We start from the raw sequence: 72,089 nt of genomic DNA on the forward strand, positions 1-72,089 counted from the left end.
ATATCTAGCAACACATCATTACTATCCAAGTTACAAGAATGTTGAGATCCAACATCACCTTTGTGACTACTAATTGTGACTCTCACAATATGTGACAATGTCCTTCTATCCTTGACATCTAGATTGATCAATTGAGGCATAGACCATGTCATCCTCTAATCAATCTATATCTTGAACTACAAGTAGGCTCACTCTAATCAAATGAGCTCAATATCTCATATTAACTCATTTGGGCATGGTCATGTACTTAGTGGTCTCACTCTATCAAGAATCATAATATCTCTCCCGTTATATAGGAGGGATAGATCCCATCTACATCACTCACATCCCTCCGTATAATTTGTTACATACCCAGCAATCGCCTTTATAGTTCACCCAGTTACAGGTGACGTTTGACGAAGCCAAAGTATGCAACTCCTTATGTAGGGAACCATGGTGACTTCAGGTCCAAGGACTGATAGTCATACTAATAGTCACATGAGAAAGTATATGAGACTCATATAACGATCCATGATACTTTCTCATGGCGGGTCATTCAGTATACATTCTCCAATGTATACTCATGTGTCAACTTGATATCTCTATATCCATGACTTGTGAGATCAAGTCATCGAGTTGACCTACATGCTAGTCTCATCACATTAACATTGTCCCTGAATGTTAATACTTGACTAGGAATGATTAAGAGTAGTGTTCTCTATATCATCTAACTATCAATTCAACCAATCGATTGATATAGATGAGAATCTTCTACTCAAGGACGCTATTATACTTAGTTATTTGACACCAATACAAGTAAGTATAATAACCATAAAGAAATGTCTTTATAAATATATAGGAATATGATACATCGAGTCCATACAACAATCATCATATGATTGGTTCTAGGGCTCTAACTAACAATCTCCCACTAGCAATAGTGTCAATCAGTGTAGGCTCTAAGGTCCAATGACTTAGTGTGACCATCATGCTTTCTCTATGCCAAAGTCTTGGTCAAGGGATCAGCGACATTAGCCTCTGTGGGTATTCTACAAAATCTTCACATCTCCTCTATCGATGATCTCTCGAATGAGATGGAAGCACTGTAGTATGTGTTTGGTCCGCTAGTGTGAGCGAGACTCCTTAGCCTGTGCAATTGCTCTATTGTTGTCACAATAGAGCTCTATAGGATCGACTATGCTAGGAACCACCCCAAGCTCAGTAATGAACTTGCGGATCCAAACTGCCTCCTTTACTACTTCTGATGCAGTAATATACTCAGCCTCTATTGTAGAATCAGCAATTGTGTCTTACTTCGAACTCTTCCAGCTCACAGCACCACCATTCAAGCAAAACATGAACCCAAACTGCGATCTATAATCATCCTGGTCAGTTTGGAAGCCAGCATCACTATAACCCTTTATAGCTAGCTCGTCATCGCCTCTAAATATCAAGAAATAGTCTTTAGTCCTTCTCAGGTACTTAAGAATATTCTTGACCACTATCCAGTGACGCTCACCTGGATCTGACTGGTATCTGCTCGTCATGCTCAAAGCATACGAAACATCAGGACAAGTACATAGCATGGTGTACATGATAGATCCTATGGCTGAAGCATAAGAGATCTTATCCATGTGGTCTCTCTCCTCTCTAGAAGAGGGATTTTGAGTCTTCGAAAGACTCACACCATGTGACATCGGTAGAAATCCTTTCTTGGAATTCTGCATGGAAAATCGTAGTAATACCGTGTCAATATATGTACTTTGACTTAGGCTAAACAATCGCTTAGATCTATCTCTATAGATCTTTATGCCTAGAATATAGGCTGCTTCACCTAAATCCTTCATTGAGAAACAATTCCCCAGTCAAGTCTTTATAAACTGTAGCAAAGGGATGTCATTTCCAATGAGTAGTATGTCATCCACATACAATACAAGGAAGACAACTGTGTTCCCAACAACCTTCTTGTAGACACAGGGTTCATCTTCATTCTTGATGAAACCAAACTATTTGATCGCATCATCGAATCAAAGATTTCAGCTCCGAGAAGCTTGCTTTAGTCTATAAATGGACTTATTCAGCTTGCATACCCTGCCAGTATGCTGTGGATCTACAAAACCCTCAGGTTGTATCATGTACACATCCTCGAGCAAATTTCCATTTAGAAACGCAGTTTTGACATCCATCTACCAGATCTCATAATCATGATATGCTGCAATAGCAAGCATGATCTGAATGAACGTAAACATCGCTACTGGAGAAAAAGTTTCATCATAGTCAATACCATGAATTTGCTTGAAACCTTTAGCTACCAAGCGACCCTTATAGGTAACAAATCCATCCATGTTGGTCTTTCTCTTAAAGACTCACTTACACCCAATGGGTTTAACACGTTCAGGTGGATCAACCAAAGTCCATACTTGGTTGGGTGTATATGGATTCCATCTCGGATCTCATGGCCTCTAGCCATGACTCAGAATCTGGTCTCATCACAGCTTCCTGATAGGAGATAGGCTTATTCTCAATGAGCATAACGTCATCATGGTCAGATAAGAGAAATGAGTATCTCTCAGGCTGACGACGTATCTTGTCAAATCTGCGAAGAGGTAGGTCTACTTGAACTGGTTGTTGTTCCTCAACTCCTTGTGAACAATCTCATCATCCACAACATTTTTTGGTTCCAGTTCAACTTCCATCAAGGCTTCAGTGCTATGGTCCATATCTTGAACTTCTTCAAGATCGAACGTACTCCCACTAGTTTTTCTAGAAACAAAGTCCCTTTCTAGAAATACCTCAGTCTTAGCCACAAATACTTTGTGTTGACTAAGAATGTAGAAGTAATATCTCTTCGTTTCCTTTATTAAAAAAATATCAAAATATTGAGGTGTCTGGATCATTTATATATATATATATATAGAAAATAATTCTAAGATTTATTAGTAATTTCCATAAACGCATCAATCAATGATCTAAAGATTGAGACTCAGCTCTAGTGTATTATTATAAATTTTTCTCATTAATCAATCAGAGATCTAGAGATTGAGACTCAGCTGCGGCGTATCATTGAGAAGATCAAATATGATATTTGATCTTGTCCGAGGATTGAGTCGATGGATGCTGGGAAGATGGCGCTCCTGTTGACCGGATGAAGACTATGAAGGCATAGATCTCCTGCCACCGTGGACCTGCAAACACAATGCCAAGCCGGGAAGGGGTTTCCCGGTGAAGTAGAGTAGAGAAGCGAAAACTGTAGCTACAGTAAAGTAGTAAGTAATAAGCATACCTCCGTCGAAGTCTGGGGGCCTTTATATAGGGCTCCCCAGAGGCACGTGCACGCTCCCCGCGGTGTGCATGCTCCTCAAAGCATACTTGGAGTGGGCATTGATAACCATGATTTTACTGTATTATTTTGATTCATATATGCATGGTTTGATGTTGATTTCATAAGTTTAAATCATGGTTACATCACATTTTTATGCATTGTCTTATTCTTGGACTTAATTGCAAATTATTATATTTTTGTGTTATTTGATGCTAATATTTTATTCTTATTTTGTAGGCATCAAAGGATCTTGGATTTGGACCAAATTTGTGCTCGAATCGGAGTTGAAACGAGAAGATCAAACCTTGGAGTTATTTGGACCGTTCATCTACAATCAAGCAGATCTGAGTCATCCATTGAAGATCTGACACATCCAACCTAATGAGGAGGAGATCTCAACCATAGATGAAGATCCAAAGGTTTTGATTCAGATCTAAGTTCATACAGCCATTGATCAAGCCCGAATTAATTTGGACCGTTCATCGAAGATTGGGTAGATCTGAACCATCCAGTGAATATCTGGTCGATCCGACCTAAGGGAGAGTATATCCAGACCCTAGATTGAGATCAACACCTTCAGATCAGATTTTAGGCAAACTTTCACCATTGATTTTGCTCCGAAGCATCCCAGCCGTCCGATCAGATCTGAGAATTGATTCAAAACAGAGAAGCTACAGTACATTCTCTTCGTCGATCTCCCTGCACAGCTTCGCGTCCCGCGGCGCATCTCCAGCGAGATTCCGACCCCATCTCAACTTCCAGATCAATTTTCCGGCCAACTTTATCGGCGACGATGCTCTCAGATGCTTGCGACCAGCTTCCGGTGATCTGACCTCGCTCCAAGGCGTTCCTACAGCGAGAATTGTGCTCCGTAAACCACTGTTCTGCCGCACCAGATTTGGAGGCGTTCCTCCAATCGGTGGTTCCGTTTCCATCAGTGAACATTGGCGGCGTTCCTCCACTGCTACTGGACCATTCCCGACGACATTCCGGCCATCATCTTCTCCACATCAGATCTGAGGTTGCAGCTCACAGATTGTCAGATTTCTTGAGGTTGGAAGCTTCGATCTTCATTAGTTCCGTTTGGAGAGGTCTCCGATGGTGCTGGTGAAGGCTAAGCTGAGTTCAGTTGCTGAGGTTGTCTTCCCCGATTACTGAGATGAGGTTTCATTGATGCTTCCTTGTGTGACGGCAAGGAGAAGTTGCCGTGAGAAGTGGTTTGGTGTAGAGATGGTTTAGGGTTTACTTTTTGCATTCTTTTCATTGATGCTTTCTGGTTTGCCCAAAAATTATTACAATTTATTGTAATAATAGTGGTGCAGTAGCAAACTCGAAGAAACCATAAGTCCATAAGGTAAGTAAACACAATAGAGCGCAAGTACCACCCAATACGAGAAATCGTATAAACGAGGAGAAGTTGTTGTCGCCTAGATTGCATCAAGTGATAACCTAGAAATTCTTTCACAAGGCCCTTAAGTCAAAAGCTTTTGATGGGTATGTTGAAGGGTTGAGAATCAGATGTATGGCAGGATATATGACAACATAGTCTTTTAATATAAGTGGGAGATTGTTAGAGTGTATACTAAAAGCCTAGCTTTTTGTATAAGCATATATTTAGAAATAAGAATCACATTGGTCAATATCTACATTTATTTATTAAGTGTAGTTGTTCAATTAATTTATATAGTAGATAACATGGTGTGTGGTGTCACACACAGAAGATCATGTTATCGGTTCTTTATAAATTATAAACAGTTGCTCATGACTAAGATGGAAAGGAACAAACCATAGGAATAGTCATAGTGTAATTAAGTATTAGTTTATCTTGACTAATAAATTACACTAGTACACTCTAGGTGTATTGAGTAGGGTCATTTTAGGTAAGTTCTTTTTATACTGACTTAGTAAAAGAATTAGACCTTAGTTATTATAGAAGTGTGTACTCTTAATCCTAATATAATAACAAGCACATATATTTAGTATTTATTTCTTTAACTTATCAAATGGTGAGATTTAGCTCGATAAATCAATAGGCTCGATAAGTTGGGAAATGATATTACTTATAGTGTGTGTTATTGATTATAGAGGGAAATTGTGCCCTAGTTATCTAGGTTGAGAATGTCCCCAAGAGGAGCTCATAAGGATTGTCATGTTAAACCTTGCAGGTGGACTTAGTCCGACATGATAATGAAGTTGAGTGGTACTACTATTGGAGCTAGATATTAATTAAGTAAGTTGTCAGTAACTTACTTAATTAGTGGACATTCATTATCTTAAACACAGGGAGACTAACACACTCATGATAAGAAGGAGCCCATAATGTAATTTGGGATTGGTGCGGTAGTGCGATAATAACTCTCTAGTGGAATGAGTTATTATCGATGAACTTGAGTTATGTGTTCGGGGCGAACACGAGATACTTGAGTTCATCGGAAGGCCAAAATCAATTTCTCCTCTAGGTCTCTGTCGTAGCCTCATTAAAGCCTCAAATCCATCCAAATATAAGCTCATCTTAGTGTACAAGAAGGGGGTCGACCCAATGCTTGGTGACCAAGCAAGGGTCGACCACATTATCCTCTTAAGGGGCCAACCCCTTGCTTGGTGCCTAAGCAAGAAGGGGTCGGCCACATTAATTCAAACAAGGAGGGGTGTTTTGAATTTTTAAAATCTTCTCTTTGTAGAAAACTACAAGTTTTTTTTTAAAAAAATTTAAATTTAAAAACTTTCCTTATTTGAATTAGGTCACATGTTTTAAAAGAAAATTTAAAAGTTTTAAAACTTTCCCTTTTTAATCATCCTCATGGTTTTAGAAAAAAGGAAGAGAAGTTTTAAAATTAAATTTTCTATAACCATGTTAAAAAAGGAAATTTTTAGAAGAGAAGTTTTAATTTTTGAAACTTTCCTTTTTTAACTTCCGTTTTAGGAAATTAAAATAGAGCTTGTAAAATTTTATAAGAGATTATAAAATTTTTACAAAAAATATTTTTTCTTTCCTTGATGAGGTGGCCAGCCACCTTGCTTGGTGCCCAAGCAAGTGGTCGGCCAATCAAATTAAAACCAATCTATGATTGGTGATTGATTCAATCAAGAGGAAAGAAAAGGAAAAATAAAAAGGAAAAAGGAAAAACATGAGGAAAATTTTAATTTTTGTAAAAAAATTTCCCTTATTTGCCTTTTGCAAATAATATAAAAGAAGGAGAGGAGAGGTCTCATGAGCAAGCTATTCTTTTCTCTCTTCTCTCTAGTCTTCTCCAAAGGGCCGACCCTTGCATCTCTTTATGCTAGGGTCGGCCCTTGCTTCTCTTTATGCTAGGGCCGACCACCTCATTGTGGTTGCTTTTGTGTGGCTGGATACAAAGAGAAGGAGAAGAAGAGGAGAAGTAGGGATTAGAACAATTCTTATTCTCTTGGTGGAGTTCCTCTTGGTGGCCGACCCTTTCTCCCTCTCTTTTCCCTTTGCTCTCTTTTGCTCCTTGGTGGTGGTGGTGGCTGAATTCTAGAGGAGGAGGAGAAGTTCTTTGGGTGGTGTTCATCTTGGAGGATCGTCGCCCACACGACGTCTAAGGTGAGGCGAGGAATACGGCAGAAGATCTCGAGGTTATTAGCATACAAAAAGAAGGTATAATTAGCAATTGTTTTCCGCATCATGCTAGTTATTTTTCTTTGTATGAATTCCAAACACAAGAGGCATTAGATCTAGTTTTTCGAATTTATTTTAGGAGTTTGTGTTTTCTTTGTTTTTCAAATTTGTGATTCGATTGTTCTTTTTGGTTAAACCTAGAGTTATTTAAGGAAATTAAATATTAGCTTTCCTTAAAAGGCTTTGTCTAGGCGGTGGTGGTTGCTCTCATATCCAAGAAGGTCATGTGCCTCGTCATACAGTCCTGGAAGCTAATTTTGGAAATTAATATTTAATGGAATTAATAACATAGGTGGATTTGGATCAATAGTGTTAAGTTCCGCTTGCGATCCAAATCTAAGCCATCAAGAACAGATAAGTTAAATTTGAAATCAATGATGTTAAGTTCCGTCTGCGATTCCTAATTTACCTTTTAAAGAACACAATAGGTTATTTAAGGAAAGGTTCGACACTTGTATAAAATTTTTGTATAGTGGAAACGGTACGATTTTCCTAGGACTAACCAACACCTACGATGTTGACCGCCGACTTTGACCTCCCATGTGGCTCAGGGCTCTCTACAGGAAGGGGGTCCCATCTCACCGTCGGATGACATGCCTCCCCTTGAAGTCGAGTCGAAGGAGGCTACAAGTCCGACTGATTGGACAAGTAGTCTGGTGATCGTTTGGCCAATTGACTGATAGATGAGTTGGATCCCGATCGACCTCTGTGGGACTGATCTTTCTCTTCCGATCGGCGCCTCGAGCCTTTATACTTGGATATTTTCCTCCTCGCTTTCGGAGGGGCGCGGGTCGGACAGTCACAGCTGATGCCACCTAAATCCCCTCGGGATGGCGCAGATCACCTCCATTAAGGCAGAGCACGCGCCCATTAAATGCTGCCCTGTGGGAGGGCGCCACGTGTCGCCGACGTAGTCACCGCACGTCTGAAGTGATAGCTGCTGATGTGACATTTGGCGGTTCGAATTCAACGGTCGGATGTGCACTCCGACACCTGTGCCCTAGATCGGACGGCCCTGATCGGCCGCGTCCTCCTTTATAAAGCCTCGGCATCGCCTTCCCTTCTACGCTTTCTTCGTGCTTTCCGACAGTTCTTCTGCATCCATTGCTCCAACGATCTTTGCTTCCACTCCGACTATTCTTCTGTGTTCGGTGCCCCAGCGATCTTCCTCCTCTTGTAAGCTATCCTTTTCTCTCTCCATCGCTACTTTTCCACTGTTCCCTCTGCTACTTCCAGTTTCCTGCATTTTTCTGATCATTTTTCCCGTCGAACCTTCTGCCTTTTCATTTTCCGGCAATGGCGATCTCTTCGCGGGCGTCCGACCCTGCTCCCGGTCTCTTGTACACTACCATGGAGACTCGGTTCGATGAGGGCGACACCGCACACCTGATAAATGCTTTTGACCTCCCATCCGACCATGAAATAACCCTAGCCTCGCCGTCCGACCGGCCCAACGACCCGTCGACCGTAACAGTTTATTTTTTCCGAGACCAATTTGTGGTCGGTCTTCGGTTTCCTATCCACCCCTTCATAATTTAAGTTTGCAACTACTTTCGCGTCCCGCTCACCCAACTCGTCCCTAATTCCTTCCGCCTGCTGTGCGTCGTGGTGGTGTTGTTCCGAGTGTACAACATCCCACTGACCCCTTGAGTCTTCCACTATTTTTACTCTCCCAAACAGTCCGAGATGGGCACTTATCTATTTCAATCCCGCATCGGTCTGGTCTTCTTAGACAAGATGCCCTCCTCCAACAAACACTGGAAGGAGTACTTCTTTTATTTAAGACTTCCTGAGCGGCCGAGCTTCCGAACCAAGTGGCAGGTCAATCGAGCTCCCTACTCAACCTGATCTGAAGAAGTACAAGACTCAACCTGACTACCTCTACGCGGCTAATATGTTGGTCGGGTTGAAGTTCGACATTCACATATTATTGCCGGAGGGTGTGCTGTATGCGTTTGGACTGAGTCAAATCCGAGCGAGACTCCCGAGCAGCATAGGTATGAAATTTCTTAGTTTTTTTCCTTTGAGTCTAACTGATTATATTCTTCTTTTGCAGCCGACATCATGATGCGCGCTCGGGCGGGCGGCATAATGAAGGCGAAGCAAGCCGAGATTGAAGCAGCTGCTGCCAAGGAGATGGAGCGGCTTGGCTTGACTCCTGTTAGTGCGCAGGAAGGCACAATTGAGGAAACTCCAACTGTGGGTGAGGGGACAGCCGAGCGGACTCCCAGCGTAGGAGGGGCGGCTGACCCAGGATCTGTCCGAGAAGCGCCACCCGTTATCCCTGCTGAGGGTTCGGTCTCCTCAGGTGACGAAGTGCCGCTCACCCGCAAGAGGCGCCGAACGGATGCACCTTCCCGATCCGCCACTTCAGTCGTCCAAGCCTCTACGGGGGGAGGCGTCCCGCCTCTAGCTCTCGCAACAGTGGAGGCTACGTCCTCCGATCGGACACTGCCCGTGGCTGAGCTGCAGGACGTAGCATCCACTGTTACGAGGCGGACTGGAGGAAGGGCAACAGCTGGAGGAAGGGAAACAACCGATCACCTCCCTTCCTCCAGCTAGGCGGAGGATAACCCGATCCGCCATTCTTCCAGTCTGCCCTGCTCAAGCCTCCGGTCCATCTGCCTCCGCTCAATCGACACCGGGCGGGAAACGATCCATCACTGCCACTCTTCGCCTGCCGACTGAGGACCTTCTCGCGCTAGGCGACCAACCCAGCTCTCCTCAGTATCAAGTCTACATCCAGGGTCGGCTCGCCCACATCTGGGAGGAGGCGAGGGTGCGCACGACCATGAAATCCCCAGGCGCGTTGGCTGACAACCACCTGGAGATGTCCACCGAGGTTAGTATTTGCAAATATCAGTTCATAAGTTACTTTTGCTCAGCATTAATTTTTGCTCACAGTACTGGGTGGAGAACATCGCCATGTGCCAGCGGCTGTCCCAAGTGGAGGATGAGCTGAAGAGGCTCAAATTTCCGGAGAAGCGTCCTCCTCCCAGGGACCATCGGTCGCTCATCTGAAGATCGAGCTGGAGAGGGCTCAACAACTCCTCACAGAGGAGTAGTAGAAGTCGGTCGAGTAGGCCAGTAGGCTAGGCCAGATCGAGGCACAACTGAAAACCTATGACCGGAAACTCAATCTGGCTTCCACAAGGAAACGACGGGCCATTGCCGATCTGGAGGAGAAGAACAAGGAGGCCCGACAGCTGGCCGTGGATCTGAAGAAGGCCGAGGACTCCCTATCTGTCGAACGGGAAAGCTGCTCGGCCAAGGAGGCGGAGCTTCAGGCTCAAGTGAAGCGTCTCGAAGAGGAGCTGGGGGCCTCCCGAGCGGCATTGACATCCTATCAGGAGGCTGAATCGAGCCGCTTCACGGTCATGAGGTAGCAATACCTCCGGTCGGACCGATTCCTGGGGAAGGCGACCAACCGAATTGTCCATTCATTCGAACTGGCCATCGATGCTCTGCTCATCCAGCTGAAGGCAAACGGTCATATTCCTGAAGCTTTCTCCGACAAAGATGTCGACCGCGTCCAGCTTCTCGAGTCCATTCCCGACGAGACCTTCGAATATATTGAGTGAGTCAGGAGTCGGTAAAGAGTGTTTTTTGTAAGCTTTAAATGTACCCCTGCCGTTCGACAGTAGCTTATTATCAATGAAATCCTTGTGTTCTTTCTTTATGCGCTATCCGTCTGCTAAGTATTTGTCTATATAGTTCCGATCGGCTATTTCGCCTGTACGTTCGTTATTGAAATATTCGCTAGGCTCGTACCTCCAGGGTTTATAGTCGCCGCTCGACTCTGGGTTTTAGCATCTCCGCTAGACGATTTCCTAAGGCCGGAGTTTAGGGTTGCCGCTTGATGGTCTTCAAGACGGGGTCTTTATAGTCGCCACTCGACAGTCTTCAAGACGGAGTTTTTATAGTCGCCGCTTTGACTCTGGGGTTTAACGTCGCCGCTCGACGGTCTTCAAGGCGGGGTTTTTATAGTCACCACTCCGACTCTGGGGTTTAACGTCGCCGCTCGACAGTCTTCAAAGCGGGGTCTTTATAGTCGCCACTCCGACTCTGGGGTTTAACATCGTCGCTCAACGATCTTCAAGGCGGGGTCTTTATAGTCACCGCTCCGAATCTGGGGTTTAACATCGTCGCTCAACGATCTTCAAGGCGGGGTCTTTATAGTCACCGCTCCGAATATGGGGTTTAACATCGCCGCTCGACAGTCTTTAAGGAGGGGTTTTTATAGTCGCCGCTTCGACTCTGGGGTTTAACGTCACCGCTCAACGGTCTTCAAGATGGTATTTTTATAGTCGCCGCTCCGACTCTGGGGTTTAACGTCGCCGCTCGACGGTCTTCAAGGCGGGGTTATTATAGTTGCCGCTCCGACTCTGGGATTTAACGTCGCTGCTCGACGATCTTCAAGGCGGGGTTTTTATAGTCGCCTCTTTGACTCTGGGGTTTAACGTCGCTGCTCGACGGTCTTCAAGGCGGAGTTTTTATAGTCGCCGCTTCTACTCTGGGGTTTAATGTCGCCGCTCGACGGTCTTTAATGTGGGCTTTTTATAGTCGCCGCTTCGACTCTTGGGTTTAACGTCGCCGCTCGACGGTCTTCAAGGCGGGGTTTTTATAATCGCCGCTTCGACTCTGGGGTTTAACGTCGCCGCTCGACGGTCTTTAAGGCAGGCTTTTTATAGTCGTCGCTCCGACTCTGGGGTTTAACGTCACCGCTCGACGGTCTTCAAGGCGGGGTTTTTATAGTCGCCGCTCCGACTCTGGTGTTTAACGTCACCGCTCGGCGGTCTTCAAGGTGGGGTTTTTATAGTTATCGCTCTGACTCTGGTGTTTAATGTCGTCACTCGACGGTCTTTATGGTGGGCTTTTTATAGTCGCCGCTCCGACTCTGGAGTTTAACATCGCCGCTCGACAGTTTTTAAGGTGGGCTAACCGCTCGCCAATAACTTTGTAAACCCTAGCTATTGATTTTAGTCCTGCAGCCGTGGGACGCTGAAAGAATGGATATTACATGATATTAATTATATCAGCGCACCTTTCATTCAGCTCGATACGGCTGAAGGTGGTTTGCACTCCACGGACGCTCTAGCCTCCTCCCGTCCTCGTCCTCTAGGTAATAAGCACCTGACCGAAGCTTTTCCACGACCTTGAAGGGTCCGACCCAAGGAGCCTCCAGCTTGGTGACGTCGTCGACTAGCTTCACTTTCTTCCATACGAAGTCACCGACCTAAAAAGATCTAGGTATTACCCGCCTGTTGTAGTTCTGGCGCATCCTCTGTCGGTAGGCCGTCAACCAGACGGTTGCTTTGGCACGCGCCTCGTCCACGAAGTCCAACTCCATGAGTCTCCACTCGGTGTTGTCCTCACTATACTGCCACACACGATCGTATTCAACTCCGACTTCAACTGGGATGACTGCTTCGACTCCATAAACTAAGTTGAACGGGGTTACTCCCGCCCCTTTCTTTGGAGTTGTGTGGATCGCCCATAGCATGCCATGAAGCTCGTCTGCCCAGCTACCCCCAACGTGGTCGAGCCGAACTCGAAGAATTCGCAGAATCTCCCGATTGGCGACTTCAGCTTGTCCGTTGCTCTGGGGATATGCTACGGAGGTGATGGCCTGCTGAATCCCGTACCCCTCGCACCATTCTTTGAGATGTTGTCCTGCGAACTGTCTCCCGTTGTCGGAGACGAGCCGACGCTGGATTCTGAACCAACATATGATGTGTTGTCAGATGAATTTATTAACCATCTGCTCGGTTATTCTCGCGAGCGGCTCGACCTCGACCCATTTGGAGAAGTAGCCTATTGCGACGAGCAAGAACTTTCATTGGTCAGTCGCCATGGGGAAGGACCCCACTATATCCATACCCTACTGGTCGAATGGGCAGGATACTGTGTCCGCCTTCATCTCCTCCGTGGGTCGGTGCGAGAGGCTGTGGTACTTATGGCAGGACAAGCAGGTGGATATTGTCTGAGCGACATCTGCTTGGAGGGTTGGCAAAAAATATCCGGCCAGCGGTATCTTTCTAGCCAATGACCGACCGCCTAGGTGTCCTCCGCAAGTTCCTTGATGCACTTCCTGTAAAATGTAGTCGATGTCCTCTGGCCTGACGCATTTGAGCAGGGTTCGGGAGAAAGCTTTCTTATACAGTTGATCCCCAATCAGCATGAATCTTCCTGCCCTCCTTCTCAATAGGTGGGCTTTCTCCCGATCGGACGGTGTGGTTCCCTATCGCAGGAACTCTATCAGTGTTGTCCTCCAATCGTTTGGGAAGGTGAGTCATTCCATTCGGTCAATGTGCGCCACCAGAGATACTTGCTCGATCGGTTACGATATAATAATTGACGATATGGAGGTGGCTAGCTTAGTCAGCTCGTTCGCGACTTGGTTTTCCGCTCGGGGTATTTTCTGAATAACCACCTCCCGGAAGTTAGCCTTTAGCTTTTCAAAGGCCTCAGCGTAGAGCTTGAGTTGAGTGTTGCTTATCTTGAATGCTCTAGTGCGTTGTTGAGTGGCTAACTGGGAATCCAAGTGAATCAAGACTTTGAACGCCCCGACGTGCCGAGCGGCCTGCAGGTCTGCTATAAGTGCATCGTATTCAGCCTCGTTGTTGGTTGCCCGATATTCTAGCCGGACGGACAGATGCATCCGTTCTTCCTGGGGGGAGATCAGTAACACACCGACTCCACTTCCTTGTCGAGTGGACGATCCGTCCACATATATCCTCCAAATGGCTTCTGGCTCGAGATTCTACACTTCAGTGACAAAGTCAGCCAAGGATTGTGCCTTGATAGTCGTTCGAGGCTGATACTGTATGTCGAATTCACTAAGCTCCGTTGTCCACTTGATCAGCCGCTCGGACGCTTATGGATTGAGGAGGACTCTTCCCAGAGGGCTATTGGTCATCACTACGATTATATGCGCGAGGAAATATGGGCGGAGCCTCCAAACGGCAAGCACCAATGCAAAGGCAAGCTTCTCGAGACCAGTGTAGCAGGATTCAACATCTTTTAAAATACGGCTCAGGAAATACACTGGTTGTTCTCCGCCGTTCTGCCACACCAACGCCGAGTCGACAGCGTGCTCGGTTGAGGACAAATAAATGCAAAGTGGCTCGTCGGCGGTTGGCTTAGCCAACACAGGCAAGGAATTCATATATGCTTGTAGTTCCTCAAACGCCCGGTCGCACTCTTCATCCTATTGGAACTTGGTAGCTCGGCGCAGTACCTTGAAGAAAGGAAGGCTCCGGTCGGCGGACTTGGAGATGAACCGGGATAAGGCAGTTATCCGACGGTGAGGCGCTGAGCTTCCTTCAAATTTCTTGGCAACGACGTATCTTGCAGTGCCCTTACCTTACTAGGGTTTGCCTCGATGCCCCCTCGGTGATGATATAGCCGAGGAATTTTCCACCCTTTGCGCCGAACAAACACTTGCCTTGGTTCAGCTTGATTCCGTATGCGCGGAGCATCTGGCAAGCTTCCTCTATATCTGTACAGAGATCGGCAGCTCAGAGGGACTTGATGAGTATATCGTCGACATGACATTAATTATATCAGCGCACCTTTCATCCAGCTCGATACGGCTGAAGGTGGTTTGCACTCCATGGACGCTCTAGCCTCCTCCCGTCCTCGTCCTCTAGGTAATAAGCACCTGACCGAAGCTTTTCCACGACCTTGAAGGGTCCGACCCAAGGAGCCTCCAGCTTGGTGACTGTTGAAGTGTATAATGAAAGCCTAAGCTTTGTAAACATTCATTATGAATAAAGAATCACATTTGGTCAAATTGTCTACATTTAGTTATAGTTGTTCAATTAATTTATATTGTAGATAACATAGTATGTGGTGTCACATGCAGAAGATAATGTTATCAGTACCTTATAAATTATAAACAGTAGCTCACGACCAAAATGGAAAGGAACAAACCATTAGTAGGTCGTAGTGTAATTAGGTATTAGTTTATCTTGACTATATAATTACACTAGTACACTTAGAGTGTATTGAGTAGGACCATTTGAGGTCGTTTCTTTTATACTGACTTTATAAAGGAACAAAGACCTCAGTTATTATGGAAGTGTGTGCTCTTAATCCTAATATAATAACAAGCACATATATTTGATATTTATTTCTTTAATTTATCAATGGGTGAGATTTAGTTCGATGAATCAATAAACCCGATAAGTTGGGAAATGATATCACTTATAGTGTGTGTTGTTGATTATAGAAGGAAACTGTGTCCTAGAGATACTAGGTTGATAATGTCCTCAAGAGGAGCTCATAAGGATTGTCATGTTAAACCCTGCAGGTGGACTTAGTTCGACATGATGATAAGGTTGAGTGGTACTACTCTTGGATTAAGATATTAATTAAATGAGTTGTCAGTAACTCACTTAATTAGTGGGCATTCGACATCTTAAACACAGGGAGACTAACACACTAATAATAAGAAGGAGCCCAAAAATGTAATTTGGGATTGGTGCGGTAGTTCAATAATAGTTCTCTAGTGGAATGAATTATTATTGATAAAATTAAGTTGTGTGTTCGGGGCGAATACGGGATGCTTAATTTTATCGGGAGACCAAAACCAATTCCTCCTCTCGGTCCCTATCGTAGCCTCTTATTTATAGAGTACTATACCCACCTTCTATACCCATCTAAAGGGGGTCGGCCAAGCTAGCTTGGAATCAAGCTAGGGCTAGCCTAAGCATGGGTTTAGGGTGGCCGGCCCTAGCTTGAACCAAAGCTAGTAGAGCCGGCCATAATTAAATTAAAAAAGATTTTTAATTTTAATTTTTTATTATGTGGAAGATATAATTTATTAAAGAGAATTAAAATTAAAATATCTCTCTTGAAAAGGATCTACAAAAGATTAAAGAAAGATATTAGATCTCTTTCCTTATTTGTAGATTGGTGAGATATTTTATTTTCTCTTTAAAAATTATTCACATGTTGTAAAATTAAAATTATAGAAATTTCTTTTTATCAACCATGAAGAGATTTTTTGAAGAGAAATTTTATTTTTTAAAATTTCCGGAAACAAATTAGGAAGTTTTAATTTGTTGATTAAAACTTGTCTAAATTTATTTCTCTTAATGTGGCCGGCCAATATTGATCTAATTGGGAAATTTTATTTTATTTTTTCTCAATTAAATCATGTCAAAGAAATTAAGGAAATTTTATTGTAATTAAATTTCCTAATTTGTCAAGGCCAAGGAATATAAAAGAAGGGGTGCGGGTGCCTTCATGAGATGAACCTCTATTATTTCTCTCCCTCTTTTCCTTGGTGTTGTGGTCGGCCATCATCTCTTCTCCTCTTCCTCTTTGTGGTGGCCGAAACTCTCTATTGCTTGGAGCTCTTGTGGAGGCCGGATACTACTTGGAGAAGAAGAAGAAGAAGAAGAGAAAGCTTGCATCTCTTGGAGCTTGGTTGGTGTTTTTCTTCTTCCTTGGTGAAGCTTTATTGTTTTGGCCGAACATAGCTAGGAGGAGAAGAAGGTGCTTGGTGGTTTCTCATCTCGGAAGATCGTTGCCCACACAACGTCCGAGGTTAGAAGAGGAATACGGTAGAAGATCAAGAGGTTTTTCTACAAGGTATAACTAGTAATTTTTCTTTCCGCATCATACTAGTTATTTTTGGAAATAATACTGATCCTATCCGAATGTTGAATCAACGGACGCTGGGCACGTGGCGCTCCCGGCTGCTGACGTGGATCTTCGACTGGTTACGCGAACCTCTAGCGAACCTGCACAGAAGTCGGGCCGGGAAGGGGTTCCCGGCGGCGACCCTCCGACGCTCAAGTCAAGCAAGCAAACAGTGAAGAAAGTGGCTCCAGAGGTCTCGAACGCGTACCTCCAGCGAAGTATGCGGCTCTTTATATAGAGCGGCGAAAGAGCTCCTGCACGTCCACCGAGGTGCATACGTGTCTGCAACCCATACCTCGGTATGTGTATGTCAGAAAGCTTACCTGACGCCATACTGCTACAGTCCGAGTATGTCCTTGATGGGACAACAGAACACCTCGTTGTCAGACTTGGAGTATGGCCTAGCCATAGGACTTGATGGCTGTCAGAAGGTGTTCTTGTCTATCCCTACCCACCACCGGTCGGGACGTCCGTCCGTCCGGCTGGACGGCGGGTTCATGCGCCGGCCGGACGGACCTCATCTCACGCCCTGGCCGGACGGAACTCCCCTCCCGTCCGGACTGCCATTTACTTCGATATGCTGGGGAGACTTCCGGGCGGGTGCTACGTAAGGACTGTTAGCAGTATGTCACCTTCTCTTAGGCCTTCCGCTCGGCTCTTAGCTATTGTTTCAACTGAGCGTCGGAACCCCGACCCCTGTCAGGGCACCTTTTACTGTTGGATGCTCATCGGTCGGCCGATCGGTCTATCCTTTTCTCCCAAGTCCGGTCGGCTCACTCTTCTCCGGTGGACCCCCCAGCCCTTTGATCTCCACGTGGCGTTGACCCCTCACAATGGGGTCCTCTGCCTTGACCACCGGATCAAATACCAAATACAAGAGGCTTACGTTCTAGTATTTCGAATATGTTTTTCGAAGTTGTGTTTTTTTATTTTCCTTGTGATTTGATTGTTCTTTTCGGTTAACCTAAAGTTATTTTAGGAAATTAAATATTAGATTTCTATAAAAGGTTTTGTCTAGTCGGTGGTGGTTGCTCCCATATCCAAGAAGGTCATGTGCCTCGCCACGTCAGTACTGGGAACCGATTATGGAAATTAATATTTAATGGAATTAATAACTTAAGGTGATTTGGGTCGAACGTGTTAAGTTCCGCAGGAGATCCAAGTCAAAACCTAAAAGAACAAATAGATTAAGTTTTGGATCAAACGTGTTAAGTTCCGCAGGCGATCCAAAATTTAATTTAAAAGAACACATGGTAGCTAGGAAAAGGTTCAGACCTTTGTACAAAATTTTTGTACAGTAGAACCTCTAGGCTTTCCGAGTAGCAACCAACAGGGGTGTCCACGATGATGAAGGTGGTGGTCTAGGTCCTCCGGAGTGGCTCCTCTCCGAGTGATATGGCTAACTTTATTTGACCGATCGACTGGATCTCATTGCCGGTGAACCCATACAAATGGGTCATCATAGTTAACAACTCGGCTTGGTCGATCCGGTGCTGGTCAAAGGCCTTCCTGAAGATGATGTTGACTGAGCTCCCTGTGTCAATAAATATGTGATGAATAATGTAGTTGGCAATTACCGCACGGATGATGAGGGCGTCATCGTGCGACACTTCAATCCTATCAAGATCCTTGGAGCCAAAGCTGATTTCAGGCCCGCTCGCTCTCTCTTGGCTGCATCCTACAGCATGGATCTCCAATCGCCGAGCATATGACTTTCGGGCTCGGTTGGAGTCTCCGCTGGTTGGTCCACCAGTTATGATGTTGATCTCACCCCGAGCGGCGTTGCTTCGATTCTCCTCCTCCCGAGCTAAGTGCTTGACTTGCTCGTGTGAGGCTTGGGTGCGGTCGTCACTTCTTGCTTGATGATGATGCTGCCACTTGAATGACCACCTGGTTTCCTCTCGCCGTCCGGCACTCGGCCACCTATATCGCAGTTCGGGGAAGGCGATCGGCAGCGATATCTCCTGGGAGTTGGCTGAGCAACTGCAGGGACTCCGCGACAGTCGCAGGTGTTGTGGGTTGCCTATTGGTGGAAAGTACAGAACATAGGAGTCCATACCTTTCCCTTGGGCCTTGGCCATTCAATAACCACGTGTTGGACGGCGTGTGGCCTTGCTTCCTGATGCGGTCGTGCCACATCGGCTCGGGGCCCTCTCGGAGGCTGGTGGCTGGTCGGCGGCCTTCGTTCGACGTGCACGGATGGTTCTGATGACGCTTCTTTCCTTCAGGCCGCCTGAGCTTCCTCCACGTTGATATACTCGCTAGCCTTCTTCATCATATGGTTGTAATCGCGGGGCGACTTCCTGATGAGCGAGTGGAAGAAGTCCCCATCAACGAGCCCTTGGGTGAAGGCATGCATCATGGTTTCAGACGAGACCGTGGGGATGCCCATGGCCGCCTGGTTAAAGTGTTGAATATAGGCCCGTAGAGCCTCTCTTGGCCCTTGCTTCATAGAGAACAGACTGGCGTTAGTCTTCTAATAGCACCTACAGCTCGCGAAGTGGTGGAGAAAGGTCGTTCGGAAGTCCTTGAAGCTCTGAATCGATCCATTCAGCAATCTTCAAAACCAACATTGTGTCGAGCATGATAACATAGTGAAGAAGACTCGACACTTAACTCCATCTGTGTATTGATAAAGGGTTGCGGTGTTATCAAACTTACCGAGGTGGTTGTCCGGATCAGTCGACCCATTGTATTCGTCGATCGCCAAGGGTGTGTAGTGCCTTGGCAGAGGATCCTGCAGAATTGCCTCGAAGAATTGGCGATTGATCTGCTTGGAGGATGAGTTAGCTAGGGGTGCTTTGCCCTTTCTCGCGTCCCGAGCGGGAGCTTCGTCTGATGAATACCGGTCTCGATTCGCTTGCACGATTTCAGATGGCGTCTGGAACAAGGCCCGATGGAATGGAATCGGAGCGGGGGTGCCTCTACTTACGTGCCGATCGAACCCTTGTTTTAGCCCATACGGAGAGCTGTTCCGGCCGATCTTCGTGTGTCGATCGGCCTCCTGATGCTAAAGTTTCTTATTGCGCCAGCCGATCGACTAGCGCCTTCTGTTGCTGCTCTATTATCTTGGCCGCTCGCGCCTTTATGAGCGCGTCGAGCTCCTCTTGAGGGAGCGTTACAGTGTGCTGACGTCCAGCTTCTTCCATCTCCTTAGCTTGGATTCAGGTGCGTTCCCACAGACGGCGCCAAATTTGATCCTGTTCGAGGGCTAAGTCGATGGATGCTGGGAAGATGACGCTCCTGTTGACCGGATGAAGACTCTGAAGGGGTAGATCTCCTGCCGCAGTGGACCTGCAAACACAATGCCAAGCCGGGAAGAGGTTTCCTGGCGATGGCCCTCCGATGCTTAAGTAAGATCTCCAGCGGAAAGAAGTAGAGTAGAGAAGCGAAAACTATAGCTACAGTAAAGTAGTAAGCATACCTCCGTCGAAATCTAGGGGTCCTTATATAGGGCTCCCCAGAGGCGCGTGCACGCTCCCTGAGGTGTGCATGCTCCTCAAAGCATACCTAGAGTGGACATATCAAAAAAACGTGCCAGACGTCATACCTTAATAGCAGGAGCATATCCCTGACGTGACAGTGGAAACTTCCACCGTACGATCCTCTGTCTAACCATGCTGCTGACCATGCTACCTGTCGGCGGCACTGGTCCCTAAGAAGATATCGTTAGCTGCTTCCTTTGTCCTCTACCAGGCCGAGCGGAGGAACCGCTCGACCAGTGCCTCTTGGGCGACACCCTGGTCAGGCCGAGCGGGAGGTCCGCTCGACCAATCATCCTATTGTCCCGACTCCATTTTGTCGAGCGAATAAACCATATCTGCCAGGCCAAGGCTATGCCCCCCGTTCGACCGAGCAGGGTCTTCTGAGCGTCGGAAGCTCGGCATTAGGCCGAGCTGTAATGCAGACTCGGACACACATGTCCACTCGGCCGAATACCTACGGCGTTGACCGTCGACTTTGACCTCCCACGTGGCTCAGGGCTCTCTATAGGACGGGGGCCCCATCTCACTGCCGGATCAATATTAAATTATTTTTTTATAAGAGGAAGTTCGTTATAGTAGATTGCTGCTGGGATCCTTGAGTGTTACCCTAGCATTGCACTATTGCATGGGTCTGACGCACCATTACCCAATTTATGGATGACCTTTTAGCTAAGATTAAATGTAGTATTTGTTCTTATCAGTTTAATATCTAATATTAAGAATTAAATTAATATCTGTTACCCGCACACGTTCATGCAACTAGGGGCACAACCACGTATAGCTTTGGTGGGACAATTGTCCCACCTCAATTTTTTGTAAGTACCCCTAGAGGTGTATAAAATTATAAAAGTATTAGAGTCTTGCCTCACTAAAAAAATAAAACTAGGGGCAATCCTCAAAAATTAAAATTATTTTTTATAGGTCAATTCTTCTTCCCTCAGATCTCTCCCTATATTATCCCACCCGGTATCTCTCCTATATTGCCCCACTTGGTATAAGGGGTCTAGCTTATGCAACATGTATGCACGATCGCTAATATATGAAGGATCGAGATACGCTAGAGATGGGGAGGGTGAATACTACTCCTGACTTTTTCACGCTTTTTGAAAACACTGAGTATCGTAGCGGAAGATAGAAATAGTGTGGAAGCAAAACAATCGCTAACACTTTTCTTTTACTTGGTTTGGAGCTTGCGACGACTCCTATTCCAAGGTCCACACTGTTGAGTGCTTATTTTGAGCAATTTCACTATTAATCCTGAAATTACAAGTACAACAATTAAAGTATAATAATTGAAAGAATATCGATGATTAAGAAATTTGAAAGTAGAGCTTTTGGTTGTCAGAGCAGTGTTACAGCTTCGCCAGATCGTCTTTTGAGTAGCGCGCAAGAGAAAGATTGCGAAAATGAGTTCTGTTTTGCCTCCTGCTTGAGACCTCCTTTTATAGCATGCTGAAGGCGCCTCCAGCAGGGATTCTTATCCCCTGTCGATCGTTGTTGATAACTTTTGATGCCTGCAAAAGTTATCCCTTAGAAGGCGCCTTCAAGCGCATGGAAGGCGCCTTCCATATCTGGTCCATGGTGTCGTTAGGTGCCTTTAAGGCACCTTCTGCCCTGCTTCTTGCGCAGCTGCAGCCAAGACACCTGAGATGCTTCCAACAGCCTCGAAGGCTCCTTGAACACTATTTATCCGAGCTTTTTCTTGTGTAACTCCCTTCTTACAAGGGATATTAGTCTACAAACAAAGTATATCATACAAAATAAAGTTAGCATAATAAAATATGAATAATATAAGTATTTGACAGTCATCGGACTGCCCATTTTTGACTTTTGGATTTCCTTCGGAAACCGTAGGTCGAACCGACGCCTACTATTCCCTCAACGGGGAACGCGCCCTCACCTACTCCTCTCATGAGAAATTACCTGTTGTCAGACCGATCCTCTAGACCGACTGGACTTTTGCTTAGCACCCGAGACTTCAAGTCTTCATGATGGACATCCGCTCCATGACCCGACCAGTCTTTCACCTGGTCTGCGACCACCAGGATTGTCATCTAGAGTCTCTGACTCTAAAATTTCTCCTAAAGCGCTTGACTCGCCAAAACTTTCCACCTAGGGTTACTACCCCCTAGGACCTAGGATTATCTCCCCCTAGGGTTTTCCATAACCTAGGGTTATCACCCTCTACGACATAGGGTTACCTCCCTCTAGGATTTTTCGTCTGCCTATAATTCACTAGGACTTTCCTACAAGCTCAATCACACTTGTTAGACAACAATATATCTTAACTTTTGAATCCTTTACCATTATCAAAACACAGGTTTGATCGTCTGGTGCTTCCTGCACCAACAATCTTCCCCTTTTTGATTATGGTAACCAAGTTCAAAAGTTAATAAATATACAGCAGTTTAAAGAAAAACTATTTTAAGAAAAACATAATATTTTCTCACTAAGTATTAGCCCTCCCTTAAATATATAGCAGTTTAAAGAAAAAAACCCCTTAAATATATAGCAGTTTAAAGAAAAAAACATTTAAAGAAAAACATAGCATTTTCTCACTAAGTATTAGCTCTCCCTTAATTTATCACTCCCTTTAACTTTTGATCATTCTCTCCCCCTTTGCCATATATCAAAAATAATTTAGGGAGGAAAGGTACATTTAGTTTTTCAAATACTTTGAAATATACTTTTTCCTTTAAAAAAAAATAAATTCCAAGTGGGGGGTTTAACATTGCTATAAACGGTGAAAAACCTTTTGAAAAATACTTAAATTTTAGAAGGATAAAAACATAGTTTTTGAAACTTAATTTTTCAAAAATTTATAGCTTTTACCTTAGCCTTTTTCTTTTAATCTAGACTTTAGCCTTTTCTTTTAATCAAAACTTTATCAAATACTTAACTTTATCAAAAGCTAGTTAAGTACTTAGCTTTTTGAAAAGAATTAAAAGAAAACTTAGTTAAGTACATAAACATTTATTTATCAGATAAAAATATTTGAACTTGCTTTTCAAAAAAATATTTATCAAAAAAATATTTAAGATTGTTTTTCAAAAAATAGTTAAACTTTATTTTCAAAAAACTTTAATTTTCTGTTTGAAAAATACTTTAAAAGTATTTTGAACTTTTTAAAGAACTATACTTTGAAATTTGAATTTAAATATTGATATGATTTAAAATTAATCAGATTCAATTTTGATCTTCATCAGATTTGATTTGAAAGTTAATTAATAATTTACAATAGATTAAGGATTTTAGAATTAATTAAAGTTAAAATTTAAAATTAATTATACTTTTGAAAGTTAATTATGATTTGAAAATGATTAATATTTTAAAATTAATTATGATTAAAAAATAATTATAATTTAAAAAATAATTATAATTTAAAAAATAATTATGATTAGAAATTAATTATAGTGACTTAGATTAATTAAATTAAATTAAATTAAATTAAATTAAGTTAACTTAATTATGTTTAATTAATTTAGATTTGGTTAACTAATTTTTATTTTAAACCTAGGTTCATTTCACTCTTTTCTAAATTTTTTAATCAGGGAACCTTAATAGTTTTGTAAGATGGTTAATTTTAATTTTTAATTTAAATTTAAATCTAAGGATTGATTTACATTTGAGTTAGACTAAGGTTTAACAGTTAGTCAATTAAATATTTATTTCAATAATTGGCTTTCAGACTATGGCGAGACACTAGGCCTTCTTGGGTATTGGATCATCAACCACTTCTAGACAAAACCTTTTAAAGAAATTGAATATTTAATTTCTTTTCTGAAAATCCTAGGTCTAACTAGTTAAGTGTAGATCAAGGCTAAGTCCTTATCTATTCTAATCTAAGCATGAATAATACAAAGTGGTAAAGCAAGCATCAAACAAATTTATTTACTAACGGAGATGGTCTTTCTATTTGCTCCCCCTAGATCATAGACTCAATAGGGTCTATCAAGATAGTGGATTTGATTCTTGGGGATCCAATATTGACCAAGTCCAACTTGATTAATCAAGTTTGACTTGGGGACCCATGCTTGGATTATTTTTCTATTGGTACGATTAACAAGAGATAAATATGATTTAAATTTGTGTTTAGCTTTATATCCAATTCCGGATCGATTGTATACGGCTCTTTGTTTTTCAAGAATCAGATAAAGATTCTTGGAATCCAAAGTGAACCGTTCTAATTTATCCTTCAGTTCCTTGACTTGACTTTTCAGATTGAAAATTTCTTCCTCAAGTTTTTGAACTTGAGTTGAAGTTCCAGTCTAAACCGATTCTGTCAAGGAGCTTGGGATAGTCACTTTCTTAAGGGTTGTTACCTCCTTTTGAAGTGATTTGACTCGGACATTGGATTTGTCTAGTTTACGCATTAGATAATTTACTAAGTTATGTAATTCTTCTACTTGAGTAGCAACAAATAGATAACTTACAATGATATTAGGCCCTTTGGAAATGGATACGGATCCATGGCTTTTTCGAACTCTATTTTTGATTCGGCTCCAGTTCCTTACTCGGACTCAGTTTCGGCAACGTAAACTTGTTCTTCGTCGAAATCTTCCGAGGATTCAGACCACGTTGCTTTCAAGGTCATCCTTCCTCTTTACGTTTGGTTTGGACAATCCAGTTTATAGTATACCTTCTTATTATTTGTATGTAGGAATGTGAGCTTGTCCGATAGCTCACATGTATGGAGATCTTTCTCAAGACCCGTAAAAAGAAGGATAGGTTATTTGTTGATTCTCTATCTCAGACTCTACATGTAAGATTATTAACTTCATTATATTTGTTCATTTCAATCTTGGTTAGTATTTAGTAATACTGATCAAATTTGATATTATATTTTTTTTACAACAACAAATGACAGAAAAGGTGGCTCAGACATCTCAGCTATCAGTAGAGGGGGAGAGTCACAGTCTCTATCCGCTGACATTCTAAATGAGATTTATTATGATGTAGTCGGTGAAATGACAAAAAAACTCCACCCTCTACGGCATTGGCTCAAGCCAAAGTTGCATTTGATTTTTTTGAGGAATTCAGTGGGTTGTGCTAGTTCCTCTTCTTCTAGTGAGATGCAGTCTTTAAGACGTAAAAATTAAGAACTGCGCACTCAATTGAAATCAATGGATCAGAGGATGACCAATATGGATCAGTGGAGAGCTGATGAGGAGAAGAAGAGAGCCGAACGTGACAAGAGTAATGAAGTTCTGATGACCCAGATGCGAGCGATCGTGGCAAATTTCACTCAGGCATCACATGGTTTTGAGTCACAGGAGACTCAAGATCTATCAGATGATAATGATTAGCTTATTCTGAGGTATGTTCAACTACACTTTAGTTTTTTATTTATCATATATAAACCGTGGTAATATATTTATTCTTTTTAATATTATAATATGCTCATTTCTAAATATTTTATTACTATATGTTTCTGGAGTCACGTTCGGTTCTATTTACATATTAGCTCTTCATATCATTATATGCTCATTTTTGTTCAGGTATCATTTTATTACAAATAAAATTCGCTATACATATATGCAAAAATGTTTATTTATACATCAACATAATCATTTGATATTTGTCTTTTAACAAGATTTTCTTTAATATCTTGTGTTCTTGTATTATTTGGAGTACTTTCTATTACGGTATGTGTTATATAAACTTGGATTTATATATGGATATTTGTATTTGTATTTGTATTCTGCAGAATTATTTATAATTTAGTTTGTTTTAGATGATTTTAATTGTTTCTAATAGTATAAATGTTAGTTTATTTGTCCTTATATGTTTGTACGAAGAAGAATGAATGAATTGTTAGGATGTATGAATTTTATTTTTGTGTGGATGTTATAAGTATGATTGTTTGTATGTGATTATTATATGATGTATGTGCGGATTATAGTTTGTATGTGTGGATTGTATGTAATGGATTATAATGTCATTGTCTGTGATGGTTTTGGATATTTGAAAATTGTAAATAGGCCAAGCGTGAAAGCAGATTGTAGCTGTGTATTTTTTTTATATACCGACGGAAAATATATTCTATCGATAATTATCAAAAAAATTTACCGATGGAAACCAAAGCTTCCGTTGGTATTTACTGACGAAAGTTAAGTTTTCGTTTGTAAATTAAATACCGACGGAAATCACTGTTCCGTCGGTAATCTATTTAATGGCGCCTCGATTGGCTAAGATTGTTCCGGCGTCTTTACCAACGGGAACCGAATCCGTCGGTAGACTATTACTAACGGAATATATTATTTCGTCGGTAATTCCGTTTTCAACAAATCAATTTCTGACACCTGTAATTTTTTCAGTAATCTATTAATAGGCTCATATTTTGATAGAAGGCCGATGAATATTTCTATCGATAATCCAATATTTTTTTATTATGTTGATATAAAACATAACATTACAATGATTGGATGAGTCAATGGACAATCAATTGATGATAAATTTCAATTGATTAAGACAGTAATTGACAGAGTCAATTGACGAGTGGACTTATACTGAGTGGGGAAGAATAAAATGTTTTATTTTATGCTAAGTTGAATGAGCAATCAATCAATTCGTGCTATAAAGAAAAAAAATTAGTAGTAGTTGATTTGACACATTGCTATGCGGATAACTAAGCTCTACACTGAATTAGTCGACTAATTGTGGATTTCAATTAACTAAAGTATTAATTGGCAGACTACAAACGAAAATGAAAAAAAACAAATTGACTAATGAATTGAGTCGACTCAAAGGTGATGACTCACAAATAAAATATTTGTATTCAAAACCAAGTCAATTAAGTAATTGACTAATTTAGGTTAGTTAACAAGGAGAAAGTCAAAACTAATTACTAATTTGACATATTATCATTGTAATGTAATGGTAGCATGTAGCAAGGGTTATAACTTATAAAGGATCATATTGCTGTGACAGCTTTATGTTTGGAAGTTATGTTTTGCTTTACTATCTGGTCAGAGAACCATTTCTTTTTCCGATGTATTCATTCTTTAGTTTTTTTAGTAAAAAAAAAAATAATTATGCTCATTCTAAAATCTCTTATATAATCCATCCTCAAATTATATGAAAAAAATATAAATTATAGAATTAATTTATAGGTGACCGTCAAATGACTAGAAGTGAAAGATATTTTTTTCGAGAGTATATATCTGTCGAGAATTGATTCCTATTTTATTATACTAAATTTATCATTCTCTAACTAACTGAGCACCTTATGGAAAACAATATACTCATTACCTTGAAGCTATATTTATATTGTCATGATCATCATTTTACTTGCCAACTTAATAAAATCCTTGGCACAGGTAATGATTGTTACATAAATTTTTATGATTTTTTTCTACTTTAAATTTTAAGAATAAGAGAGTTAAAATGGATCATTTACTTAGAGAAGTCAAGAAACTCACCTCTCGCGTTTGAATTCGAAGCACTGGGATCACTAGGCTATTATGTATTGTGGTAGAGTTACAAATTTTATAGCCATGTGTCTCAGTAGCAAAGCTTAAGTTGGCCCAGTGTGAGGTAGGCCCAAGAAAAAGTAATAAAAAAAATTATTGATTCTGACCACGTATAATTGAGCACTATATATATATATAGTATTATATTATTTAATACTCTAGTCTAGCTCATGATTTTTTAGAGGATTTTCAAACACGAATTTGAACAATTTTGATGGGATTAAATCTCAAATTTGTTGGAGGATATACTTCTAATCTTTATTCTTCTAATTTTCAAAGCAAAAACATGAAATAGGGCAAATTGTTAGAAATAGAATACAAAAACATGAATTTGATCTCCTCATCCATCAACTTAAAACTTATATGTATGTGATATGTGTTCTAACAAAATATAAACTTTGATGATCTTTCAAAGATTAAAGAAAAATATGATGCCCTCATTGTTTTAAAAACTTTTGACAAATAGTGAGAGAGTATTTTCTGTAACAAAAATTGTGAAAGATAGATTGGGTAATCAAATAAATATTAATAATGATGGGATAAATGATAATTTTATTATATGTATAGAGAAAATTAATATTTCTATCAATCGATAACTAAACTATCATATAAATATTTTAAAATATGAACACTCAAATTAAAAGAATAATTATAAGATAATTATTTTATGATACTTTATGATTATTCGATTATACATCTTAATAAAATTTTTATTAAGAATCTAAAATTTTTACTAATTATTTTTGATGAAGTCTAAAATGAAATTATGTTAATATTATTTTTTTTCTTCTTCACACTAAAAATAATTTTAAGTTTTATTATTAATTTTCTCTAATTACTTTTTATATAAAAATATATATGGTCATGGTTCTCTTTAGTCTTACATCTTCTATAAATACATTGGGTCAACGACGTTAAAAAATATACGTTTCTTGACCTTTTGACTAAGATGAAATGTAGTATCTGTTCTTATATCTGATATAAAAAATTAAATAAATTTTTTATGAAAGAGTCGGTTATAGTAACTTGTTGTAAGATTCTCAGGCTACTAGGGTTCTGTCACTCTTATATAACATTATTATATGAGTCTGACATATTATGATGCACTCTTAACAAATCCAATTTATGAGTTTGAGGTACTAATTATTGAACATTTATTGATCTCCTCGTACAACAATTCAATTTCAAGCTTCAACAATTTTACTTCTTATGATTAATGAAATAAGCAAACACACCAACAAACGGTGCATTGACATAAGTGGTGGGCTCAGTTTGCGCCGCCTGACGTCGATCATCATCGAAGTGATCTGTTCCAGTGTTAGGCCCTCCGACAATAGCTCCAGTCAGCTCATTCAAATTCGGATTGGGATTGTCTAAGTAAGAGAAGCCGTTGCCGCATGCGATGAAAGAGGGATGCGCATTGATGGACGGGAGGGAGGCCGCCCTGTGATGAATGCGCTGAGGGAACTTGGGGCCGAAACCGACCATGTAAGACATTCCCATTGGATTGGTGCCTAAGATGTAGTCCGCCTACGCACATCGACAAACAACATTATTAATTCATTGATATTCAGAGAAATTTGATGGTAATTTAATTAATTACCTGATTTTTTGCAAATTCTACAAGCTTCCAAGCGGGGAATTTGGTGTTGCCGCAAGTGATTCTTTCCCTAGCTAGCCTGACATGTTTAGCATAGATAAGAGCGAGCAAAGAAAGTGAACCGACGACTTGACTGTTGCACCCTTCGGTCTTGAAGAGCAGACCCCCTGTGCATATATAAATTAAATAATTAAATGAATTATATATTCTCCAATTTTGAGAAATATTTTCACTCTGCCATTTAATTTTTTTCGTCGAGAAAATGATAATTAATAACACGAGAAGTTAATTATTAGTTAATTGACGAACCTGGTGTGTATTTTATGGTCCTGGTGGGGGATTCTGGTAGCACGCCGCATGCAAAGGTTTGAGCTTCTTTTTTGTACTGACCAATCTGCAATTTTAATTTGTTAAAAAAATTTGTCATAATTAAGTAAAAAAATAAAGCCGGTTTATAATTTTAAAAAGTAAATATATTTATTTTATATTTATATTCATTAATAGATATATGAAAATTAGTTAATACCTGGCTTAGGAGGACGTAAAGTCCTGCATGTTTATTGTCCCATGAAAACTCAGTGTCAATATAATAATTCTGAGTTACTTCTTCCATGAATTTGATTTTTCGAATGGCTGCATCAACATGTTTTTGGTATTTTTTGGTGTTGGTGGCTTTATTCAACCATGCTCCAGCCCAAGCTAACTCATCCTGCAACATAAATAAATATATAAATATTTTACTAGAAATAAAAGCAATTAATTAAAACTATATTAATTATAATTACTTGGTAGCCACTGAAATCACAGTAAAATGGGCAGACTGCGTGGCCAATTGCGTCGTTGTATGAGCCCTGGTATTTGTTTGCGAAATAATACGCCTGCAAAAAATTTATAAAAAAACAAATAAATTAAATTGTATGCTTATGCGTTGGAAGATGAATTAAGGGGGCGTTTGGTATTTTTGGTATTAAGAGGATATTTGATTAATAAAAATAAAATAATTACTAATTAAAAGGTAGACATGAAAATGAGTTATTGTCCAATTATAAAGATCCATTGCTTTATTTATATTTTCATTTATTTAATCTAAATATTAATAATAATAATTATTTATTTTTATTCCCATTAATTCTCCACCATTATTTTCCTAAACCAAGCCCCCTAATTAAGCTTTATAATGTATTGTTCGCGTCTGCGCGTGTTGAATTTAAATAAGCATCGACATTAGTTCTGTATGTGTAGGAGAACTAATTATATATACGTATATAATCGTAAAATATTTGAAATTATATACATTTTAATAGCGATAAAATAGTATCACAATACCGTTCATATAGCTCTATATAATTAATCACTTGTATTAATAATTTCAGGGTTAGTTTCAAATACGTACCTCCTTCGCTTTAGACAACAAGCGCCAGGAGTAGGCAGCGTCGTAGTTCTTGAAGGCGATTGAGGCAGCAGCCAGCGCGGCGGCGATCTCGCCGGCGACCTCGGAGCCCGGGTGAGTGGTGTTGACGGCGTACACGGGGCGCGGGGTGTCCATGTCCTCGGGCCGTTCCCAGCAGTTGTGGTCGCTGTTGGGGTTGCCCACCATGGCGTAGACGGTGTTGGGCAAGTTGGCCGTGGCCTTGAGCAAGAAATCTGTGTTCCATCTCAGAGTTTCCGCAGCATTAATCCACTCGCCTCCCTCGGCCATCCCGTCGCCGAACTCGATGATGCTCCACGCCAACATCGTCGCCGTGAACGCCATCGGAAAGCTGTACTTCACGTTGTCCCCCGCGTCGTAGTATCCCCCCGTTAGATCAACCTAAACAAATTAAGAAATATAATACAATACAATTGTTGTTCCTCGTAGACACAAGAATAGGCAGCAGCTAGCATGTATTGATGTATAGATATAGCTAGCTAATTGTCTTACACCACCCTCTTGGCCATCGCGTAGAGCCGAGTCCTTCCTCCATGTCAGGCGTTGGTTAGGAGGAAGCTTCCCTGATCGCTGCCCTTCGAAGAACAACAAGCTCTTGCTCAGCGCGAGCTTGTAATCGTGCTTTTGCTCCCATCCAACCGATGCCGTTGACATCAACAACAACACACCACAAACAACAACGCAAATCCTCTCCATCGACGACATTTTCTTTTCCTTTCAAGTCAATTCTTTGCCATCTTAATTAATCGATATTTTATAGACGCAGATGATCTTAATAGGATAGTGGTTAATTCGTTTTGGACACCAATCTTCAACATTCTCACTTGCCAAATAAGGTAAATCTCCTTAAGAAGTTTATATATATATAAATAAAACTATGCATGATAGGCTCTAATCAACGAGATATTGAATTGAATCGTAATATTTTATTCCACTTAATTTGGAAAGAAACCATCCTTACAATTATACATATACATGTCTAATTTTATTAATATTTGAAAAAATATAGAGGAAAGTATTTAGGGAAATGACTCTAGAAGAACTCTTTTTTGGTTGCATTGCCAAAAAAAAAATGCTATTAGCAACGGATTTAGTGAGGAATGTTTAATTTCTATCTTTATATAACGATAGATTTATTAATTATTGGACTTAAACTATCCGTTGCTACTATTAATGGGTTAACGATAAACTTCATTTGTAGGTATTGCAACTGATATTATTTCAATGGATTTAATAGGTGCTTTATTTTACGTTCATATTATGAATTGGGTTCATGTCTGTAATAATTGATCGATTAGATTCTAGACATTAAAAAAAAAAAAAAACTTAGCGGGACTTTGCCAAAAAGTCAAGTCCAGCCAATTCTTATTCTTATAAGAATATATATATACCTAAATCAAATCTTGGGGCCCCAATTGATAAATAATAATATTTTTTTAATTATTTTTTTAAACTCAGGGTTAAGCTAATAAAATTTATTATCTTTTGAGTTTAAGAGTTGGATTATAGTATTAAGCTTAAAAAATTAAAATGAATAAAATTTTAAATGCTTACGGTATATGACATTTAGATTTGGAGTATAATATTTATGGTTTAGGATTTAAAGATTTTTTTATTAAAAAAATAATCAAAATATTGAGGTGCATGGATCACTACTCGACGCCTCGAGCATCCGATATAAAATGAAATTACGTTAATATCTTATTTTCTATTCACATCGAAAATAATTCTAAGATTTATTAGTAATTTGCATAAACACATCAATAAATGATTTAGGGTTCGAGACTCAGCTGTAGCGTATTATTGGAAATTTTTCTCATTAATCAATCAGAGATCTAGAGTTCGAGACTCAGCTGCGGCGTATTATTGAGAAGATCAAGTATGATATTAAATTAATTTTTTATAAGAGGAAGTTCGTTACGGTAGATTGTTGTTGGGATCCTCGAGTGTTACCCTGCATTGCACTATTGCATGGGTCTGACACACCATTACCCAATTTATGGACGACCTTTTGGCTAAGATTAAGTGTAGTATTTGTTCTTATCAGTTTAATATCTGATATAAAGAATTAAATTAATATCTATTACCCGCACACATTCATGCAACCAGGGGCGGAGCCACGTATAGCTTTGGTGGGGCAGTTGTCCCACCTCAATTTTTTGTAAGTACTGTTGGAGTGTATACTGAAAGCCTAAGTTTTTGTAAACATTTGTTTTGAATAAAGAATCACATTTGGTCAAATTATCTACATTTATTTGTAGTTGTTCATATAATTTATATTGTAGATAACATAGTATGTGGTGTCACATGCAGAAGATGATGTTATCAGTACCTTATAAATTATAAACAGTAGCTCACGACCAAAATGGAAAGGAATAAATCATTAGAAGGTCGTAGTGTAATTAGGTATCAGTTTATCTTGACTGTATAATTACACTAGTATACTTAGAGTGTATTGAGTAGGACCATTTGAGGTTGTTTCTTTTATACTGACTTTATAAAGGAACAAAAACCTCAGTTATTATGGAAGTGTGTGCTCTTAATCCTAATATAATAACAAGCATATATATTTGATATTTATTTCTTTAATTTATCAATGGGTGAGATTTAGTTCGATGAATCAATAAGCCCGATAAGTTGGGAAATGGTATCACTTATAGTGTGTGTTGTTGATTATAGAAGGAAACTGTGTCCTAGAGATACTAGGTTGATAATGTCCCCAAGAGGAGCTCATAAGGATTGTCATGTTAAACCCTGCAGGTGGACTTAGTCCAACATGACGATAAGGTTGAGTGGTACTACTCTTGGACTTAGATATTAATTAAATGAGTTGTTAGTAACTCACTTAATTAGTGGACATTCGATATCTTAAACACAGGGAGACTAACACGCTCATAATAAGAAGGAGCCCAAAAATATAATTTGGGATTGGTGCGGTAGTTCAATAATAGTTCTCTAGTGGAATGAATTATTATTGATAAAATTAAGTTGTGTGTTCGGGGCGAACACGGGATGCTTAATTTTATCGGGAGACCAAAACCAATTCCTCCTCTCGGTCCCTATCGTAGCCTCTTATTTATAGAGTACTATACCCACCTATACCCACCTTCTATATCCACCAATTGGTGTGGCCGGCCAAGCTAGCTTGGGAACCAAGCTAGGGCCGGCCTAGGTATAAAATTGGGTGGCCGACCCTAGCTTGAACCCAAGCTAGTGGGGGCCGGCCAAATTAAATTAAAAAAGAATTTTAATTTTAATTTTTATTATGTGGAAGAAATAATTTATTAAAGAGAATTTAAATTAAAATATCTCTCTTATAAAAGATCTACAAATTATTAAAGAAAGAGATTAGATCTTTTTCCTTATTTGTAGATTGGTGAGATATTTTATTTTCTCTTTAAAATTATTCACATGTTGATAAAATTAAAATTATAGAAATTTTCTTTTATCAACCATGAAGAGATTTTTGAAGAGAAATTTTATTTTTTAAAATTTCCGGAAACAAATTAGGAAGTTTTAATTGTTGATTGAAACTTGTCCAATTTGTTCTTCATGATGTGGCCGGCCACTTGAATTCAATTGGGGAAATTTTATTTTATTTTTCTCAATTAAATCATGTCAAGAAAATTAAGAAAATTTTATTGTAATTAAATTTCCTAATTTGCCTAGGCCAAGGAATATAAAAGAAGGGGTGAGGGTGCCTTCATGAGACACAACCTCTATTATTTTCTCTCCCTCTTTTGTTCCTTGGTGTGGCCGGTCATCCTTTCCCTCTCTTCCTCTTGTGGTGGCCGAACCCCTCTATTCCCTTGGAGCTCTTGTGGTGGCCGGATACTACTTGGAGAAGAAGAAGAAGAAGGAGAGGAAGCTAGCATCTCTTGGAGCTTGGTTGGTGTTTTGATTTTCTTCCTTGGTGAAGCTTCTTTCTTTGTGGCCGAACCTAGCTAGGAGGAGAAGAAGGTGGTTGGTGGTTTCTCATCTCGGAAGATCGTTGCCCACACAACGTCCGAGGTTAGAAGAGGAATACGGTAGAAGATCAAGAGGTTTTTCTACAAGGTATAACTAGTAATTTTTCTTTCCGCATCATGCTAGTTATTTATGGAAATAATACCAAATACAAGAGGCTTACGTTCTAGAATTTCGAATATGTTTTTCGATGTTGTGTTCTTTTGTTTTTTTCTTTTCCTTGTGATTTGATTGTTCTCTTTGGTTAACCTAAAGTTATTTTAGGAAATTAAATATTAGATTTCTATAAAAGGTTTTGTCTAGTCGGTGGTGGTTACTCCCATATCCAAGAAGGCCATGTGCCTCGCCACGTCAGTACTGGGAACCAATTATGGAAATTAATATTTAATGGAATTAATAACTTAAGGAGACTTGGGTCGAACGTGTTAAGTTCCGCAGGAGATCCAAGTCAAAACCTAAAAGAACAAATAGATTAAGTTTTGGATCAAACGTGTTAAGTTCCGCAGGCGATCCAAAATTTAATTTAAAAGAACACATGGTAGCTAGGAAAAGGTTCAGACCTTTGTACAAAATTTTTGTACAGTAGAACCTATAGGTTTTCCGAGTAGCAACCAACAAGTACCCCTAAATGTGTATAAAATTATAAAAGTATTAGAGTCTTGCCTCACTAAAAAAAATAAAAGTAGGGGCAATCCTCAAAAATTAAACTTATTTTTTATAGGTCAATTCTTCTTCCCTCATATCTCTCCCTGTATTACCCCACCTGCTATCTCTCCTATATCACCCCATTGGGTATAAGGGGTCTAGCTTACGCAACGCGTATGTACGATCGCTAGTATATGTAGGATCGAGATGCGCTAGAAGGGGGGGGTGAATAGCACTTGTGGCTTTTCACGCTTTTCAGAAAACACAGAGTATCATAGCGGAAGATAGAAATAGTGTGGAAGCAAAACAATCGCTAACACTTTTCTTTTACTTGGTTCGGAGTCTGTGACGACTCCTACTCCAAGGCCCACACTCGTTGATTGCTTACTTTGGGCAATTCACTATTAATATGGAAATTACAAGTACAACAACTAAAGTACAATAATTGAAAGAATACTGACAACTAAGAAATATGAAAGTAGAGCTTTTGGTTATCGGAGTAGTGTTACAGTTTTGTCGGATCGTCTTTTGAGTAGCGCGCAGGAGAAAGATTGCGAATATGAGTTCTATTTTGCCTCCTGCTTGAGACCTCCTTTTATAGCCCACTGAAGGCACCTTCAACCTCCATGGAAGGCGCCTCTAGCAGTGATTCTTAACCCTTTCCCATCGTTGTTGATAACTTTTGCTGCCTGCGAAAGTTATCCCTTGGAAGGCGCCTTCAAGCGCATGGAAGGCACCTTCCATCTCTGGTCCAAGGCGCCTTCTGCCCTGCTTCTTGCACAGCTTAGCCAAGACACCCGAGGCGCCTCCAACAGCCCCAAAGGCGCCTCAGACACTTTTCATCCGAGTTTTTCCTTATGCAACTCTCTTCCTACAAGACATGTTAGTCTATAAACAAAGTATACCCTACAAAATAAAGTTAGCATAATAAAATATGAATAATATAAGTATTAACAATCACTGGACTGTCTGGTTCTGACTTTTGAATTTCCTTCGGAAACCCTAGGTCGAATCGACGCCTACTGTTCCCTCAACAGGGAACACGTCCTCACCTAATCCTTTCATGAGAAATAATCGATTGCCAGACTGGTCCTCTAGACCGACTGGAGTTTTGCTTAACACTCGAGACTTCAGGTCTTCATGCTGGACATCTGCTCCACGACTCGTCTAGTCTTTCACCTGATCCACGACCACCAGGATTGTCACATAGAGTCCCCGACTCTAAGTTTTCGTCCAAAGTACTCGATCCACCAACACTTTCCACCTAGGGTTACCACCCCCTAAGACCTAGGATTACCTCCCGCTAGGGTTTTTCATAACCTAGGGTTACCACCTCCTATGACGTAGGATTACCTCCCCCTAGGGTTTTCCACCTGCCTATAATTCACTAGGACTTTCCTGCAAACTCAATTACACTTGTTAGACAACAAAACATCTTAGGGTGTGTTTGGTACGCACGTTTTTCATTTTCATTTTCTAAAAAATGCAAGAAAGGATGTTGTGCTTATCTCAAGCTTCGTATATCGATACTATCCTAGCTCATTTTAGCATTCAAAACTCCAAGAAAGGTTTTCTACCTTTTCGGCATGGAGTACCTTTATCTAAAAAAATGTGTCCTAAAACACCAAAGGAGATAGAGGAGATGAATGCAGTTCCTTATGCTTCAGCTAAGGAAGCCTAATGTATGCGATGCTATGTACGAGACCGGATATCTGTTTTACCGTGGGCATGGTTAGCAGATATCAAAGTAACCTAAGACGGGGACATTAGACTGTCGTAAAGCATTTATTAAAGTATCTGAAAAAGACTAGAGATTATATGCTGGTTTACCAAGCAGATGATTTGCTTCGTATGGGTTACACAGATGCGGACTTCCAATCAGATAGGAATAATAGTAAATCAACCTCGGGGTATGTGTTTACTTTGGGAGGTGGAGTCATAGCATGAAGGAGTGTTAAGTAGAAATGCGTTTCAGACTCCACCATGGAAGCTGAGTATGTGGCAGCTTCAGAGGCAGCCAAAGAAGCTGTATGACTCAGAAACTTCTTGATGGACTTAGATGTGATTCCTGGTTTGCCCAAAGTTATCACAATTTATTGTGACAACAGTGGTGCAGTAGCAAACTCGAAGGAACCACGAGCTCATAAGGCAAGTAAACACATGAAGCACAAGTACCACCTGATACGAGACATCGTAAAACGAGGAGAGGTTGTTATCGCCAAGATTACATCAGTAGATAACCTGGCAGATCCTTTCACTAAGTCCCTTCCAGCGAGAGCTTTTGATAGGCATGTTGAGGGGATGAGAATCAGATGTATGACAACATTTATGACAGCATAGTCTTTTAGTATAAGTAGGAGATTGTTGGGATGTATACTATAAGTCTAACTTTTGTATGAACATCTGTTTTGAAATATTTTGAAATGAGAATCACTTTGGTCAAATGTTTACATTTTATATTTATATATGTCAATGCAGTTGTCTATTTAATTTATATTGTAGATAAATAGTGTGTGGTGTCACACAGAAGATCATGTTATCGGTTCCTTATAAATTATAAATAGTAGCTTACAACCAAGATGGATTGGGACAAACCATTAGAACGGTTGTAGTGTAATTTGGTATTAGTCTGTCTTGACTATAAAATTACACTAGTATACTATGTGTGTATTGAGCAGGACCATTTGAGGTTGTTCGATTTATACTGATTATATAAAAGAATAGAACCTCTATTATTATGGATGTGCATCATCTGAATCCCTGTATAATAGCAAGCACGTATATTTAGTATTTATTTCTTTAACTTATTAATGAGTGAGATTTATTCGTTAAATCAATAGACCCGATGAGTTGGGAAATAGTACTCTTTATATGGTGTGTTGTTGATTATAGAAGGAATCTGTGCCATAATTATTTAGGTTGATGATGTCCCCTTGAGGAGCTTATAAGGATTATCATGTAAACTCTACAGGTGGACTTAGTCCGGCATGATAATAAAGTTGAGTGGTACTACTCTTGAAATCAGATGTTAATTAATTGAGTTGTTAGTAACTCATTTAATTAATGGACATACGATATCTTAAACACAAAGAGATTAACGCATTCATGATAAGAAGGAGCTCATATTGTAATATGAGATTGGTGCAGTAGTTCAATAATAACCTTTTAGTGGTATGGGTTATTATTGATGGACTTGGGTTGAGTATTCAGGCCGAACACAGGAAGCTCAAGCCCATTAGGAAACCTAAACCAATTCCTCCTCTAGGTCCCTGTTGTACCCTCTATATAAAGCCTCACATCCACCCTTCCATAACTTGGTTTAGCTTAACTTGGTTTGATTTAACTTAACTTGGTTTGGTTTAACTTAACTTGGTTTAACTTGGTTTTGGTTTGGTTTAGAAAGGGAGATTTTTTTATAAACAAAATTTTGTTATTTTTTTTTTGTAACTAACGATAAGCCTATAAAAAGGAGTAGGTGGTTGCCCCTAAAACCTAATTTTTAATTTCTAATTTTCCTCAAGTCTCTTCTCCCCTTGTGGTCGGCGCCACCTTATCTTCCACCTAGGGTCGGCTCCTCCTCTCTTCACTTAGGGCCGACTCTTTTCCTCCACCTAGGGCCGGCGCCAACTCCCTTTCTTGTGGCCGGCGACACCTCTCTCCCTTGCAAGGGTCGGCACCCTTTCTCCCTTGGTAGGCGGCGGCTTGAAGAAGAGGAAGAAGAGGAACGCGAGGAAGAAGAGGAAGAAGAGAAGAAGGTGCCCCATCCTAGAGCTCCTTTTGTGGTCGACGGTTTGGAAATAAAGAAGAGAAGGAGGGTGGTGTTATCTTGGTAGATCGTCGTCCACACGACGTACAAGAAAGAGGAGAGGAATACGGCAGAAGATCAAGAGGTCTTTAACTATAAAGGAAAGGTACAACCAGTTCTTAATTCCGTTGCGCAATTAGTTTTATTTTATTTGTATCGATTTTGAATACCAACACAAGAGGCCAGCGATCGTGTACTTCGATCAAGGTGTGCTTTGATCATTCAAGAACTTGCTTAATTGATCAAATACATATTTGATCGAACATGCGGGTTGCTAGGAAAAGTTCTATTTTTATACGGGGAAATTTAAACAGAATGGAATTCCAGCGCCTTCAAGTTCTTTATTGTAAACTCAGGGCTTACATCCGTTCGGCTATGACTTTTTTTTATTTATCCGCGGCATTGGATGGAGAGCCTGGCCATGTGCCACAAGCTCACATTCTTGGAGGACGAGTTCAAGAAACTCAAGGTTTCGAGTGGTACCTCCTCCTCCCAAGGGCCATCGATCTCTGATGTCGAGAAGCTAAGGGCTAACCTGGAGAAGAGCAATAAACTTCCGGAGGTCGAGCGGAAAAAATCCACAGATCAGGAGGTGATGTTGGCTCGGCTCAACAAGTAGGTCATCACCTTCAATAAGAATATCGAGTCGGCCACAGTCAGGAAGTAGCGGGCCATTGACGATCTCGAATTGAAGAACAAGGAGGCCCGGAACCTGGCCTAGAAGATTAAAGAGGACAAAGATTTTATGGTGATCGAGCGGAACAGCCGCTCAACCGAAGAAAAGTCCCTCCGCAATCAGCTGGCCTCCAAAGATGTCGCGGTAACCGCCGCCAAGGACGAGCTAGAGGGATCCTGCGCTGTGCTGTAGATTTACTAGGACGCCGAAGGGAGTAGGTTTGAAACCATGAAGCAAGCCTACCTTCGTTCGGATGCATTCTGTGACAGATTCACCGATCGGGCCCTTCGCCTGTTTGACTTGGCGATCGAATGGACGATCGGTCAGCTTCACGAGGGGGGTCACCTGTCGACCATTGTGACGAGCAAAGTCATAAGCCGGGATAAGCTCATAGCCGCTTTGCCCAACAACATGTTAGACTACTTAGAGTGAGGTTGAGAGCTTGATCTTTGTAATCTCCCTTTTGTAAGTTTTTTCAAGTATTAATGCATGTCAGGCCATTCGGCCAAACCCCCTTTTATTTCTATTTGTTTTCTGGTCTTCTCTCGCTAGTATTGCAACCTCATAATTTTCCGATCGATAGTAGTTTGTATATGTGTTTCGCCCCCCTTTTCTATTTGGCGCCGTCTGTGGGAACGTCACTTGAAGTTGAGATGAGAAGATGGAGGATGCTGAACGACTTACTACCGTGACACTCACCCAAGAGGAACTGGAGATGCTCGTGTAAACACAGGCAGTAAAAATGATAGAGCAGTAACAACAACAAGCGTTGACCAATCGGTCAGCACTGCAACCTCGACAGCTGATGGGCGAGTTGGGCAAGAAGACCGAGTGGAGCAACTCTCCGTATGGGGGCAGAACCGATGACCGACTGACACCCAAGGGGAAGCACCGCCCGCGCCGATCCCCTTCCATCGGGCTCTATTCTAAACTCCCTCGGAGATAGTCCAAGCGCATTAGGAGCGAGGATCATCTTTTGACGAGGCGCTCGTTCGGGATGCTCGGAAAGGAAAAGCGCCCCAAGGCACCGCTTCCCCTAAACGGATCAACAGATAATTCTTAGAGATCTTATAAGATCCTCTGCCCAGATACTACACCCCGTTGGCGATCGAAACACTACACCCTATTATACGTCTTGAGAAAAGAGGGAGCACGAGGCCTATTTGGATGATTATCCACATCTCGACTTGTATTTTGAGGTGGTACTCCATTTGGCTCTTCCAGTAGCCAAAATTCTCGCCGGAGAAAAGAGGCGGGTGGGCTGTGCTGTAGTCTTCTTGGTGGGCCATTTAGAAAAATCTTGCACACAATAGATAAAAATGAAAAATGTCCCAAGACTTGGTCTTGACTTAGTAGTGTTGGAAAAGATAAAATAACGATGTTTCATGAATTTTGAGAAAAGTAATAAAATAATATTAAAATAATTAAAAAATTATGATAAATTTTATTAAATGAGATATTTTACCAATTCTAACTAATGGTGAAAATCTGAGAATGAATTTTTTAAAAAAATTTGGAGGGAAAAATGAACGAAAAAGTGACAAAAAAATGCTCGAATGGTAGTTGTACCGATTTAGATTGGCCTCGCTTTGATACCAATCGTAGGATCGAGATACACTAGAGGGGGGTGAATAGTGCTCGTGATTTTTTCACACTTTTAAGAAAACATAGAGTATCGTAGCGATAGATAGAAATAGTGTGGAAGCAAAACAATCGTTAACACTTTTCTTTTACTTGGTTCGGAGCCTGTGACGACTCCTATTCCAAGGCTCATACTCGTTGAGTGTTTGCTTTTGACAATTTACTATTAATCTGGAAATTACAAGTACAACAATTAAAGTACAATAATTGAAAGAATACTAACAACTACGAAATATCAAAATAGAGCTTTTGGTTGTCGGAGCAGCGTTACGGCTTCACCGGATTGTCTTTTGAGTAGCGTGTAGGAGAAAGATTGCGAATACGAGTTCTATTTTGCCTCCTGCTTGAGACCTTTTATAGCATGTTGAAGGCACCTTCAACATCCATGGAAGGCTCCTCCAGCAGGGATTCTTATCCCCTGTAGATCATTGTTGATAACTTATGCTGCCTGCGAAAGTTACCCCTTGGAAGGCACCTTCAAGTGTATGGAAGATACCTTCCATCTCTGGTCCAAGGCGTCTTCAGGTGCCTTCAAGGCGCCTTCTGTCCTGCTTCTTGTGTAGCTACAGCCAAGACACCCGAGGCACCTCCAACAACCCCGGAGGCAACTCGGACACTGTTCATCCGAGTTTTTCCTTGTGCAACTCTCTTCCTGTAAGGCATATTAGTTTACAAACAAAGTATACCCTGCAAAATAAAGCACAATAAAATATGAATAAGATAAGTATTTGACAGTCACCGAACTGCCCGATTCTAGCTTTTGGATTTTCTCCAGAAATCCTAGGTCGAACCGATGTCTATTGTTCCCTCAACGGGGAACACATCCTCACCTACTCCTCTCAGGAGAAATTACTTGTTATCAAATCGGTCCTCCAGACCAACTGGACTTTTTCTCAGGGCCCGAGACTTCAGGTCTTCATGTTGGACGTCTATTTCATGACCCATCTAGTTTTTCATCTAGTCCGCGACCACCAGGATTTTTATCTAGAGTCCCCAACTCTAGAATTTTGCCCAAAGCGCTCGACATGCCAAGACTTTCCACCTAGGGTTATCATCCCCTAGGACCTAGGATTACCTCCCCCTATGGTTTTCTATAACCTAGGGTTACCTCCACCTAGAGTCTTCCACCTGCCTAGAATCCACTAGGACTTTCCTGTAAGCTCAATCACACTTGTTAGATAACAAGACATCTTATCTTTTGAATCCTTTGTCATTATCAAAATACAGGTTTGATCATCTAGTGTTTTGTACACCAATAATATATTATTAATTATATTATATTATTGCCTGCAACTAAAATCTTATCAATGCCCTTGCACGTTTGATCCCAAGCTGATAGAAAAAATGCGCCTAGGCAACCTGCCTCTCTCTCACACATTATAAATATATAATGAAAGTTCTTTCTTTGTGCAAGTTCATTTCTCCCGCTACAAATCCAAGCTATAGCTCTTTCTCAACATTGTCAGGCCCTCGGGCTAAAGCCCAAGTAAGCTAACACTTAGCTCTTCCTTTGATTGTGTGTGGACTATTGTTTACCTAGATATTTTTGAATTTATCCTAAGGTCCGTGGAAAATTTACATAAGGTAGGACTGTTGATTAGTTGGATCATAAGATCGAGATGCTTGGATTATTAAAAAATGAAGAAGTTATAATAGATATTTAATTAATGATGGATCCTTATTAGATTATAAATGAAAACTATAAAAACTAATAATTGAGGATAGAAGAACAAACCAAAAGTGAAATACAATAAAATTAAAAGGTATATAAGGAAAAGAATGAGGAGCATTCAAAGTCAATAGTCACAATGTAGTTCAAAGTCAAAGTGGTCAATATCAGGGTTCAAATAAGGCTAATTCGAGCAAGAGTGACTACATCAGCTGATCAGAATGATGATGCCCGGTCGGCAGGAAATCAGTCCGAGCGGACCACTCGTCCAGTCGGATATGGCACTGGGATCAGTCATGCGAAATAATAAAGGAGAAGACTAAGGGCCTTGAGGAAGAAAAAGCAAAGGAGAACATTCAATCTGTCATTAAATGCACAGAAGCTAAGACAAAGATGCCTTCTAAAGATAATCAATATCATTAAACAGGGGAAGATGGAATGTCACTGTAAAAGGTATAAAAGTGTTAGAATGTATACTAAAACCCTAGTTTTTTGTATAAACATTTATTTTGAAATAAGAATCACATTGGTCAAATGTCTGCACTTAGTTAAATGTAGTTGTCCATTTAATTTATATTGTAGATAACATGGTGTGTGGTGTCACACAAAAGATCATGTTATCAGTTCCTTATAAATTATAAATAGTAGCTCACAACCAAGATGGATTGAGACAAACCATTGAAATGGTTGTAGTGTAATTTGGTATTAGTTTATTTTGACTATAAAATTACACTAGTACACTATGTGTGTATTGAGTAGAACCATTTAAGATTGTTCTTTTTATACTGACTACATAAAAGAACACAACCTCTATTATTATGGATGTGCGTACTCTTAATCCCGATATAATAACAATCACATATACTTAGTATTTATTTATTTAATTTATCAATGGGTGAGATTTATTCCTTAAATCAATAGGCCCGATAAGTTGAAAAATAATATTATTTATATGGTGTGCTGTTGATTATAGAAGGAAACTGTGTCCTATTTATTAGGATGATGATGTCTCCTTGAGGAGCTCATAAGGATTGTCATGTAAACCCTGCAGGTGGACTTAGTTCCGACATGACAATAAAGTTGAGTGGTACTACTCTTGGAGCTAGATATTAATTAAATGAGTTGTCAGTAACTCATTTAATTAATGAACATTTAATATCTTAAACACAGAGAGATTAATGCACTCATGATAAGAAGGAGCCCATAATGTAATATGAGATTGGTGCGGTAGTTTAATAATAACTCTTTAGTGGTATGAGTTGTTGGAGTGTATACTGAAAGCCTAAGCTTTTGTAAACATTTGTTTTGAATAAAGAATCACATTTGGTCAAATTATCTACATTTGTTTGTAGTTGTTCAATTAATTTATATTGTAGATAACATAGTATGTGGTGTCACATACAGAAGATGATGTTATCAGTACCTTATAAATTATAAACAGTGGCTCACGACCAAAATGGAAAGGAACAAACCATTAGAAGGTCGTAGTGTAATTAAGTATCAGTTTATCTTGATTGTATAATTACACTAGTACACTCAGAGTGTATTGAGTAGGACCATTTGAGGTCGTTTCTTTTATACTGACTTTATAAAGAAACAAAGACCTCAGTTATTATGGAAGTGTGTGCTCTTAATCCTAATGTAATAACAAGCACATATATTTGATATTTATTCTTTAATTTATCAATGGGTGAGATTTAGTTCGTTGAATCAATAAACCCGATAAGTTGGGAAATGGTATCACTTATAGAGTGTGTTGTTGATTATAGAAGGAAACTGTGTCCTAGAGATACTAGGTTGATAATGTCCTCAAGAGGAGCTCATAAAGATTGTCATGTTAAACCCTGCAGGTGGATTTAGTCCGACATGATAATAAGGTTGAGTGGTACTACTCTTGGATTTAGATATTAATTAAATGAGTTGTCAGTAACTCACTTAATTAGTGGACATTCGATATCTTAAACACAGGGAGACTAACACACTCATAATAAGAATGAGCCCAAAAATGTAATTTGGGATTGGTGCGGTAGTTCAATGATAGTTCTCTAGTGGAATGAATTATCATTGATAAAATTAAGTTGTGTGTTTGGGGCGAACACGGGATGCTTAATTTTATCGGGAGACCAAAACCAATTCCTCCTCTCGGTCCCTATCGTAGCCTCTTATTTATAGAGTACTATACCCACCTATACCCACCTTCTATACCCACCCAATAGGGGTCGGCCAAAGCTAGCTTGGGAACAAGCTAGGGCCGGCCTAGGTATGAATTTGGGTGGCCGGCCCTAGCTTGAACCCAAGCTAGTGGGGGCCGGCCAAATTAAATTAAAAAGGAATTTTAATTTTAATTTTTATTATGTGGAAGAAATAATTTATTAAAGAGAATTTAAATTAAAATATCTCTCTTATAAAAGATCTACAAAAGATTAAAGAAAGAGATTAGATCTCTTTCCTTATTTGTAGATTGGTGAGATATTTTATTTTCTCTTTAAAATTATTCACATGTTGATAAAATTAAAATTATATAAATTTTCTTTTATCAACCATGAAGAGATTTTTAAAGAGAAATTTTATTTTTTAAAATTTTCGAAAACAAATTAGGAAGTTTTAATTGTTGATTGAAACTTGTCCAATTTGTTCTCCAATGATGTGGCCGGCCAATGTAGATTTAATTGGGAAATTTTATTTTATTTTTCTCAATTAAATCATGTCAAGGAAATTGAGGAAATTTTATTGTAATAAATTTCCTAATTTACCTAGGCCAAGGAATATAAAAGAAGGGGTGAGGGTGCCTTCATGAGATACAACCTCTATTATTTTCTCTCCCTCTTTTGTTCCTTGGTGTGGCCGGCCATCATCATCATCATCTCTCTCTCTTCCTCTTGTGGTGCCCGAACCTCTCTTAAAGGCTTGGAGCTCTTGTGGTGGCCGGATACTACTTGGAGAAGAAGAAGAAGAAGGAGAGGAAGCTAGCATCTCTTGGAGCTTGGTTAGTGTTTTGATTTTTTTCCTTGGTGAAGCTTCTTTCTTTGTGGCTGAACCTAGCTAGGAGGAGAAGAAGGTGGTTGGTGGTTTCTCATCTCGGAAGATCGTTGCCCACACAACGTCCGAGGTTAGAAGAGGAATACGGTAGAAGATCAAGAGGTTTTTCTACAAGGTATAACTAGTAATTTTTCTTTCCGCATCATGCTAGTTATTTATGGAAATAATACCAAATACAAGAGGCTTACGTTCTAGAATTTCGAATATGTTTTTCGATGTTGTGTTCTTTTGGTTTTTCTTTTCCTTGTGATTTGATTGTTCTCTTTGGTTAACCTAAAGTTATTTTAGGAAATTAAATATTAGATTTCTATAAAAGGTTTTGTCTAGTCGGTGGTGGTTGCTCCCATATCCAAGAAGGCCATGTGCCTCGCCACGTCAGTACTGGGAACCAATTATGGAAATTAATATTTAATGGAATTAATAACTTAAGGAGACTTGGGTCGAACGTGTTAAGTTCCGCAGGAGATCCAAGTCAAAACCTAAAAGAACAAATAGATTAAGTTTTGGATCAAACGTGTTAAGTTCCGCAGGCGATCCAAAATTTAATTTAAAAGAACACATGGTAGCTAGGAAAAGGTTCAGACCTTTGTACAAAATTTTTGTACAGTGGAACCTATAGGTTTTCCGAGTAGCAACCAACAATTGGTATCAGAGCTAGGGTTTTGCCTCTGTGTATTTGGTATTAGGTTAATTATGCACATGTCATACATAATTTAGGCAGGTTAATAGTAGGATGTGCTAACTCTATGGATGTAGGATCCAACTATTATGGCTTTTAGTTATTATGTGTGTGATTGGACTCTTGGACATGTCAAGGGCATTTATATGTGTGTGCATGATTGTATTAAAATACAGCAGGAGCTGTATTTAGTTTTATTAGGATTTTATTTTTGATCTAGATACATGTACATTCCTTTTATGGAATATAGGATCAAAATGTAAATTTTATTTATGTCGCGGATCGAATCTTGCAAAGCGTGGAACCTTCTAAGGACCAGAGGCGCAGCGGAACAAGGAGCAAGATGGATGCGACAGCTAGACCCGGTAGCGGTGGCCAAATATGGCAGCAGCTTGGGATGACAACACACGGAGGACAATTAGAAATAAAAGCCATAATAGTTGAAAATTAAAATTTCTATTTATTGCTTTTATATTATACTGTGTGTGCATGTTAGTTTACAAGTTTTAGTAGGCTAGCATAGTTAAAATTCCTCATTTATAAATAACTAAGTGGGAGAGGGATTTTTAAATAAATCCCATGGTCTCCATTACTGGTTTGTAAGTGATGCAAACAAGCTTGCGCGTTGGCTCTGAGTGCCTTCCTCCATAACGGATGAGCTTGTTTGCGGATCACTAGAACAGACTTCCATTTTTGGATGACTATAGGAAGTTAATTAAGAGCGTGTGATCTTCCCCAACGAAAGGGGCATAATCTTATTAATGGACTTAGTGTCAAGTAATGGTATACACTTAGACACATCTAATAGTATCCTCCCCATCGGAGTCACTGCTATTATTTGTGTGACCAAATAATATCAACTATTAATTTTATTTGTCAAAAGTTAGGATGACAAGATAATAAAATTAATGGGTTAAAACCCTCCTTTTACAAATGTTGAATTTGTATACGTCCACACTAACGTGGCATACAAAATTCACGGTGTTATGAGGTGTTGGTTAATTTAAAATAGTATTGTTTGAGGAATCAATATTATTCTAAATTTAGAGTTCTGACCAAAAGTTATTTGTGATTCTTAGGATGACTTTCAACCCACTGTCCATCATACTTCAACAGAATATACTTACTGGATCTAATTACATAGATTGGAAAAGAAACCTGGATATTGTTCTTACTGCTGAAAGCTATAAATTTGTACTGACTGAGCAGTGCCCTGAAGCACCTACTGGTGAATCTACCCAAGAGGAGATTGAATTTCATAGGAAATGGGTAAAAGTAGATGATATGGCGCGGTGTTACATTTTGGCTTCAATGTCAAATGTATTGCAACATCAGCATCAAGATTTACCAACAGCCTATGATATTATGAACAATCTCAAGGAACTCTTTGGTCATTAGGATAGGACTTCTAGGCAAGAAGCCATGAGAAAGATAATGACTGCCACCATGCAAGAGGGTACTCCTGTAAGGGATCATATCCTAAAGATGATGGCTTATCTGAACGAGATACAGATCCTTGGAGGAGAAATTGATGGGGAAACCCAGATCGATATGATCCTCCAAACGCTACCTAGAAGTTTTGAGCAGTTCCGCCTAAACTATAATATGAATAAAAGGATTTACTGACAGAACTTCAAGCAGCAGAAGGATTATTTCGTCACAATTCTCAAATTCACTTTGCTGAAAATGGTTCTACTTCTAAACCGAGAGGAAAGAAGAAGAAGAAACAAGCTGGCTCAGCAAAGAAAGTGAATAAATCTCAGAGTACGGGATTTAAAGCTGGAGTGAAGAAGCCCAAGGGCAAGTGCTTCATCTGCAAGCAGGCAGGACATTGGAAGGCGGACTGTCCTCGTAGGAACCAAAACAAAGGTATATCTCATGCTCTAGTTGTTGAAACATGTTTAGCGGTGTTATCTACCAGCACCTGGTGTGTAGATACGGGAGCCACTGATCATGTCTGCAATTCCTTGCAGGGGTTCCAGGAAACCCGACGACTATCTGAAGGGGAGATTACCGTCTACATGGGCAATGCTACTAAGGTGGCAGCTGTTGCAGTGGGAGACGTCTACTTATCTTTTAGTAGAAATAGAAATTTGGTTTTAAGAAATTGTCTTTATGTACCCAGTTTTAGAAAGAATTTAATTTCAGTTTCTAAACTGTTTTTAGATGGATATTCAGTTTCTTTCAGTAACGATGTAGTTATTAAAAGAAATAAAGTGATTATCTGTTCTGGTGCATTAGTTGGCAATTTGTATGCTTTAAATCCAATTTCTTCCACAAAGTAAAACATGGAAATTTATAACTCATCTTCTAATTCTAATAAGAGAAAAGAACCTTCGGAAATGAACCAAGCATATCTTTGGCATCTAAGGCTTGGTCATATTAACTTAAGTAGGATTCAGAGGCTTATAGCCGATGGACTTTTGAGTTCATTAGAGTTGGAAAATTTTCTAACTTGTGAATCACGCTTAGAAGGAAAAATGACCAAGAGGCCGTTCAAGGCCAAGGGGTATAGAGCCAAAGAAGTGTTAGAATTGGTTCACTCGATTTGTGTGGTCTTATGTCTGTCCAAGCAAGAGGAGGTTTTGAATATTTTGTCTCTTTCATGGGCGATTATTCAAGATACGGATACATTTACCTAATGCGCCGAAGTCCGAGTGCTTTGATAAGTTCAAAGAATACAAGGCGATGTGGAGAAGCGATTAGGTAAAAGTATCAAGACACTACGGTCTGATCGGCGAATACCTCTTAGGAGAGTTTAGGAATTACTTATCGAAGGTGATTCAATCCCAATTGTTCGCACTGGAACACCCCAACATAGGTGTAACGAACAAGGAATAGGACTCTTATGGAGATGGTTAGATCGATGATGAGTTATTCGAATTACCAAATTGCTTTGGGGATATGCTCGAAACAAGAAGATATCGTTCGAACTTAGTACCTTCTAAATCAGTTTCTTTTACTCCCATAGAATTGTGGAATGGGCGAAAACCCAGTCTAAGACATATTCAGATTTGGGGTAGTCCAGCACATGTGCTGAAACCAGATGCTGATAAGTTAGAATCTCGTACAGAAGTTCGCGTGTTTGTAGGATATCCCAAAGGAACAAAAGGTTGTTTATTTTATAGTCCTAAAGATCAGAAGGTCATTGTTAGCACCAATGCCCAGTTTTTAGAAGAAAACTATATAATGGATCACAAGCCTAGTAGTAAAGTTGTTTTAGAAGAACTTAGAGATGACACGTCTACTTTAGTACCAACAGTACAAGATGAAGTACCACAAGAGACTGCAACACGTGTCACACATGATACACAACCACAGACAGTGCCTCGTCGTAGTGGGAGGGTTGTAAGGCAGCCTGAAAGATTCATGTTTTTGGGAGAGTCTTCGGACTTGATCTCGGGTAAACATGAACCTGATCCACGAACATATGACGAAGCACTCCAAGATATAGATGCAGCATCTTGGCAAAAGGCAATGAATTCTGAAATAGAGTCTATGTACTCTAATAAGGTCTGGGAGCTTGTAGAACCACCTGATGGTGTAAAAGCCGTTGGATGCAAGTGGATCTACAAAAGGAAAAGAGGGACAGACGGGAAGGTAGAAGCCTTCAAAGCTAGGCTTGTTGCGAAAGGGTACACTCAGAAAGAGGAAATCGATTATGAGGAAACCTTTTCACCGGTAGCCATGCTTAAGTCTATCCGGATACTCTTATCCATTGCTGCTCATATGGATTATGAGATTTGGCAAATGAATGTCAAGACATCTTTCCTTAATGAAAGTCTTGAAGAGAACATCCATATGAAGCAACCAGAAGGGTTCATTGAAAAAGGCAAAGAGCATCTAGTGTGCAAGCTCAATCGGTCCATTTATGGACTGAAGCAAGCTTCAAGATCTTGGAACATCCGGTTTAATGAAGTAATCCAGTCATATGGATTTATTCAAAGTCCGGATGAGTCTTGTGTATATAAGAAGTGTAACGGAAACGTGGTGGTATTTCTTATACTATACGTAGATGATATTTTGTTAATTGGCAATAATGTCAAGGTATTATCAGACGTAAGGGTATGGTTGTCCAAACAATTTGATATGAAGGACTTAGGAGATTGTGCACACATTCTTGGGATCAAAGTTATAAGGGATAATAAGAAAAGAATGTTGTGTCTGTCCCAAGCTTCATATATAGATACAATCCTTGCTCGTTTTAGTATGCAGGATTCCAAGAAAGGTTTCTTACCTTTTAGACATGGAGTAGCTCTATCTAAAGAGATGTCTCCAAAGACGTCGAAAGAGATAGAGGACATGAAAGCAGTTCCTTATGCTTCGGCTGTAGGAAGCCTAATGTATGCAATGCTATGTACGAGACCAGATCTGCTTTGCGTGGGCATGGTCGGAGATATCGAGTAACTCGACAAGGACATTGGACTAAAGCATATATTAAAGTACCTTAGAAGGAATAGAGATTATATGCTAGTTTACCAAGGCACGATCCGCTCCCATGGGTTACAGGATTGATTTCCAATCGAGATAGGGATAACAAGAAGTCTACATCGGCTATGTGTTTACTTTAGGAGGTGGAGCTATTTCATGGAGGAGTGTTAGCGAAATGCGTTTCGGACTCAACCATGGAAGCTGAGTATGTAGCAGCCTCTGAGGCAGCTAAAGAAGTAGTATGGCTCAGGAACTTTCTAATGGACTTAGATGTGATTCCTGGTTTGCCCAAAATCATCACAATTTATTGTGATAATAGCGGTGCAGTTGCAAACTCGAAGGAACCACGAGCTCATAAGGCAAGTAAATATATAGAGCGCAAGTACCACCTGATACGAGATATCGTGAAGCGAGGAGAAGTTGTCATCGCCAAGATTGCATCAGCGGATAACCTGGCAGATCCTTTCACTAAGGCCCTTACGGCGAAAGCTTTCGATCGGCATGTGGAGGGAATGAGAATCAGATGTATGGTAGAAGATATCGCAGCTTAGTCATTAGTATAAGTGGGAGATTGTTGGAGTGTATACTGAAAGCCTAAGCTTTTGTAAACATTTGTTTTGAATAAAGAATCACATTTGGTCAAATTATCTACATTTGTTCAATTAATTTATATTGTAGATAACATAGTATGTGGTGTCACATACAGAAGATGATGTTATCAGTACCTTATAAATTATAAACAGTGGCTCACGACCAAAATGGAAAGGAACAAACTATTAGAAGGTCGTAGTGTAATTAAGTATCAGTTTATCTTGATTGTATAATTACACTAGTACACTCAGAGTGTATTAAGTAGGACCATTTGAGGTCGTTTCTTTTATACTGACTTTATAAAGAAACAAAGACCTCAGTTATTATGGAAGTGTGTGCTCTTAATCCTAATGCAATAACAAGCACATATATTTGATATTTATTTATTTAATTTATCAATGGGTGAGATTTAGTTCGTTGAATCAATAAACCCGATAAGTTGGGAAATGATATCACTTATAGTGTGTGTTGTTGATTATAGAAGGAAACTGTGTCCTAGAGATACTAGGTTGATAATGTCCTCAAGAGGAGCTCATAAAGATTGTCATGTTAAACCCTGCAGGTGGATTTAGTCCTACATGATAATAAGGTTGAGTGGTACTACTCTTGGATTTAGATATTAATTAAATGAGTTGTCAGTAACTCACTTAATTAGTGGACATTCGATATCTTAAACACAGGGAGACTAACACACTCATAATAAGAAGGAGCCCAAAAATGTAATTTGGGATTGGTGCGGTAGTTCAATGATAGTTCTCTAGTGGAATGAATTATCATTGATAAAATTAAGTTGTGTGTTCGGGGCGAACACAGGATGCTTAATTTTATCGGGAGACCAAAACCAATTCCTCCTCTCGGTCCCTATCGTAGCCTCTTATTTGTAGAGTTCTATACCCACCTATACCCACCTTCTATACCCACCCAATAGGGGCCGGCCAAAGCTAGCTTGGGAACAAGCTAGGGCCGGCCTAGGTATATTATTGGGCCCTAGCTTGAACCCAAGCTAGTGGGGGCCGACCAAATTAAATTAAAAAGGAATTTTAATTTTAATTTTTATTATGTGGAAGAAATAATTTATTAAAGAGAATTTAAATTAAAATATCTCTCTTATAAAAGATCTACAAAAGATTAAAGAAAGAGATTAGATCTCTTTCCTTATTTGTAGATTGGTGAGATATTTTATTTTCTCTTTAAAATTATTCACATGTTGATAAAATTAAAATTATATAAATTTCCTTTTATCAACCATGAAGAGATTTTTAAAGAGAAATTTTATTTTTTAAAATTTCCGAAAACAAATTAGGAAGTTTTAATTGTTGATTGAAACTTGTCCAATTTGTTCTCCAATGATGTGGCCGGCCAATGTAGATTTAATTGGGAAATTTTATTTTATTTTTCTCAATTAAATCATGTCAAGGAAATTGAGGAAATTTTATTGTGATTAAATTTCCTAATTTGCCTAGGCCAAGGAATATAAAAGAAGGGGTGAGGGTGCCTTCATGAGATACAACCTCTATTATTTTCTCTCCCTCTTTTGTTCCTTGGTGTGGCCGGCCATCATCATCATCATCTCCCTCTCTTCCTCTTGTGGTGGCCGAACCTCTCTTAAAGGCTTGGAGCTCTTGTGGTGGCCGGATACTACTTGGAGAAGAAGAAGAAGAAGGAGAGGAAGCTAGCATCTCTTGCAGCTTGGTTAGTGTTTTGATTTTCTTCCTTGGTGAAGTTTCTTTCTTTGTGGCCGAACCTAGCTAGGAGGAGAAGAAGGTGGTTGGTGGTTTCTCATCTCGGAAGATCGTTGCCCACACAACGTCCGAGGTTAGAAGAGGAATACGGTAGAAGATCAAGAGGTTTTTCTACAAGGTATAACTAGTAATTTTTCTTTCCGCATCATGCTAGTTATTTATGGAAATAATACCAAATACAAGAGGCTTACGTTCTAGAATTTTGAATATGTTTTTCGATGTTGTGTTCTTTTGGTTTTTCTTTTCCTTGTGATTTGATTGTTCTCTTTGGTTAACCTAAAGTTATTTTAGGAAATTAAATATTAGATTTCTATAAAAGGTTTTGTCTAGTCGGTGGTGGTTGCTCCCATATCCAAGAAGGCCATGTGTCTCGCCACGTCAGTACTGGGAACCAATTATGGAAATTAATATTTAATGGAATTAATAACTTAAGGAGACTTGGGTCTAACGTGTTAAGTTCCGCAGGAGATCCAAGTCAAAACCTAAAAGAACAAATAGATTAAGTTTTGGATCAAACGTGTCTAGTCGGTGGTGGTTGCTCCCATATCCAAGAAGGCCATGTGTCTCGCCACGTCAGTACTGGGAACCAATTATGGAAATTAATATTTAATGGAATTAATAACTTAAGGAGACTTGGGTCGAACGTGTTAAGTTCCGCAGGAGATCCAAGTCAAAACCTAAAAGAACAAATAGATTAAGTTTTGGATCAAACGTGTTAAGTTCCGCAGGCGATCCAAAATTTAATTTAAAAGAACACATGGTAGCTAGGAAAAGGTTCAGACCTTTGTACAAAATTTTTGTACAGTGGAACCTATAGGTTTTCCGAGTAGCAACCAACATGAGTTACTGTTGATGAACTTGAGTTGGGTGTTCGGGTCGAACACAGGAAGCTCAAGCTCATCAGGAGGCCAAAACCAATTCCTCCTCTCGGTCCTTGTTGTAGCCTCTATAAAGCCTCACATTCATCCGTTTTGATTTTCCTTCCTACCCAAGTGAGGGGCCGGCCACATCCTTGCTTGGTGCCTAAGCAAAGAGCCGACCAAGCCTTGCTTGGTGCCCAAGAGGTGGGCCGACTAAGCCATGCTTGGTGCCCAAGCATGGGGCCAACCATAATAGAAGAGAAAAGGAAGTTTTTATTTAAAATAAATTTTTATTAAAATATTTCCTTTTATAACTTTCTACAAAAGATTAAAAAAGAAATTTTAATTTTGTTAAAATCTTTCCTTTTTTATAGTTATCTACAATGGTTTAATAGAGAGATTTTAATTTTGTTAAAATCTTTCCTCTTTTTTTGTAACCAACCATTATAGGAATAAAAGGAAGATTTTGTTTAAAACAAAGTTTTGTTATAATCTTTCCTTTTATAGCTATTTACAATGGTTTAAAATGGAGATTTTAATTTTGTTAAAATCTTTTCTTTTTTGTAACCATCCACAATAGTAAATAAAAGGAAAATTTTGTTAAAACTTTTCTTTTTTAGCCACTAGCAAAGAATATAAAAGAGGAAGAGGGTGGTGCCCAAAAACATAACCTAAGCTCTCTCTCTTTTATTCTCTTGTGTGGCCGACCCTCTTCTATTGTTTTCTTTCTCTTGAGGCCGGTGGCACCTTGCTTCAGTCTTTGTGGTCGGTGGTGCTTGGAGGAGAAGAAGAAAAGGTTCGGGTGCTTTGTCTTGGTAGATCGTCGCCCACATGACGCCCAAGAGGAGGAGAGGAATATAGCAGAAGATCAAGAGGTCTTTGTCTATGAAGAAAGGTACAACTAGTTCTTTATTCCGCAGCGAAACTAGTTTAGTTTTTCTTTGTATGGATCCTGAAATACCAACACAAGAGGCTATCGATTTTATGCTTCAATTGAGTTCTCTGTAGTTAAACTTAGGGTTTACTGTAAGGAGTTTAAATATTCAATTTCTTTGAAAGGCTTTATCTAGGAAGTGGTGGATGATCTCATAACCAAGAAGGTCGACTGCCTCGCCAACGACCTGGAAGCCAATCCTTGAAATAGATATTTAATCAATTTCTGTAATATGATTTAACTTATGAAGAACACATGAGTTGAACTTGGATTAATAATGTTATGTTTCGTTTGCAATCCAAGTTTAACTTTTGAAGAACACATAGGTTGTTAGGAAAAGTTTTGTACTTGTATAAATTTTTGTACAGGGGAAATAAAACGGAATTCCGAGTAGCACCCAACAAAAAGGGCATGTTAGGTATGAGGAAAAGGCAAGAAAAATAAGGGTGTGTTTGGTTTGCACATTTTCCATTTTCATTTTCTGGAAAATGCGCGTTTTCTAGAAAATAGAAAATGACTTTTTGTCATTCTCTATTTTTCTAGAAAACGCTATCTAGTTTTTTAGAAAACGAACACGAAAAATGCAAACCAAATACCATTTTTCAGAAACACGTGTTTTTCAGAAAATGAAAATGAAAAACACACAAACCAAACACACCCTAAGAGTCTTCATCTCTATCATTTTCCATTTTCCTTTCTGTCTTTGACTTAAGTGTCGGAGGGCCAATGCTAGGGACCTCTTCCCTGATTTGGTTTTGTCTTGTAGGTAGGAGCGAGATTCCCATCAAGTTAGCAGAGCTGTCACCTTCCCGGCTTTCCAGCTTCATGTCCCGAATAGGATCATTTTGGTGTCGTCGGTGGGAATCATTCCCGCATCTAAATAGGAAGATGGAAGACGCTGGACGATTCACAACGGTAACACTAATGCAAGAGGAGCTCGACACACTAATACAAGCCCGAGCGGCAAAGATAGTGGAGTAACAACAACCACAAGAGCTGGTCGATTGTCAAGTGTAAGAACCTCCAGCCTTAATAGTGGGGCGGCAGGATGAACAACACTTCGCTCGAGAACTGAATAAGATGTCGATCGACACCTATAGGGAAGCCCCTAATGCGTCGATCCTATTATGGGCTCCAACAGAGAGGGGCCGAGCAGATAAAGATCGAGGATCATCCTCTAATGAGGCACCCATTCAAGACACAAGAAAAAGGAAACTCAGGGAGGATGACTTGTCTGAACGAGTCAATCAACAGTTTTCAGAGGGGATTCTAAATGACCCTCTTCCAAAGCACTACACCCCACTGACGATTGGGGAATATAATGGGGTGACCGACCCCAACGACCACCTAGCCAAGTTTGACAACGCAGCCACGCTGCACCAATACATGGACAGGGTAAAATGCCGAGTCTTCCTTACCACATTATATGGATCAACACAACGCTGGTTCACCGTTTGCCGAGTGGCTCGATCAACAACTTCAAAGACTTTTGAGCGGCCTTTCTATATCACTTTGCTAGCAGTCACCGCTACTAGAAGACGAGCGTAAATCTATTCTCACTGAAGCAAGGGTCCCGAGAGGGCATATATCCAACACTTCAATTAGGTGGCGATGGACATCTCGGTGGTCTCCTTGGATGTATTGGTAAATGCTTTCACTCAGGGGCTCACTGAAGGAGAATTCTTCTGGTCACTCATTCGGAAGTTGCCAAAGGACTTTGCCCATCTACAAAAAAGGGCCAATAAATACATCAATGTAGAAGAACCCTAGGCAACCAGTGGTGGCATCTAAGCAGCGTCAACTGAGCAGCCATCAGCCTCCTAAAGGGCCCCGATTGGGAGGAACTCAACCACAACACGAGCCTAAGACGCATGTCGTGCAGCACGTTAGGGTCGGACGCCCAAAGGCCTCTAGAGGCAAAATATGGACGTCAATGTTTTACTCATTCCATCAATCGACGACTCATAATACTCAGGACTGCTACCTGGCCAGTAGACCAGCCCCAAGAAGGCAGCATCATCAATCATCGTCACTCGATTGAAGATATAGGCGCTGATCAGCTGGGCAAAGGGAAGACGAAAGGACAGCGGTCGAACCACGTTGTAATCAATCTCAACGACGGAACAATCCAAGTCCTGTTCGGGAGCAAGCCGAACAGAGACAACCCTTAACTCAAGAGGAAGAAAATAGGAGCAACGCTGCTCAGAGTGAGATAGGAATGATCGCCGAGGGGCTCACCGACAGTGATTCCAATCGAGCGAGAAAGTCGCACGGTCAGCGGCTTGGCATTCACGCGGTCGGCTACAGCAAGGAAAAGGTCGAAGAACCTGAGATCAGTTTCAGTCTGAAGGATTTAGAGGAGGTAGAGATCCCTCATGACGACGCCCTGATTATCCGAGCGGTAATAGATAATTATATTATTCATCGTACCTTTGTTGACACAGGAAGCTTGGCGAACATCATATTCAAGAAAGCATTCGATCAGTTGCAAATCGACCAAGGCAATTACTGCCCATGACGACTCCACTCTATCGGTTCATTAGCAACGAAGTGTTGTCGATCGGCCAATTGTGCCTGGTCGTCTCACTCAGGGAAGAGCTACTGAAGAGAACACGGACGACCAATTTCATCGTGGTGGATGCGCCGTTAGCTTATAATGTAATTTTGGGTCGACCGGTGCTGAATGAGTTCTAAGTAGTGGTATCCACTTTTTGCCAGAAAATCAAGTTTCCGGTGGGATACAAGGTGGGCGAGGTCAGAGGCAATCAGTTGGTCGTCTGGCGTTGCTACGTCAAGATGGTCAGAGCGGAAGCACGAGCTGCCCGAAAGACACCGCACTTGGAGGTGAGCGCTATCATGGAGAAGCCTCCTGCTCTGGTTTACGATGAGAAGGAGGAGGTCCAGATCCATCCAAACCGATTGGAGGCGACAATCTTTATTATCGCCGATCTGGAAAGCAAGAAAAAAAGCAGAGCTGATCACCTGCCTCAGACGAAACTATGATGTGTTCGCCTAGTCGACGCACAAATTATCCTGCATTTCTCTGAATGTGGCTCAACACGAGCTACATGTCTAACCGGACTTTCGGTCGGTTAAACAGAAGAAGAGAGACTTCAGCCTGAAGCAGAATTTGATCATCCAGGTGGAGATAGAAAAATTATTGAAGGCGGCCATATACAGAAGTCAAATTCCCAAGTTAGCTCGCTAACGTGGTATTGGTCCCCAAGCCAAGCAAAAAATGTCGGGTCTACATCGACTTTCGTGACTTAAATAAGACATGTCTGAAGGACTTCTATCCGTTGCCTCGGATAGACCAAATGATGGATTCCATAATGGGTTGTGAATTAATATGCATACTCGACGCATACTAGGGCTACCACCAAGTGTCACTCGCCTGAGAAGATCAAGAAAATGTCAGTTTCATCACAGTCGATGGAACATATTACTATAACATCATGTTGTTCGGATTGAAGAACGTTGGAGTAACCTACCAAAGGCTGATGAATAAAGTGTTCTGCAGGCAGATCGGCCGAAACATGGAAGTCTATGTCGATGACATACTAATAAAATCCCTCCGAGTGGTTAACTTATGTGTGGACGTTGAGGAGACGTGCCAAACTTTAAGAACCTATGGAATGAAGTTGAACCCCAGCAAGTGCATGTTCGGTGCAAGGAGCGGTCATTTTCTCGGGTATATCGTGACCGAGTGGGAGATCGAGGCAAATCCAAGTAGGGTTATATAACGACCCAATTTTCCCTATTTCAAGTTTTAAAAGTCCATAAAAATAATTGGAAATACTTTTAAAATATTCTAGAGATTTTTAGAAATTTTTAGAGTATTTTTACGTAATTTTTGGAGGTCGTTTAGTATATTTACAAAAAGAAAGAAGTTTTGACCAAAAATGTGAAAATAGAGACTCGAACCTAAGACCTCCGGTCGAACTTGACTTAACCGAGTGCAGCCAACCAACTGGGCTGCGCGTGATTTGTTAACTAAGTATGTAGCGAGATATATTTAAGTTATTGTAAAGGGCAAAAATAAAACTTAGGTTATAAAGGGTTAAGTGTTTTTCCCGTGACCTAATCCCATCTTTTCTCCCTTCTTCCATCCCGTGCGTGCGCCGATTCTGCCCGAGCGGAAGAAAAACGAAGCCAGCTTCGTCCCCGACGGCCGGCCGAAGGGAATTTCCACAAGCTCTTGCGGAACCGAGCTCTCCTCGTCAAGGAGAACACGCGGAAAGGAAGGAATCACCGAGATCTTCATCTTCACCCGAAACCTAGAAGCTTTGGAGTTCTTTTCTCCGGTTGTAAGTTCAAGAACAGCGATGTGAGTTGCTACTCACCTGCAGTAGGATAGCTTCGAGATTTTCGTTCCTTGTTTTCGGTTTTGCTGTGCTAATTTGCTATCCTAAGGGTGCTGGGCCGAATTTACCATGTAGGGCAATAGGTTTCAGTTTTCAATGCTAGGGTTTCCCTTTGGAGTAAGCTTGGGTTGCTGTTGAACAGAATTATAAGCTAGGGTTTTCCCTTTCATTCCTTACCTTCTGTAGCATACATATTAAGCATGCTAAATTTATGGATTAAGTAAGTGGAGTGTTTTGCTCTCATTGATTTCTACCGTGGCACTAAACAGGGAATTGGACTATGGTTCCGGGTTGTTTTGAAGTAAACTTGAAGAATTCTGTTGCTTTATGTTGTGAACATGTTTGCAAAGATTTTAGTTACAGCAGTACTTTCTGGTTGGTTTGTGCCGGGGAACATAACAAGAAGAACAAGCATGTTTTGGGTCCATATTAGCTATAGACCTTTTATTGAATTGTTAGAGCATGAAATGCTGTAGATTTATAGCTCTTGTTGGATTTTCTTCTTGCTGCAATGAAAAGAACAGCTTTGGAATTAAGTATATCAATCTTAGACTTCCTTGTTACCTTAATTAGCATCTCAGCCTTAGCATCCTAGTTTTATTTGCATTTCTGCAAGCATGAACAGCTCTGTTTAGAGCTTAGAACAGCTTCTCTTTAATCACATATTTGCAAGCAAGAACAATTTTGTTTAGGGCTTAAAACAACTTCTCTTTATTTGCATTTCTGTTTGTGTAGCAATAGATGTACATGAACAGATTTTCTAGTTTTTCAGTTGCATTCTTTTGCCCTATTTTACAGCATGTTTAGAAAGCTTAAAGTTACTTTCTTGTGCTCTACTTTAAAGCATGATTAGTAAGTTCAAAGTTGCTTTCTTTTTGCTTTGTTTATAACATGCTTAGAGAGTTCAGATCTGCTTCCCTTATGTTATTTTTATATAGCATGCTTGGTTGGTTGTAATCCAACACTTGTTAGATATATCTACGGGATTCTAATAAGCTCTAATCAAGGAGTATGAGGAGTATGAGTAAAGAAAAGAAAGAAAAAGGCCAAGGCCTTAGGTAAATCCCAAAGTCAAGACTTTAGGGATTTTGGCACATAGGATGTTATTAAAATGCCAAGGCATTTAAAGAAGAAGTATTTAAGATAAAAAGTATTTTACTTTTAAGAAGAGGCTAGTACCCGACTTCCAAGGTTGTCGTTAAACAAATCTAGGTGTCCAATTCCAAGGTCTTGGCCCTGGTAGACCAAGGTCTGCTATTTTAGGATTGGCGGCTCGCTACACCAACCTATTAGGGAACACGCATAAGATGGTACTATGCCTGGGCCCAAGAGAAGTTGATTATTATTTTCAAGTATTAAAGTATAAATTTTAAACAAGTGAAATAAAAGAATAAGTTTAGAGTAAATGAAGAAAGTTTCACTTTGTTTTAAAGATCAGCAAGTTTAGCTTTCTTTTATGCTAGCAGCTTTTACCTGTTCAGTTTCTTACATGTTATTTATTTGCTAGTTGATGAGCATGTTTAGCTTTATATGTTAGCTTTTCAGTTAGTATGATTCCTTTGCTATTTATGAGCATGAGTAGCTTTATATGTTAGTATTCAGTTTTAGCATGTTTTTATTTATATTCATTCATATCGAGTTTTTGTAAGTTAGATAGCGCTCACTAAGCTTTATGCTTATAGAATGCACTTCCTCCTACTGCAGATAAAAGATAGAGGAAAAGTATAAGAAGGAAGGCGACAAGGAGATGCTGTGACGGTGTGATGCCAGGACTATGGAGAGATCTTGGGACTTAGCTTAAAAATAATTATTAAGATTGCTTCCGTCGAATTGTTAAAAGAGTTTAGAACTTGTATATGCTATTTTCATTGGAGTGTTTTTATCATGCATTGATAGAATTATTTCTTTCAGTATTTTGATTCTTTTTCATATATATAAACTGCGTGGTTGTCTGATATATGTTCCAGCCGCCTGTGGCTGATGTATACAGTGTTTGTATATCAGTTTAATGTCACCGGTACAGGGGAGATTCTATCGAAATTTTTCGGTAGGGTTTCCATGTGGTTTTTAATCACACCGGTTAAGTAGAGTTAGTAGTTAAGTAGCGTCCACCTTTAGAAAGTAGTAGTAGTGTAGAAGGTGGGTTGTTACAGGTTAAGGCCCTGCAAGACACGCCTCTGCCTCACAATTTGGAGGCCCAACGGTTGACCAGATGGATCACCATGCTTTCAAGGTTCATCTCTAAGTCGTCTGATCGGAGTCTACCATTCTTCAAAGTATTGTACCGAGCTACAAGATTCTAATGGATGCAGAGTGTGACCCGACTTTGGAAGAACTCAAGGAGTATCTTAACTCCTTGCCTGTGCTAGCTAAGCCGAGCACCGGAGAGCCTCTCTAGATCTATTTGTCATCCACTGAGCATGCGATCAGATTGGCATTGGTTAAGCAGAATGACCATGAACAATAGCCTGTGTATTTTTTAAGCCATATATTGAAAGAAGTTGAATCTCATTATACTGGTCTGGAAAAGTTAGCTTATGCTTTGGTGCTTACCGTTTGGAGACTCCGTCCATACTTTCTTGCTCACCCGATCATCATCATGACCAACAATACCCTAGTAAAAGTCCTCCTCAACCCAGAAACGCCCGAGCAACTGATCAAATGGACAACTGAATTAAGCAAGTTTGATATTCAATATCAACCCCGAACGATAATTAAATGCTCAGGCCTTAGCTGATTTTATCACAGAAGTCCAGAACGTAGAACCTGAAGCAACTTAGAGAATATATGTGGGTGGATCTTCCACCCGGCAAGGGAGCGGGATCAGCGTACTGTTGATCTCACCAAGAGAAGATTGAATACAGTTCTCCGTTCGTCTGGAATATCGGGCCACCAATAATAAAGTCGAGCATGAAGCGTTAATTGTCAGCTTACAGGCAGCGTGGCACATCAGGGCCACAAAGGTCCTCATTTATTCAGATTCTCAGCTAGCCCTCAGTAGTTGTCAGGGACATTTGAAATAAATAGCTCCCAACTCAAGCTCTACGCAGAAGTCTTCAAAAAAACTGAGAGCAAGTTTCCAAGAAGTCACTATACAAAAGATCCCCCGATCAGATAATCATTCGGCAGATGACTTAGCCAAATTGGCTAGCTCGTTAACGATGATCGTGATTGAACGCCCGATCGAGCAGGTCTTACTGGTGGTGCACATTGATTGGACAGAAAACCTCCTTCCCAAACGATTGGAGGACATCATTCATCGAATTTCTCTAATCGGGTGTAACACCGTCTGATCAGGAGGCCGATCATCTATTGAAGAAAAGGGTCGGACGATTTACATTGATCGGAGATTAACTCTACAAATGAGCCTTTTTAGGCCCCTGATCAAGTGTGTCGAATCGGAAGACATTGAGTACATCCTCCAAGAAGTACATCAAGGCTCCTATGGGAATCATCCGGGCGACCATTCATTAGCCTAGAAATATCACAGCATCCCACACTAGCCAACCAAAGAGATGAAGGTATCCACGGTGTCCTGTCCGTTCGACCAATGAGACATGGATATCGTTGGGTCATTTCTTATGGTGATAACTCAGTTGAAGTTTCTGCTTGTTGCTGTGGACTACTTCTCAAAATGGGTGGAGGCTGAACCATTGACAAAAATAAGTGAACATATGGTCATCAAGTTCGTCTGGCAAAGTATCTTGTGTTGGTTCGGCATCCCCCGACGACTCGTCTCAGACAACTGGAGGCAATTCGTCGGTCAGAGGCTCAAAGAATGGTGTGAAGGCTATGGTATCCAACAAGCCTTCACTTCAGTGGCTTACCCCCAAAGCAACGGCCAAGCGGAAGTCACCAATCGGGAGATTCTCAAATGATTACGAGCTCGGCTCGACCACGTAGGAGGCAGTTGGGCCGACGAACTCCCTAGCATCCTATGGGCCCTGTGCATGACCCCTAAGGAGGTGACTGGCGTGACGTCATTCCATCTAGTGTACGGCGGTGAAGCACTAGTCCCGGTAGAAGTTGGAGTGGAGTCCGATCGAGTACAGCACTATGATGAGGAGAACGACGAGCGGAGACTGATGGATCTAGACTTGGTCAACGAAACACTAGACAAGGTTGCCGTTTGGTCGATGCCATACCGACAACGGATGAAGCAGAGCTACAACCGGAGGGTTATCTCACGGTCCTTCCAGGTCGACGATCTAGTGTGGAAGAAGATAAAGTCGGCTGGCGATGTCACCAAACTTGAAACTCCATGGGTGGGACCCTATAAGGTCGTGTAAAAACTCTGCTCAGGAGCATATTATTTGGAAGATGAAGACGGAAGATGACTCAAACGACCGTGGAGTGCGAACCACCTCCAATCCTATAGGGTCGGGTAAGAGGTGTGTGAATAATAATATTTACCTGTATGTGCGTACATGTCTTCCAAATGCAAGACAAATATGAATAAATTACAAGAATTCCAGACTCATGAGTCGGGCAGACAAATTAAGTCGAGCGGTGACTATAAACTCTAGTCTTCACCAATGGTCGAGCGGTGACCTTAAACTCATGTCTTCATCGACGGTCGAGTGGCGACCTTAAACCCACATCTACGGCATGAAACGATCGAACAACGACCTTAAAATCAGAATTGATCGATCGGCTAAGAAAATAGATAACCCGTTGCCGATCGGAAGAACACGAGCCCACACTTCAGTTTGCGTGACAACACTTGATGTCGAACGGCCAGAAAGGGACAATGAAAAATAACAATTCACCAAACAAACTATCATTCATTGATACTTAAAAAAATTACAGAAGTAAAACTCGCACGAGCAGGCTCACTCAAGATAATCTAAAACATCATTGGGCAGCGACTCAGTCAACTTGTCCCGGCTAATGATCTTGCTTGTCAAAGCGGTGGGGAGGTAGTTGCCTTCCTTCAGTTGATTGAGAGTCCCGTCGATAACAAGGTTAAATAGACGAAGTACCCGATTGGCGACCTTGTTGTTAAAAGTGTCCGAGGAGATGTAGGCCTACTTCATGAGATTAAACCTGCTCGACTTGGCTCTTTGATAAGTCTCTAAGGCCACTCGGGAGGCCTTAAGCTCTTCCTTCAACTTGGCCAGCTCTTCATCTTTTGCGGCGAGATGGGTCTTCGCTGCGGTCTGGTCAGCCGATCATCCATCCCGCTCGACATTCAATGTGGCCCCCACCTCCATTGGATTTTGTTGGTGCAATAGACCTCCAAGGTTTTAATGTCAGACAAATATGTTTAAGTATGTTAAAGTATGAAGCTTGATCAAGGGAAGTTCTAGTTGTAGGCTAGGCAAGGGGAGAAATCTCTGTAGATCGTGGAAGCCAGGTGGATTGGTCTGGAGGACCTAATCCCTGGGTAGTCGAATACTGAGTCCTAGTTGTAAGCTAGGTAAAGGAAATCTTGATATATCATGGAAGCCAGGTGGATAGGTCTGGAGGACTTAATCCTTGGGTAGCCGAATACTGAGTCTTGGTGAGTGAAGCCAAGTGGAGAAAATACTAGGGGGTGGTAACCTTAGGTTCTGGTAAGTGAAGCCAGATGAAGTAAATCCTAGGGGGTGGTAACCTTAGGTAACGAGAAGTCTTGGAGGAGTGAACTCCAAGCAATGTTGTTCAGATGGTTTCCGGTCGACCGCGTGCGGTCGACCGGACCAGCGGATCTCGGTAAATCTAGGTTTAGGTTTACCATTGTATTATGTATTACTATTATTGTTGTTGGCTAATGTAGTATTGCAAGAAAAGTCTTAGTGGATAGGGCGATCAGACACTGAGCTAGCAAAAGTCCAAATAGGTTTGGAGGACCAATGTTTGGCAGGTAAGTTGAGGTATGCAACTGGAGGAACGACAGTGAAGTCGGGTTCCTAAAGGGAACAACCTTAGGTCGCTAATCCCATTGAAGAAACCGGGAAAGTTTTCAAGTTGAGATCAAGACAGTTCTACTGTCTATATTACTCATGCATTATATTACTGTGCTAACCTTTGTTTTGCAGGAATATTGTTTAACTCTGTTTTATAGATTCGGCCTGATCGGTCGACCGAACGACAGTGGCACTTATAAAAAGGAGCTCGAGATCTGATGCTTAATAGAACACTACTGATTATCAAAAGGCTCTTCTCCGCACAAGCTACTTATACTGCAAGATTCACTACAACTCTTCAAGCTACTTCGGAAGTACCGACCAAGCGTCCATTTCTACATCTTGTCGGTATATTATTTATTAAACTTGCATTGTATTATTGCTTCAGTAAGATAGTAGGGTTGTTATTATCTTACTCATTTGTATGATCTGCTTCTTTCCGAGGATCTCGGAAAGAAGGGTTATAGTGGATTGCCCATCGGTGCGATCAAGGATCGCAGGCCTTCGAGTAGGAGTCGAGCTAGGCTCCGAACGAAGTAAAAGAACTTGTCTCTTTTCTTATTTTCCGCTGCACGATTCTAATTTACAAAGTAAAAGAAAAGTTTTAAAAGAAGCGATATTCACCCCCCCTATCGCTCGCATCTGATCTATCAGATTTTGGGCCAACACCCGAGACTCCTTGCTTTTGATCTACAAGTCCTCGATGGCCCGAAGCTTCCTGGTGTTGGCCAAATTGAGCTTGGACTCGAAGGAGCTGACCTGTTTATCAAGTCAAGCCAATTGTACAGCCTGCTCGACGCCTTTGCTCTTCTCCGCCTCCAGCTACTCGGAGCTCTTACTCAGATCGGCCCTTAATTGAGCCATCTCAGCGCTTATTTGCTCCAGCTGTGCCTGAGAAGCCCCTGCCTGGCCGCTCGGGGCACACAGTTGTTTGACTTCTTACTCTAAAAAGTTAAGCCTTTGGCACATAGTCAAACTTTCTACCCAATGCTACGAGGAAGTAAAAAACAAATTTTTAGGGCCAAGCGATGATAAATAGAAACTTGTAAAGTATTTACCCCAGTGGATATCTGGGTATGACTATCGGTGAGCGCCTCCGAAGGCATGACCACAACACGGGCTCAGGCGTCGGCCCATATTTGTACTAGCGGCCTCTGGATAATTATCTGATGCTCCAGGGCTCAGGATCCAATGGTGTCAGAGTCGCACCACTTGTCCATAGGCAGATGAATGACCGTCGTTATGTGGTGCTAGCCACTCGGAGAGAACGAGGCTGAAGTTGCTCTGCCAGCCGACTAGGACATGGACGTTGACCGAATGTGAGACTTCTGAGTCTTTGGTGGTGGAAGCGGTATGAATGTGATTGGTGGCACACAAATTGTTCCTTGTGGCAGACTGGACAGAGACGGTGTCCGATCAGATGAAAGCAAGGTATGTGCGCCGACCGTCGCTTGCTCTAGCGTAGGTGTGGAGGTTTCACCCCGCTCAAATGAAAGACATGGGCTTGTCCTGGTGGGAGCCGGTGTAGCGGAGGTAGTAGATTGGGTGATAATCTCCGCACAACGCCTCTTTCTGCTTATCAACAACTCCCCGGAAGAAGCCGATTCCGAGGCCTCGGTGACTAGAATTATCGGAAGACGCTCGGGCGGGGGATTCACTGCGACAATCGCTTCATCGCCAACCATACGGCTGGCTACTCCGTCGTTCCCTTGGGTTGGGCCTCCTGTGCTCTCTCCGAGCTAATCCTTATGAGAGTCGACCGGCTGCAAGCCGTGGCTCTCCAACTTGGTCACGGCCGCAGCATTGATCTCTGCATCTGCGAGTTTGGATTTTTTGGCTAGACGTGTACGCAACATGACTTGAGCTGCAAAAGAAAAAGCAAAATCAGCTAGATTCAAAAGTTAGACTAAGAAGGAGCATACCTAGGTTGAACCGAAGCCTTGTGTGGATCGGGCTCAAGCCAAATACGTAGATGATGCCCTCCAGAAGCAGCTTGTGGATAGGGATGTAAATGAACCAAACGGTTCGCGAGCTATTCGGAGCTCGATTCGGTAAAAGGCTCGTTCGAGTTCTTTCGTTTATCTTATCAAGCCGAGCTCAAGCTCGATTTCGAGCTTGACAGTTTTATCGAGCCGAGCTCGAACTTAAGGATATTCGGCTCGTGAGCTCGCGAACATGTTCGTTTATAGGCTCGTGAGTCAAAAAAAATGAACCTTAAAACGAGCCTTAAACTGAGCCAAAAACTAAGCTCTAAAACGAGCCAAAAAACGAGCTCTAAAATGAGCCTTAAATGAGCTTTAAAATGAGCAAAAAAAATGAGCTCTAAAACGAGCCAAAAACGAGCTCTAAACGAGCTCAAAAACGAGCTCGAGCTCGCTTAACGAGTTAGGCTCGTTAAATTTGATAATCGAGCTAATAACGAGTCGAGCTCGGACTGTTCGCGAGCTTGATAATAACCTAAACGAGCCGAGCTCGAGCTCGAATATAACTTAAACGAGCCGAGCTCGAGCCTAATACTGTTCGGCTCGGTTCGACTCATTTACATCCCTACTTGTGGATATTATACTTCTGACCAGTCAAGCTAGAAGCCACCTGAAGGTAGTCTAATCGACCCTTGTACCTGCTGAGCGACGGTGGATTCACAACCTCTAGCTTCCAGCCGGTCGGAAATCAGGTCGATCGGGGAATTTGACAAAAAAAATAGTATTTCGTCCAATGTTTATTGGATGACGACATCTTATCGAAAAAGACCAAGCCCACTCGGGCTTGGAATAGGAAGGTCCCCGGCTTGGACAGTTTTTGATAATAGAAGTAGTGGAAGAGTCGGGCGAACAGAGGAATGTCGTGTAGACGAAAAAGGACTACAATGCCGCACAGCAGTCGAAAAGAGTTCGACACTAGCTGGTGGAGAGAAATACGAAAGTATTTGTAAACAACAGAGAAGAAGGGGTGGACAGGGAACCGCAGATCGATAGTAAATTGGTCCCTAAAGAAACATAGAAAGCCCGGAGGTAGCTCATAGGGCCGATCGGATGAAGAAGGAAGGATAATTTCATAGTCCGGAGGAATTTCATATGCAGAGTTTAGGCTCTCTGCATCACCCCTGTCGAATCTAGATTCGACGGAGGTGTACTAGAGGCCAGGAACATGGACAGGAAGTTGAGAGGAACTCACCATCGGAAACAAAGATCGACAAGAACACAACAAGTTCGATTGAAAAAGAGAAAGAGGACGCTAAGAAACAACCAAAATATCCGAATGAGAAGGAAGGCTTACAAGAAAGGGGAAAGATCGTCGGAGAAGAGAACGCAACGGCGAAATCGCAGGAGAAGAACACACAGCGGCAAAATCTGAAGACAAAAGAGTGAAGTAGACGACGACGGCACACGCGAGGCTTATAAAGCTTGCGACTGATCGACGACAACCATCCGATCTAAAGTACACAAACTTAGAAACAAATCCAACCACTGAATTTTAAAACGGCACACGTCACGTCATCAGGCGGATGTTCGCTTGTCACATCAGGCATGCGGCGGCAGTATAGGACACGTGCCCTTCAGTCAACAAGCACATTTAAAGCCCTTAATTAAAAAGGTATGGCCGTGTGCTTAGCCATAATCTTCGAGGATTTATGCGGATTTTGAGAAATTTGAATGACATCAACCAAAATCACCCTCGCCCGAAGGGATACAGTGAAGGTAAAAAATTTTAAGAAGTATTGCTCACCATCTTCTCGATCGACACACAATCTTCCTAATCGACAAAGGCAAAGTAAGCCGAGTGGCGTTGGTTCAAGGGCTCTCAGCAGTTAATGGACCGCGCATAGTTCGATCGGGCATTAAGGCACCAACTATCCAGTCAGTCGGACTTGCAGCCTCCTTCGATTAGACTTGAGGGGAAGACTTGTGATGCAGAGATAAGAGCTTATGTGACACAAGTCAATAGTCACAGTGTAGGTCAAAGTCAAAGTGGTCAACACCAGGATTCAAGCAAGGCTAATCCGAGCAGGAGTGACTACATCAACCGGCCATAATGATACTGCTCGGTCGGCGAGAAATCATTCCGAGCGGACCACCCGTCCGATCAGATATGGCACCGACATCAGTCATACGAAATAATAAAGGAGAAGACTATGAGTCTTGAGGAAGAAAAAGCAAAGGAGAACACTCCATCTGTCATATAAATGCACAGAAACCAAGACAAAGATGCCTTCTGAGGATAATCAATATCATTCAACAGGGGAAGATGGAAGGTCGCTAAGAAAGGTATAAAAGGGCATGCTAGGTATGAGGAAAAGGCAAGAAAAATAAGAGTCTATGTTTCTATCATTTTCCATTTTCCTTCATGTCTTTGACTTGAGCATCGGAGGGCTAATGTCAGGGATCCCTTCCCTGGTTTGGTTTTGTCTTGCAGACAGGAGTGAGATTCTCATCCAATTAGTAGAGTCGCCACCTTCCCGACTTTCCAGCTATATATATATATATATGATCTCCTGCGCGACGCGCACAGTGCGCGACAGTGCGCGTCGCGCAGGAGATCAATTAATAGTTTTTTTAATTTTTTTAAATATTTTAAATTAAAAAAATTAATTAAAAAAATAACATTTCCTTATATAAATTTTTAATACATTAATATATCCCCTCAACCTATTACAATACTCAATAAATACTTAAATTAATTTAATTTAATTTTTTTTTAAACCAAACACTATAACCTAATTGGGAAGCTTAAACCCTAGAGGTAAAATCTAAAAAAATTAGCTTTGGTACTATAACCCAAAGCTTGAACCCTAGAGGTAAAATCTTAAAAAAAAAATAGCTTTAATACTATAACCCAAAGCCTGAACCCTAGAGGTAAAATCTAAAAAAAAAAAATAGTTTTGATACTATAACCCAAAGTCTAAACCCTAAATAGCTGTAATACTATAACCCAAAGCCTGAACCCTAGAGGTAAAATCTAAAAAAAAAATAGCTTTGATACTATAACTCAAAGCCTGAACCTAGAAATAAAATTTTTAAAAAATATTTTAATTATTTTTTTAATTAAAAAATTAAAAAAAATAAAATAAAAACTAAAATCAATGATATCCTGCGCGGGCGCGCAGGATATCAAAAGTGTGTGTATATATATATATATAAAGTGAATTAGAGCATCTAGAGATGTACCCGGACCTGTGAGAATCACCAGGAGTGTGCACTGAACTGATGTGCAAGGTATATCTATATATATTTTTAAAGATGGACATCATACCCCCAATGAACATCTAAAATTTTTAATCTTGAACACTATAACCTAAGAGAGAAGCTTAAACCCTAAAAGGAAAATTTTATTAGTTTAAACTTATTATAACTCAACCCTTATTTCTAAAATCTTAAATCCTAAATATATATAATATACATTATGAGCATCTAAAATTTTAATCTTGAATAATATAACCCAAGAAGAAAGTCTGAACCCTAGAAAAAAAATTTTATTTACTCAAACTCATTATAACCTAATTTCTAAATCTTAAAATCTTAAACTCTAAATACATATAATATATTTCAAAATAAAAAAATAAAAAAATTTACTAAATGAATCTATGCGCTTGGAATCATTAGGTGCCTGAGAGTATATCCATTTGTGAGTATCCATAAACACTCGATGCTAATTTTTTTAAGATTTAGATATAATATTTAGACTAAAAAAATAGATTTTTTTTAAAAAAATTAATATACATGTTTAATAGATGTGTAGGGTAATAAAATTATGTGCGAAAATATATATTAAATTTTAAGAGTGATTCAATAATAAATCATAATAACTATGAGATCCGCACTATAATAGTTAAATTATGAATATTTAAAATTTTAATAGAGTGACGTTAAATGACTGTATTTATTTATTTATTTAAAAAATAAGAAACTATAGTAAAATAATTGAAATTGAATGCAAATTAACTTCAGTAATGAAAAATTGAACAGAAAATAGAAAATACGACCGGAAAAATTAAAGAGCCCAATTAAGCGGCTAAAATAAATCCAGAAAGTTCCGTGAAAGAGTCTGATACGTATGTATTGTGTATTGTGTAGTCTGGCTAACAGATGAATATGTTTATTTTAGTGTCTCTGTTAATTCGTCTTAGGATTAATATGGAAAAAATAAATCATAAATTATTATTAATCTTTAGAATAATAATTAACACATAAAAAAAATATATTTATCTTAACTTTATCAAAAATCTACTACCGGATGTATGGCAATACGACGGAGCAACGGTTATAAGACGTTGGAATCGTCATTGAACTGAATTAATCAGCTCATCAAACAATTCAATTTAAGTGTATTAGTCAAATACTCACCTTAAATGAAATACCAATCCAACGGCTGGGAGATGTCAGATAAATGAAATACCAATCCAACGGCTGGGAGATATCAGATACTTCTCTCTCTCTCTCGTAAAACCTACGTCCCTCTCCCATTCTCATCCGCCTCGCCGCTCCAACCTCTTCCTCACCTTCCTATCTTTATCTGGATCGCCGGCAGAGAAACTGAGAGAACAGAAATCCGGCAGTCCCCTTCCTATCTTTATAAGAACTAAG

The 72,089-nt window shown here is 40.4% G+C and overlaps 1 protein-coding gene and 1 pseudogene across 1 annotated transcript; one reads left to right on the forward strand and one right to left on the reverse strand.

Annotated features, from left to right (window-relative positions):
- Window positions 1-28,749: 28,749 nt before the first annotated feature.
- On the reverse strand, window positions 28,750-31,274 carry LOC121978589 (endoglucanase 8-like). The gene is made up of 7 exons (XM_042530916.1): window positions 31,071-31,274; window positions 30,543-30,959; window positions 29,935-30,027; window positions 29,676-29,858; window positions 29,459-29,543; window positions 29,153-29,316; window positions 28,750-29,079 (listed from the first exon to the last, which is right to left on the reverse strand). Exons 1-7 carry the CDS (start codon window positions 31,272-31,274, stop codon window positions 28,750-28,752), a joined length of 1,476 nt encoding a protein of 491 aa, XP_042386850.1.
- Window positions 31,275-32,570: 1,296 nt separating this feature from the next.
- Window positions 32,571-32,676, forward strand: LOC121979013 (annotated as a pseudogene).
- The last annotated feature ends 39,413 nt before the right edge of the window (window positions 32,677-72,089 follow it).

Source organism: Zingiber officinale, chromosome 4B, assembly GCF_018446385.1.
Source record: "Zingiber officinale cultivar Zhangliang chromosome 4B, Zo_v1.1, whole genome shotgun sequence".
Classification (NCBI taxonomy): domain Eukaryota; kingdom Viridiplantae; phylum Streptophyta; class Magnoliopsida; order Zingiberales; family Zingiberaceae; genus Zingiber; species Zingiber officinale.

Excerpts from the sequence above, each read along its gene's own strand:
- LOC121978589 (XM_042530916.1), bottom strand. The coding sequence starts at position 31,274 with ATGGAGAGGATTTGCGTTGTTGTTTGTGGTGTGTTGTTGTTGATGTCA. Across the intron at positions 30,028-30,542 it reads TGTTGTCTAAAGCGAAGGAG|GCGTATTATTTCGCAAACAA; the intron begins GTACGTATTTGA and ends AATTTTTTGCAG. Across the intron at positions 29,544-29,675 it reads TTTACGTCCTCCTAAGCCAG|ATTGGTCAGTACAAAAAAGA; the intron begins GTATTAACTAAT and ends TTAAAATTGCAG.